Source organism: Sciurus vulgaris, assembly GCF_902686455.1.
Source record: "Sciurus vulgaris genome assembly, chromosome: 8".
NCBI lineage: Eukaryota > Metazoa > Chordata > Mammalia > Rodentia > Sciuridae > Sciurus > Sciurus vulgaris.
In genome coordinates, this window is record NC_136468.1 from 132,992,382 (window position 1) to 133,051,746 (window position 59,365).

A 59,365-nucleotide genomic window follows, 5' to 3' on the forward strand; every position below is an offset into this window, starting at 1 on the left:
CGTCCCGCCCAGCCATCTGCAGCCCAGAGGGAGCCGGGCCCCTGGGACCCCAGCGGCCTCAGGCTGTGGGCGATGGTGGCCAGTGTCTCCACCCCCACCTGTCCCCTCGCCTTCAAGGTGGTCACAACCCGAAGGACGAGCCTGTCCCACCCCTAGTCCCCCGTTTAACACTGAGCAGAAGGTTCTAGTGAATCGCGCTGGGTCGGATCCTGGCTTCCACCCGCGGTTAACTGGCACTGCTGGGTCCTCGGCCTGAACGTAGCAGATGCTCAGTGAACACAGGCGGGTGGCCGGAGGCGCCTCCAAACCCGCTGGCTCGGCCCGCCCCGCGCACTCTGCCGAGCCCCCCCAAACTCCAGAGGCGGGAACAGCCCTGCTCCCCGGGTCACCAAGAGAACGGCCCCCGGGAACGCGGCCCTGGTCCTGCCCCTGCGCGGCTCCCAGAGGCAGGGACGGGACAAGCTCAGGCTCTGAACCCGCCGGCCTCCCTCCCGCCTGGCCGGCCCCTGCCGGCTGCCCTCTCCGCTCCCCTCCTCCACGGCCCAGCCGCCCCTCAATGAGCTCTTTGTCCTCCGAGGGGCTCAGAGTTCTGAGGATCCCTGGTCGGGACAAAGCGATCCTGAGGAGGGGGCTGTTTGGGGTGCGCAGCGGGGGCTCCCGAGGCTCAGTGGTGAACAATGTGCTCCCGGAGGTGGGATCTCCATGGGGCTTCGAGGACCGGGACAAAGGCCACAGCCACAGTGGACGCTGCACTGACCTGGGCAATCCCCGCAGACCCCAACCCACCCAGCCAGCCAGACCTGGAGGACGCCCGGCCCAGGCACCTCCTCCTCCCAGGACGTCCTCCCAACTGACCCAACTCCTGCCAGAGCAGGATCTGCCCCTTGTCAGATGGGACAATCCCAGCTTCACTCTGATCTCCAGATCCTTTTCTAATCTTTTTTTTTTTTTTTTTTTTTTTAATGGGAATTGAACTCAGGGATGCTTGACCCCTGAGTCACATCCCCAACCTTTTTATTTCTTATTTAGAGACAGAGTCTCGCTGAGTTGCTTTGGACCTTGCTAGGTTTCAGAGGCTGTCCTCCAGCTTCAGCCTCCTGAGAGGCTGAGATGACAGGTCTAATCTTCTTAAAAATAAAGATTCAGGGCATCCTTCCACACACCTCCCCTGCCTCTCTGGGGACAGATGGGGTACCGCGTGAGGCGCTGGGGCACGTTGGGGCTGCCACCTATTGGGCGACCTTCTTCCCTCGTTTGTGGTCGGGGGCCCTGGGTCCCCTGGGCTCCCTCTCTCCTCAGTGCAGCCGACTGCAGTGGTTCAGGAATGCACGGCCCTTCCTTGCACAGACAGGGAGATCGAGGTCTTTGGGCCCATAAACTGCAGGGGACAAACTGGAGGTCAGTGAAGTGGCCTGCCCCCTCCAGGTGGAAAATCAATGTCGCCCTCATAACACTTACCACGGATTGAGCCTGCTCATGGTGGGCAATCGGCTGAGGGACTCTACAACGTGACCTCTGTGGTTATTTCCACCCCCAGTGCATAGCTAAGGGAACTGAAGTTCAGAGAGGTACAGTGATCTGCCCAAGGGTGCCCAGCCTTTACGACCCTGCTGTTCTTTCCCCGGGATCAGAGCCCACGAGCCCGGAACGCTCTGTCCAGCCATCTCTAGACTGGCCGGGGCTGTGAGATGCCCGAGTTGAACTTGGGGGGGTCCTGGCCCCGGGAGCCTTGCCTGCACTCATCCCTGCCCCCCAGGCTGTGAAATGATAGCGGGCGTTGCTTCGAGTCACTGTGCTTGTGGCCGCAAGTCACACAGCTGCGGGGGTCGGAACGTGGTCTGTCCCCTCCAAAGCTCAGGCCAGGCTGGATTCTCCAGGGCTCCTGGAGGAAGGTAGCTGGGCCTCAAGATATTCAAGGTCACGAGGGTCACGGTCCCTCTCAAGGGGCCGGACAGTCACCGCAAGATCAGGTGGCGATCAAGCGAGTTCGGCTTCCTTCTCTCTCTGGCTTCCTCTGCTTCTGTGTGACCCCTCTCTTGGGCTTTCCCCGGTGGGGTGCCATCCGCTAGGTCGTGAGACAGCCATAAAGCACCACGGAGGCTAACTGGATGGGGCTGCCTGATGTTGGGCATTTAGCTTCCAAAGCTGTGAACTTAATAAACCTTTTTACTTGATTAAGTGTCCAGCCTCGGGCATTTTGCTACAACCGAAAAGGAAGAAAGACAGTAGCAACAAAAAACTAATAGATGGCCTTTTTTTTTCCCTTTTTTGTGGTGCTGGGGATTAAACCCAGAGCCTTGTGCGTTCAAGGCAAGCACTCTACCAACTGGGCTATCTCCCCAGTCTGGCATTTTTTTTAATTAAGAAAATAAAGGTAAAAATGATTTGTATTCACATATTAAAGGTAGATCCAAGTTATTATTTCGACATGAACTCAATACACAGAATTTTAATTGTAATTAGTGAAATATCTTATCCTCTTATTTTTTTGTACTAGATCTTAGAAAGCTGGTTTTATATTTACAAATATTGCAATTTGGACTGGCCACATATCAAGCAGTCAAGAGCCACAGGTGGCTAGTGGTGACAGAAGGAGGCAATGTAGGATAAACTCCTATTCATCCCTCAAAACCCTTCCTGGACATGACCTGCTGGAGGAATCCTTCCCTAAGCTTCTGAGTCCCTGAGAGTCGCATACCACTGTTGGGCACATTCCGCATAATTTAACTGTCAATTTACTTACCCATCGCCACCCCCAAGCTTCCTTTCTAGATGGAGAATATCTTAAGGCGGGGTGATCCATGACGTCAGAACCAAGTGGCCTCAAGCCACAGTCTAACTGAAAATCCTTGGGCGTCTCTTTGCTCGGTCTCTTTTCTTTTCGTTCCTTCGTTCTTGCTTGCTTGCTTTTCTGCTGGATCGAATCCAAGGTGTTCTACCTCTGACATCAACAGCCCTTTTTATTTTTAACCAGGAGACAGGGTTTTACTAAGTTGCCCAGGCTGGCCTTGAACTTACAATCCTCCTGACTCGGTGTCCTGAGTCGCTGGGATCATCCAAGTCTGTTTCCTCAGCTGTGAACTGGCATGATCCTACCCTGGCACGAGATTGCCTTGAGAATTCAATGGGAAAAGGGTCTCGCAAAGTCCGGTCCTCTGTTCCTGCAGTTTTCTCACTAGGACCCTCAGGATCGTATCCTGGCGCATAGTAGGAGCTAAATAAATTTGCTGAGTTGAACTAGGAAAGCATGAATTCTTTGGGCTGCTGGTGAGGACTGGGGGCTGGGTTCCCAGTTGGTCCCAGGGAGGGAACGCTCCCATCTGCTCCCCCCCCATTCCTGTGCCGCGCCCACAGAACTGCACTCCTCCAAGGAGCCCGAGGCTCAGGGGGGAGCCCCGCCTGCCTCCTGGACATCGAGTAACCCCCATGGTCTTTCCCCTGCATTCCAGGCCCGGCGTCTGAGCCTCTGTGGGGGGTGATTTCCTAAGCAACTCCTTTTGCCCTTGAGATGGGACATTGGCTGGATGGAATTCAACTTTTTAACCAGTGTGTGCGTCAGCCTTCCGTTGCTGTGTCGGGATACCCGAGGAAAGACAACCTGAAGGAGAGAAGGTTTCTCGGCCTCAGGTTTCCGCGCGTGAACCACGGGCTCCGTCGCTATGGCGACATCATGATGGAAAGGGCGTGGTGGGCAGAGCTGTCACCTCGTGGCCGCCAGGAAGCAGAGAGCCAGGAAGGGGCGGGCGATGAGAAACACGCCTCCAGGCACCTACCCTCCTCCTACCATCCCCCAGCTCCAGACGGTCCACTCCACCATGACCCCACCAGTGGGCTGACCACGGACGGGCCAGAGCCTTCAACACCCTGTCATTTCCCAAGAGCCCTCCTGGAGCCCGATGGCCTCAACACCCGGCCTCGCCACCAGCCTCAACACCCAGCCTTCCACCCGGGGCTCCTGGGACCCTTCAGGTTCAGTCGACTAGCCAGCAGAGCCCAGGGGGTGCCCTCAGGGACCCATGCCCACTGCACTCACCTGGCATCTCCAGGGCAGTGACTCTGGGGAGGGATCCTGAACGGTCGCTCTCCAGTTCTCAATCTGTCACCATTTCCGCCTTACTTTCCTGCTTCAAACTGGCACTGGGACCCCCCAATCTGCTGTGGGCTGGGGGAGGAGGGGACAGCCCTGCTGCAGTAATGTGTGGAGTCAGAGTCCAGAGGATCTGAATCAGAGGCCGGGAACCTGGCACCGTCCAGGCGCGTGGCTGGGGTTCCCTGGAACACGCTTTGAGAAACACCTTGTGTGCTGCGGGGGAAGGGCCCAGCCTTGGCTCCAAGCTCATGACAGCAGGTGCCCAGCCAGGGCCAGGGGCTTAGGCGGGCCTGGGTCAGGGCTGGGCTCCAAGGAGCGTCTGGCCGGAAGTTATCAGCCCTCCTTTTCTTTCTGCAGTCTGGGGAGGGACCCAGGGCCCTGCGCACGCTGGCCAGGGCTGCACGGAGCCACACCCCAGCCTGGGCTCCGCTGTAGGACCCAGGGCGCAGAAAGTGCGTCCGGCACGTCCCCGACCCCAGCTGTCAGTGGGGAAGCAGCGTCCAGGCCCGACGGTCCCGCCCCGAAGCCCTGAGCCTCTGAGGTGCTCCCAGGTGAGCCATCTGGGCGTCTGGACCCTCTCTGACTGCGGCGTCCCACACGCTGGGTCCCTCACCACCCTGGGAGCGGCACCCATTTCACAGATGGGGGCGTAGAGGAGCCAGAAGCCACGTGACCTGCAGGTCACCGAGCTGAGTGCCGGACCATCGCACGGCACGTCCGCCCGGATGGCCTTCCCTCGCCCCACCCTCCCGCACTGTCAGATACCAGAACCAGGGGATCCTGTCTCCAGCAGGATGCTGCGTGGCATTTGGGGACATTCTTTGGTTGTCACAATGGGGAAGGGGCACGCTGCTGAGATCTAGTGGCAGGAACGGGGGATGGCGCTCACCTCACCCTGGCCAAGAAAAAGAACCACCAGTCGGGCGCGGTGGCCACGCCTGTCATCTCAGCAGCTCGGGAGGCTGAGGCGGGAGGATGGGGAGTTCAAAGTCAGCCTCAGCAACAGCGAGGCCCTGAGCAACTCAGTGAGACCTGTCTCTAAATAAAACACAAAATAGGGCTGGGGAGGTGGCTCAGTGGCCGAGTGACCCTGGGTTCAGTTCCTGGTACCCAAAAGCAAAAGAATGGTCGGGCTCCAAATGTCAGCAGGAGCCAAGGTGACAAACCCTGAAGGGACACGACTTGGGACGACATCCACACACACACCCATGGACACCCATGCACTCACCAAGCACCCAGACGGAAGCTCCTGGGGAATCCCATGGGAAAGGGGGAGGGGGAGAAAGCCAGCCCGGCCCACGACTGCGCCGCAGTCACCATGAACGTCATATTTATTGTCATTTAGCTGCTCAGGAAAACATATACAGGTATATACAATATGCATGAATCCGGAAGACCGCGCGCTTTACATCGAGAAAAAAATAACACTCAATTTCGTGAGCTATTGTCACAGTCTCCCAACCAAGCATTTCAGAAATGGATTTTCTTTAAAGAGTCAAAAAAAGACGACAGGATTGCCCAACACACAGCAGAGTCAAGTTCCTTATTTTACATGTGCAATTAGAACGTCTTCCTTTCCTTTCCCGAAGCTCGCGACTCGCGACTCGCGACCCGGGCGCGCCTTTGCGTTCGCTGCGACGCTTCTCCGTCAAACCAAACGTGGCGAAATGACACCCTTTTGCTTAAGGCTGTTTGAAAAGCTGGCCCACTCTGGGGTCGGGGGAGCGAGAGCGGTGGAAACGGCGGATGTTTCTAGAACGGAAGGATCACAGGCTGCTGGCCAAGTCCAGAGACGGAGGCTGAAGACTTTGCTCCCGGCCCTACGCGATCGAGGAGAAATCCCTCCTGCCTAGAAAATAAAACCGTGACGCTCTCAAACAGCTGGACACTGCAGAGTTGAGGCGACCGAGAGGGTTGGGGGGCCCGGAATCCCGCCGTCCTTCTGCAGCCCAGGGTGGGGGACGGCCCTTCCCTCCGAGGAGGCAGGGAGGCCCCCACCAAGGGGGAGGCCCTTCCCTTGGTGGCAGAACGTGGGGACTCTGCTCCCACGGATGGCCTCACGCCACCTGCTTCCGTCTGCCCTCTGCGGCCAGGGGCTGCCCTGGTCAGAGGACCCGAAGGAACCGCTGAGAGCTGGCCCACACCCCCAGCCACAAGGGCCAGCCAAGGAGAGAGAGGAGGGGAAGGGACAGAGGACGTTCTGGGCTCTTCTCTCCCTTGACTGAAAAGTTCTTGGAAATAAACCCTGTGGGTGTCGCACGCTGGGCCCGAGCCTCGGGCAGGCCGCTCGTGCAGGACGCACCGGTGGGCAGGGTCTCTGGAGGGGGCGTTTAGAAAGACCAGCTCGTGAACGAAAAACTGAAATAAAAGCATAAGCGTCACCCATCCGGGTGGGGCCACGCGAGGGCTGTGACCCGCCCTGGAGTCTGCGTGCCCCCCGCCACCCCACGCCTCCCACGGGCCTCTTGCAAGGGTCAGCGGCACCCAAGGGCGCCCATCCCTGCCAACTCCAGGCCTCCAGTGACCGCCGCGCTCACTGCCCAAAGGAGAGGCGGTTCCCTCCTGCGATGCGGGGACGCGGCTCTGGTTTCAGAAAGGGGTGAAATCAGATCAAAAGGGACCCGGGAGGCTGAAGAGGCTGCGGCTTCTTCCTGCTCAGCCCCGGAGCCTGCGGGCTCCCCAAGGCGCAGCCTCCTCCACCCAGGACCGGCTGGGGAGGCGCAGGAGCGGGCGAAGGGGACACGCCTGGTGCCCTCGGTCCCTGGGAGGTGCCGGGCCAGGAAGGAATGAAGGCTTCCCCCGGGTGCCCGGGTGCCTGGCGTCCCCCCGGGAGGACCAAAGCTGCTTAGCTCGGCGAGCAGAGGCGGAGGCCCAGAAAGGCCCAGAGAAACCTCCCCGCGCGTCCCGGGGTCCAGAGCGCGCGCGTGGGAAGGAAAATCCGTCTCTCTGCGTCCTCGGGGATCAGACCAGACAAAACCACAGGCGGGACCCGAGGGGTGCGGCTCCTTTGGCTCCTGTCTGGCTGGTGACAGTTGGGTGTCACTAGCTAATACTGCCATGACAATCTCTTACCCGGCACTATTCCAGAACTCTCTTCTCCAGGATTTCCATTTTAATAAGCAGTGAACAAAGGGGAATTTAAAAAAAAAAAAGGGGGGGGGGGGTCGGGGCAGCGGGAAGAATAAAAGAGAATTAAAAAAAAAAAAAGAAAGAAAAAAGCAACTCTTGTCTTATGATGAAAGAACAATACTTGGACATAGAAGCTTCCAGAAAAATCAAAGAAAAGAGGTCCTCTAAAAGGGTGGGCCAAGAATACAGAAAAACGGGGAAACGGGGAGCAGTAGCAGGCCAAAGCAAGAGTGGGCTAACTGTGGCGAGTTAACGTGGCCACAGCTTCTTTAAAAAAAAGAAAAAATAATAACTTTTTGAGGTTTTTTTTTTTCCATCCTCCTACCCCTTTAAATTAACCCTTTCGGGTCCGTGTGCCACAAAGCAGGTACCAACCCAGACGGAAAAAAAAAAAAACAACCACTCGGGCAATGGTGGCCCTTTCTTAACCGCGGGGTGGGGACAGGTTGGAGGAGGCGGAGGGCCTGGACGGGGAGGGGGCTCTCTTCGACTCAAGTGAGGGCGGCCACGAACGTCCCGAATCGGTTGGAGATGTCGGAGTGCAGGGACCGCCAGGTGGGCACGGAGGCTCGGGCCTTGGCGTCGCCCACGTCGTCCGTGCAGTGGACAGACAGGCACTGCAGGTGGCTGCCAGGCTGGGCGGCAGAGGCCTTGCTGGCGGGGAGGTCGTGAGCTGCAAAGGAAAAAGGGGGAGAGCGGTTAGTGGCGGCCTTGGCTCCAGGGAGGGAGGCTGAGAAGAGAGGCTGTGGCCTCCCCTCAGGGCAAAGACGATCTGGGGGTCTAGAGATGCATGGCTGGGAGGCTTCAGCCCTGCCCCGCTGTGGGGTCCTGGTTTCCCCCTTGGGAAGTAGAAGTCGGCAAGAGAAACTCAGGATCCGCCCGCCTCTGACTAACCGGCATCCTCAGAAGCTCAGCCCGACCCCGGGAAGCTGGGAAGGATTCCCCGGGGAAGGGCGTCTAACCTGGGCATTGAAGGATGTGTAGGAGTTTGCCGGGCACAGTGGAAGGGTGGGGGAGGCACTGCCCGTCCTCCTGCCCTCCAGACGGACATCTGCCGAGGCTGGATACGGGCCGGAAGCGTCTGGAGACACAGCCTACCTGCATACGGACCCCGGGAGGAGCCAACGGCCGCCTCGACTTCACAGGGAAGAAACCGAAGCACAGGAAACACCACCTGCCCGGTCACACAGGGGAAAACAGCACCCTCCCCAGGGAGCACACAGGACTGGGGACGTGCCTGTGGGTGCCCAGCAGGGCACGGCCAGGGGCAGGGCAGCTTGCAGAGGGGGCGGGCAGGTGGGGGAAGCGCCTGGGCACCTGCCTGTCTTTCATCCCTCCATCCTGTGGGTTTAGCCTTCTGTCCTCCAGTTTACAGAGGAGATACCAACAGCCCAGAAAGGCACAGACACTTTCCTGGAGACACACAGCTCCAACCCAAAGGCTGAGAGACTCAGGGGCCAGCCCCACAGAGGGACCCGAGTCCAGGCCCCTCCTCTGGAAATGGAAATGTCCAACAGGTGCGCAGACCTCTACGTGGGGACCTGTCCACAACACCCTTCCCGTGTACCAGGTGTTCTCAGAAACGTGAAGGGCTCTCCTCAGAAGGGCGGACTCTGAGGTCCTCAGACAGTGAAGACCAAGTCTGGACTCCCCGCCAGGCCAGCACAAAGCACCAGCCCCAACTGCTGCGTGAGGGGACTTGGGGACCAGGGATGAGGAAGACTGTTCATTCTCTATACCCTAAACAAAAATCCCTCGATTCCCTCCTCACAGACCCCCAAAGACCACAGACCACCACGCTATGTGTTAGACACTCTGGAGGCGGAGCCTGGAAACCATTCACACCTTAGTATGAATTAGACCAGACGCACACAAGACCTGCAGGTTCTGAGGGTGAGTAGGGAAGAAATGGAGCACAGTTTGGGGGGGACTTTGAATTTACTGTTGCCAAGTGACCACTGACCAGTGTTCACCAGGATCCTCTGTTTTGGAGAGGGCGCATAACCTGCCCAAGGTCACAGAGCCAGGAAGGGGCAGGAAGCTGGGTTTGATCAGAGGCTCACGCTGACCTTCTGCCTCAGGAGACTGAGGAAGGCTGGACGGGGGGCGGGGCCAGCCGCGGCTGCAAGAGCACACCCAGATACTGACCTCCACGACCCGCCTGCGTCCACACGCAGGCCCAGGAAGGAGTCACCGCCACCCGGCCCGCCCTCTGGGATCAGGCAGGAGGCTCCGGAGGCCGGGTGGTGACTCACTCACTGGGTTTGGGACCTGCATGCTGGGAAGAGCCAGAGCTGGGGAGGACAGCGCCTCCCCTCAGCCATCTATGAATAAGCCTTCACTGAGGACCTACTGTGTGCTCCAGGCAGAGACAGGACGCGCACAGTCAGTCGTCACCCTCCCCCTGAAGCTGATGAGGTCAGGAGGCAGTGCCAGGAGTCTCGGCTCCACCGCTGTGTGACAGGGCTCCACCACTGTCCCTCTCTGATCCTCAGTTTTCTCGCTACACGGTGGAGATGCCCTCGACCCCTTGGGGCCCCGTGGTGGTCTGGTAGACGTAGAGGTCCCCAGGCGGGGCTGCTGGAACTGCCGCTAGGATCTGGGAGGGGCAGGACGTCAGGGGGCCTCAGCTCCCGCCTCCTGGGCAGGGGCCTGGCGGATCTCCTGGAAGGGAAAACAGAGACTGCGCAGCTGGTGGGGCGGCAGGCACGGGGCACAGTGGGCCCTGGATCCCAGCATCGCTGACGCTCGGCCACCCCGCCGCCTCGCACCCCAACGGGAGTTTTATTCCAAGCATCGCAAGACCCGCTTGGGGGCCGGGGAGGGTCTGCCAGGGACCCACGCGGTTCACACCCACTTTACAGATGAGAAGACCGAGGCACCTGCTCCCGACCCGCCTCCCCTGGTGGAATTTCCCCGGCAGCAGCCGGGAAGGAGGAGTCCAGGACTCTCATGGCTTCCCCAGACCAAGCCAAACGACCAAACTGCCTACAACTGCATGATTTCCAAATGCCAGAGGATCACTCTCCCCGGGGTTGGATTTCACGAGGGGGCGCCGGGCACCCCACGGAACAGGTCACGTATTCCCTAACTCATCCCCCAGCACACCCAGCAAGGGGGGATCCTTCTGTCCCACTTGGCCAGGGGAAGCTGGGGCTCAGAGAGGGTGAGACGCTGGCCCGACGTCACACAGCACCGGGCCCGGGACTCCCCCGGCCTTGGCCTGGGATGAGGGAGAGCCAACCGCAGCCTGGTGGGGGGTGTTCCTACGGGAGGAAGTTGTTCCTGAGCTTTGAGACCCGGGCAGGACCCAACTCATCCTCCCACGGACTCATTCCGGCGGGGGACCCAACACGCCCTGGGACAGCGGCTCCCCAGGCGGCTGATAAATCAGTCCCAAGGAAGCCGCCTCAAGTCCCAGCCTGTCCCAGCTGGGGAGGGCGCTGCGTCCCCCAGCCTCAGAAAGACAGGGGGCCGTCCCCACACCAGCGCCCAGAGAAACCCACCCCTGCCGAGGCCCTGGGGCTGGAGGGTGGACCCGGTGGCCCTGCCACTTGTTCCACTTGGTCACGCTCGACTGGCTGCGGAGGGACAGGCAGGGTGGCACCCGGCGCCCTGCTGTGACACGGCCCTCGTCCCCATCGGGACTGGAAGACTGAGATGCCCGGGGCAGGTGGGCACGCCCCTGCAGGCCCCAGGCCTGCGGCTCCTGTCCAGACGGGGTCTGCTCTTCTGTCACTTGGAGGTGGCGCTTTCCGGGGCCCAGCTCAGAGGAGGTCCATCTAGGGGAAGAGCGGGTGGGTCATAGAGGCAGCCCGGCACGGCCTCTGCCCCCCACGGGCACGCAGCCTGCAGGACCTCAGGCAGGTGGGGGCCGACGGCGAGGCTGCCCAGCATGGACAGCCTGCGGGACAGCAGGCAGGACCGCCATTGGCCAGGACGGGCCACCCCGTGCCCCCTGCCCGTGGTCTGTCCCTCCCGTGACCAGCCCCAGGTCCGATGTCGCCTGGCACATCTGGACCAGCAATGGGGGGACAGTCACCTCCACCCAGGGGAGAGGACGGGGAGCAGGTGCCAGAAGGTGCTTGTGGAATAACCGGCGTGCCCATTTCTCCCACGGGGACCAGCGCAGCAGGGGCCTCTGTGCCCGTCAATGCAGCCCCAGGACCTGCCTCCAGGGAGGGCGCGACAAGCCACCCCGGGGATGAAGGCGCAGGGTCCAGGCGAAGCCAGGGAGGACAGGGACCCCCTGCCGGCCAGGACCCAGGGTGGGGTGAGGGCCCGGGGAGGTGCCCGCGGTCCCGGTTTTCTACCTCACTCCTGGGGGCACTGCCCGCCATGGGATCCCGGGTCTTCTTTTTTCCAGCTCGTCACCCCCAGACCAGGTTTCGACTTGGGTGAGACGAAGACGCCGGCACAGGAGCCGTGGTGTGGGTGGCGGCGCCTGCCTCCAGACTCTCCTTGGCCACCCTGCCACCCTGGGGCCCTCAGGCAGGGGATTTCTGGCCTAGCCACCTCGCGTCCCTCTGCCCACCAGTGCCCTGGGTACTGGCCCAGGCCAGCTGCCAGCCCCGGTGTCCCGGGGTCCCGCCTGGCAGCTGCTGAGAGAATTAAGGGAGATAATAGAAGAATCAGCCTTCCAAACAGCCAGGGGCCAGACGGTCCCCATCCCTAGCATCCCTCTGGAGGTGGCCAGAGCTGGAAGCGCCCTTCGGGGCAGTTTCTGTGTCTGGGTGGGCGCGGCAGAGCGGGAGTTAGAATCCCCGGGGACGTTTAACTGAGATATTATGTAAGCAGCAGCGTGGGCCTCAGGGCACCGAGAGGCTGGATCCCAAGGGGCAGATCCAGTGTGGCTTTTCCTTTATGGGAACCTGGGAGGGGGCTTCTGTGACAGGTGTCACTCAGCTGGGGTTGGGCTGCTGGGACCAGAAGCAAGGCCCCAGGCTTGTAGTCACAGGGCCGGGCCAGCTCCTCTCTGGGCCTTGTTCTGCAGCAGAAAGTCCCCAAGGCCGCCGCACACACACCTGTCCCCAGACCTTCACGATCCCTTCCTGCTCTCTGCTTCTGTCTTCCTCTGTGTACTGGGTGGGCTCCTGGAGACACCAACCAGAGACCGCTCTCCTGCTTACACCTTCCATGGCTCCCCACTGCCCTCAGGATAAAGTCGCAGGCTTTGCATTACCTCCCTCCTCCCCTCTGCTGACTCCTGCCATCCCACCTGGCTGTCAGCCCGCGGTGGCGATGCTTCTCCAATGGCCCTGCTTCGAGGTACTGATGCCCCGCCCTCTGGAGCAGGCCCCGCCCCCGCTGCCACATCGCCCCACCCCTCTGGCACGCGGCCCCGCCCCTTCCGGCACATGGCCCCGCCCCCAGCCTGTGATGTAATGGGGCCCGGCTCTGCCCACCTGGCGGGAAGTGCTGTCCACAGGGGCCTGCGTCGGGCCCCGCCCCCACAGGCCACCAAAGATGGAAAACACCCCGGGGTCAGATGACGCAGGTCTGATCTCGGTCCCCCGTGTCTCCCCAGCAGGTCAACCTCGGACTTCCCTCCCTGAGCCTCAGCTTTATCTTCTGTGAAATGGGGTCAGGGCGCCCCCAGCTCCTGGCCCGGTGACACCAGGTCGGGTGGCGCCCGGCACATAGCAGGTGCTCAGGAAGCACTACCAGCCTTCCGAGGCCGAAGGCCCAGAGGCAGGCGGGCGCTGTGTGCTTCGTGCTGCGGGTGGGACCCAGGCCCTCCTGAGCCACGCCCCCAGCCGCAGGGTGAGGCTTTCTGCCGGCCTCAGACCAGTCCCCAAGAACCCGCCACTGGATGTGGGGGCCCTGAGCAGTCACCCCAAACCCAAACGGGTCCTTCTGCAGCACCTGTAACCCTAAGGAGCACCCCACGTGGGCGCATCCCCGGGAACTCGCCCCTCCTCCAAGGAGCAGGTTGGGGCCCACCTAGGATCAGGGACAGGAAAAGCAAATCCCAGCCAGGCGCTGGGGCAGACGGGTCTACACAGCCACCAAACAGCAGGAGCAGGGCGATCGCATGACCCACAACTGGGCTATGCCCGCCCCACCACGCGCTCCACAGCTGTGGGCGGCTCTGGTCCAGAGCTCCGAGGCCTGGGTTCAAATCCCACCTGGACTGCGACTCAGGCCAGCAGCGCAGTTCACCAGCCTCGGCTTCCCATCTGCGGAAGGGGCTAGCAATCCCTGCAGGCAGGGCCAGAGGAGCCCCGCTGGGCCGCCGGAGGACAGACGCCTACCTGTCTACGGACTCTCTCTGCCCCTGGCATGGGGCAGGAGCCAGCTGAGCATTGTGGTTCACTGTTTCCATGAGAGACTCGCTCCCTCATCTCTGTCCTCTTACCCACTTGCTGTGTGACCTTAGGCAAGTCACTGCTCCTCTCTGGGCCTGTTTGGTCTTCTCTGAAGTGACCGGGGGTGGGTGGCTGTACAGCCACCTGTTCCTTTGGAGCAACGTGATTTCTCACTGGACGCAGGCAGGAGACTAGGTCAGGGGCCCTCCCAAAGTGAGGGGCCCTGGGACATCTCCACCTGAGCCCAAGAGCACCCACAACCCAGGGATCAGGGACCAAGAGACAGTGGCCACAACCCTGAGTGACCCCCATTTGGGCATCTCGCCAGGGCCATGCAGGGCCCCTGGCAGACCCAGGGGACTGGCCTCCCCTCCGCCCAGCCTGCCGCCTGGGTCCTGCCCGCTCTTGGCTCTTCCAGCCCCATGGGGCACCGTGCCCACAGAGGCAAGAAGAGGGACGCTGGCCGCGTCTGCGCCGTCACCCGTGAGTCCCAGCGGACCTGCAGGCAGGCTCAGCCCAGCGCCCCAGGTCCACCTGGCACCGGCCCGCCTCCCAGAGGAGGAAGCCCAGACTCTGGGAGGAGATGCCTCCAGCAGAGCCAGGGCCACGGCCAGGGCTGTCTGATGACCAGCTGCGAGGCTCCATGACAGTCGCGTGGGAAAGGAAGACGTCCCTGGCCCAAGGGGCAGGACTCCATCCCTCCTCCCGCTTCCTAGGCAACGGCCCTTCCCATCAATCCCCTCTCTCTGTCTCTCTCTCTCTCCGTCTGTCTCTGTCTCTCTCTCTCTTTCTCTATGTCTCTGTCTCCGTCTCTCTCTGTCTCTCTGTCTCTTTTGTCTCTCTCTGTCTCTGTCTGCCTGTCTCTCTGTCTCTGTCTGTCTCTGACTGTCTCTCTCTTTCTCTCTGTCTCTGTCTCTCTTGTCTCTCTCTTTGTCTCTCTTTCTGTCTCTGTCTCTCTTGTCTCTCTCTTTGTCTCTCTGTCTTTGTCTGTCTCTCTTGTCTCTCTCTGTCTCTCTGTCTGTCTGTCTCTGTTTGCCTGTCTCTCTGTCTCTGTCTCTGTCTCTCTTCTCTGTCTGTCTCTCTGTCTCTCCTGTCTCTGTCTCTGTCTCTCTTTCTGTCTCTGTCTCTCTCTGTCTCTCTCTCTGCCTCTGTCTCTCTTTCTGTCTCTGTCTCTCTTGTCTCTCTCTTTCTCTCTGTCTCTGTCTGTCTCTGTCCCTCTGGTCAACACGCCCCTTGCTCTGTGGACACAGGCCCCACGGCTCAGAGGGGGGACGGGAAGGAACCAGGGTGGGTGACCCTGCGGCTGGGGACCACCCTCCGTGCCCTCGATGGGCACAGAGCCCTGTCCGCACGTGGCGCAGGCCGGCTGGGCCCCTGGGGAACAGGCCCGGTCGCCCTCTCCCCAGGCACAGGGCTGGCTGGACAGAGCCCCCTCCGCGGGCTGCGCCGGCCCTGGCAGCTGGGTGCCCGCCGCTGGGCCAGGCTGGAAGCCCGGGAGATTAATCCGAGTTGACGGGCTGAGGGCAGCTGTCACTTACGTGGAGAACTGGCCGAGGGCTCCGCAGAGGAGAAGCATCAAGGGCAAAGTGGAGCTGGCCTCCAGAGCCGGGGGCGGGCGGCCGTGCGGGACGGGAGCTGGGGACCCACCCCGGCTCCGGGGGAGAGGGCGGCTGAGGGCCACAGTCCACAGGGCGCAGAGGGCAGCCAGCCTCCTCGGGGCCCAGCGGCTTCCAGCCGTGCAGCCAGTGACCTGTGACAGAGGCCTGCACACCCCAGAGCCACCCAGGGCCGCTGCCGAGCCGTGAGGGCCCAGGCGAGCCGGGGCCGCCCCTCCTGGCCGGCACCTTCCTCCCAACAGGGCAGGAGGGGCCGGCTGCCCACCCGCTCTGGGAAAGTCGCTCCCCCCAGCCTCAGCGTCCCCTCCATAAAACGGGGACAGAGGCAGCACCATCTTCCTAGGACGTGGATGCAGTGATAATGCAGGCACGGTTCTGGGGGGGCCCAGTAAATGGTCGCAGCCACCCAGCATCGCCAGGATGGTTCTATTTGAGACTCTGCAGCCCTGGGGACAGCCCAGCGCCTTCCTGGCTCTTACCACACACGATTCGCCCCTGCAGTGTCAGCCGCGCTGCTGAGCCGCCTTAGGCAGGACGCTGCACCTCTCTGAGCCTGGCATACTCGCGTGTAACTGGAGCAGCTCAGCACCAGGCCGAGGCCTCCCCGAGTTCCCAGGATGCAGAGCGTGTGTGCTAAGGTGTTCAACAAAACTACCTGCCTTCACCAGGTTCTTAGCAACAGGACCCTGTGGCTTCCCGCCCACCCCAGGGAACACCAGACCCCGCCACTGGTCTGAATTTCACACAGCAGGTTTTCTAAGGGCCGACGTTTGGGGTGGAGGTTCTGGGAGCATCGACCTCGCTCTCCGTCCAGCGGCCAGCGTGGCTTTGGGATGTGGGCAGAGACGGCACCGCTTGGGTAAGCACCACAACCAAACCTGTGCCCTGGCCGTGCCCTGGGCGCTGGGCTCAGAGAGGTGACCCCAACCCAGCCCTGTCCCCAGGAGCCCCCAGCCCAGATGAAAGGCATTCTGGGAAACACCTGCCCGGTGTCCGGGGAGACCTGGGGATCCAGGAGGACTTCGAGGCGTGTGCGGGGGTTACAGGCGAACGTGAAGCTTTGCAGGGGACAGAACGAGAGAGGGTAGTGTGACTTCAGAAGGCCAGCAAGAGGCCGGCCCAGGGCCCACGGGTGGAAACAGGTGCAGAGGAAGCTGCGAAGTTCAGGTAGAAGGAGTTCTGAACTTGTTCCTGTGAGCAGTAGGGAGCCACAGCAGGCTTTGGAGCAGGGGCGGTGCATTGGGAATCTGTCCAAATTTACAAAAGGCTTGCACGACCTCATTCGCTCTAGCTTTGGCGCAGGACATGCAAGGGACCCAGGGATCTCCATCTCTAAGCAAGTAAGACCAGACCCCCCCACAACCCGCTGAATGGCACCCTGAGAAAGCCCCAGTCTGATTGGGTCAACCTGCAACGTGTTCTGTTCCCAGTCAGCCCTGTCGCGTCTCAGCTGGCGACCGCCACAAGAGACGCCACCTCTTTCCCTCCACACGGTGGGCGTGACCGTCTGTCCCATGCATCGCACCAGCGAGCCCTCTCTGAGGGTACGGGGGGAGGCGGAGGCCCAAGGAGGGGTGCAGATGCAGCCCAGGTCACCCGACGGTGACAGACAGGCCAAGGGACCGCCACCTGACCTGTGCTTTAGTCTCCTCATCCATGAAATGAGATCGCAGGCCCACGGGGCAGGGCTGGGGTCTGAGTGACATGAGACTAAATGACAGATATCGACTACAGCTGACACCGGGCCAGGGTCCGTTCCGTCCCACTCGCTGATCCCCTGCCGTGACCCCAGAGGGCCCCACTTCCCAGGCGAAGAACCCGCGAGGGTCAGCAGGCCCCAGCACACGGGGCCCGGCTGGCCCACCGCCTGCTTTGGCAAATAAAGTTTTATTGGCACACGGCCACGCTCCTGTGTTTGCATTTTGTTTACGGCTGTTTCTGCCCAGCTGAGGCGGAGACCGAACGTATGCGTCAGGGTCTTTCAGAGAAATCACGGTTAGGCGACTCTCTGGGCATCCTGTGACCCGGTCAAGTTGGCACACAAAAATTCACCGTCACGCTGTGTGAATCTCTGCGACAGAAGTCAGCTGAGCCCTGCGCCTGATTTAGAGGCGGTCACGTGCCCAAGTTCACCTAAGGAGGAAGTAGTAGCCAGGCACCCAGCAGGTGCCTAATACATGCTCCTGATCTGGGAAGATTTGCATGACCCTTAGGGAGCTAGGAAGGCCCTTCTTGGGCTTCACCGGAAACCTTCCTGACCTCCATAAAAATCCATAAAATAGTAAATGTGGAGGGATGGTGTAAAAATCTCTTAAATAATAATAACGCCAAGCCGTGTCCACAGACGCAGGAAGGGCAGCTCTCTGAGGCACAGTGATCATGCCACATGGGGCCACAGGAGACAGGAGGCAGGTCCTTGGGGGCCCCGGCAGGGAAATAGCAGTGTGGAGACAGTGACAGGCTGGGCAGGGCTGGGCGATCCCAGGGGCAGCCTGTGACACGCATGGTTGGGCTCACTTATTGTCTCAACAGTCCCATAAGGGCCAAGGCCATGCAGCTGGCAAGTGGCAGGGCTGGACTTGAACCTGGGTGCACATGAGTCCAGAGCCCACCTGTGTTTTTTGTTTGTTTGTTTTGTTTTTGGTGGTGTTGGGGAATCGAACCCAGGGCCTTGGGGTTGCAAGGCAAGCACTCTACCAACTGAGCTATCTCCCCAACCCCCACCTGTGTGTTTTTAACCAGCCCCTGGTTCTGCCTGGCCTGGAGAAGAGATGGGTGGAGCGGTTGCAGCTGTTCTGGGCTTAGAAAGAGCTGGCTGGCAGCATCAGTCACAAAATGGGGATCAAAGCCCCTGGGCTGCCTGTGTTGGGACACCTGTTCTCAGCCTGTCCCTGGGCTTCTGGGGACAGATATACCGCTATAAAAATCCCCAACTCATCAGACTGAGCTCTCCTCTCCAGCTCCAGGAGACCAGAATGCAGTGCTGTGTGACTTCAGGAGCATCGCTTGCCCTCTCTAAACTGCCATCCTCTTTATAAGTGGCAGGAGATCTGATTGCCAGGATTGTGGCTCCATGACCCGAAGAGGCCACCTGAGTAGGTGTTCCCCACCCCAAATTCTCTCCTGTGGACTGCTGGGAAATGTTCACTAATCTCTGCCCTGGAAGGGGGGTGGGGGGAGAAGGATTGCGAAGTGCTGATTGGCTGGGCTACCAGAGCTCCTGCTGGGACAGCCCCACCCCGTGTCGGGGAGCTTCTGGCATCGACCTGGAAAGGTGGGGTGCGGGCTCCAGAGCGAGGCAGGGGCCTCCGTGCGCCTCAGGCAGGGCGTGTGGGAAGAGGCGGCGGGTGCGTGACTAAGTCAGCCCGGCCTCACCCCCGCGCATCCTCCCGGGCGGCACCCGGCACCCACAGGCTCCGCCTGGAAGGGTTTTCTGCACCTGGCTTGTGTCTCTGGGATGGAGAAGGAGGGTTAAGACCCAGCGCTCCCGGCCCAGGGCAGAGGTCAGGGCCGTGCCTGGGGTCAAAGCAGAACCACAGCCTAGAGGACCAGGCTGGCGCCGGGCTCTCCCCAGAGGGCCAGCAGCACGCTGTCACCAGGGCCGGCTCACTTCCGCAGCCCTCCCGGACCACCAAGGTGGCTCCTCCCTCACCTGGCTAACCCTTGGGGTCCTCCTGCCTAGGGACGTCTCTCCAGCCCCCTCTTCCAAACACTTCATGTTAACCCTGACTTCTGGCCAACGTCCCAAGGTCTGCCACAGCCCCGACAAGGCGAGCTCCTTGAGGTGGAGGGCTTTGTCCCCCTGACCCCCTGGGGGCCTGGCACCAGCACATGGGTACCTCGATTCCCAGGGACAGGAACAAACCCTAAGGACTCTCTCAAATGGCAAAGGCTCAAACCTGGGCCTCCAGAGAGATCCGAATAGGAACTTCCAAGGTGACAGTAATACAGGGCCTCTCTGGGAGGTTTGCCCACTCGGTCTCCCCGAAACTGACCAAGACTGACAGGCATATCCACGCCCTTTCCAGAACCCCAACCTGGCCAGCAGCCTTCCTGCGAAATCTGGACGTCAGAATTCTCCGGGTTCAGTGGAGACCCTGTCGGTGGGCGAAGAGACCAGAAGACGGAGGCATCTTTAGAGGACAGCAAAGCCCAGGCGACCCTTGGCATGACTGAAAATGCCAGCGACTTCTTTCCTCCAAGAAGGCCCCTCTCCCAACTGACACCCCCACCCCGCCCTGGGACGGGACCCCTGGCATAACATCTGGGGTGCCTCTCGAGTTGATTCCAGGTGTGAGCATCAGTTCAGTGACCCTCCAGGCCCTGGCGCCATCTCTGGGCAGGATGGGGCTGGGTGGGCCTTGGCTGGGTTTTGGTTCTGATGTTGTTGGAGAGAATGGGAGCTCGTCCTTCCCCGGGTTTAACCACAACCCGGACGTTATCACAAGCGCCGCACCGTCTCCCCCTCGAGGGCGGGGCTGCTGCTCCTTTTAAAGGTTCAGGGAGGTGGATGACTCGCCCAACACCACACAGCAAGGGAACCGCTGACTCAAGATACAGCCACGTCAATTTCCAAAGCCCCTCCTTTTGTTCCACATCAGAAACAGCGACAGGGTTTAGGTGGGAGAGAGGAAGGAAAAAATAAAGCACGTTCCCCGATGTCCTGAAGGAACCTCCCGGCCTCCCCTCTCAGCCTGCCCACTCTGCACCTGGGACACCTGCGGTCGCCGGGGATGAGAACCACACACGTGTCCCCTGAAGGTGGCATGTGACCCAGGCCAGGCCTCACACGCACGCGCTTGGAGCGCAGGGAGCCAGGCCCCTCCCAGGGAGAGACTGCGCAGAGCCTGCCCACCTGAGCAGAGCCCGCCCACCTATGCAGAGCCCGCCCACCTACACGGAGCCCGCCCACCTGAGCAGAGCCCGCCCACCTACACGGAGCCCGCCCACCTGAGCAGAGCCCCGCCCCATTTACACAGAGCCCGCCCACCTGCAGGGCCCGCCCACCTGAGCAGAGCCTGCCGACCTGTAGAGCCCGCCCACCTAAGCAGAGCCCGCCCACTTACACAGAGCCCGCCCACCTGCAGAGCCCCCCACTAACGCAGAGCCCGCCCACCTGCAGGGCCCGCCCACCTAAGCAGAGCCCGCCCACCTACCCAGAGCCCGCCCACCTAAGCAGAGCCCGCCCAGCTGGGCAACACCCCTGCTGAGGCTTCAGAGAGCTGTTTCTGTTGCCAAGCAACAGGCTCCTATCCGAGGACCCACCCAGTCAGTGATCCTGGAAACCCCTACAAGCCAGATGCTCTCTAAATCCAGAACTGGGATGTCCAACGGGGCCATCTCTAGGACGCGCGTGGCTTTTACATTTTTAAATGAAATAAGGTTTAAATCAATCCCTTGCTCACGAACAACTACATTTCAAGAGTTTGACAGCTGCATGTAACCAGAGGACACCGTCCTGGGAAGGGCAGATAGAGGACATTCCTACAGTTGGGGAAAGGTCTACGGGATGCGCTGGTCTAGAATGATCGTCCACCCCGCCTCTCCCAATCTGCATCAGTGCTGCCGCGACGATGCGCTTTCTTACAAAAGGCAAACGCCATCTTTGTCAAGTAGGAAAGTCCCATAGATGCAGGTCCATCGCGGGTTGGGAGGAACCACAAGGATTTTTTTTCCAGGATTATTGACCACATGAAATGCCCAGCAAAACGCATGCTTTTCCTGGTGCCCACAGCAGACATTGCTAAACAACCCGGCCCAGCCTCCGCCTAGAACCTGGGCCAGCCTCAGGGTCCTTCACAACACAGCGGCCAGGACGAAGCAACCCAGAGGAGCCCTTGACCTTGAATCTGTCATCTGGCCTGGTCCAATCACAGGGAGGAGAAACTGAGACCCAGTGAAACAAAGTGATCTACAGCATGATGGGTCAAGGCTCGGCCAGGATGAAAACTCCCGCGCACTGCCCCCCCACCCCCAAGTCCTCTCTAGCCAGGAGCCTTTGCTGCAAGACAGTGCAAGCCCTGGCTGGGTATAAGGGGATTGTGGAATCCCCAGAAGGCTGATGGGGAGAGATTCTCAGCACCCCCCCAGTCAGCACCCGAGAGTCAGAGAGTCCAGCAGACTGCGTGATGAAGGGCAGCATTCCCAGATGCAGAAACTGACGCTCAGGGAAGCGGGTACAGGCTCCCAGGCCGCTGTGCTTTCCGACACTCGAATTGCCAGAGAGACCCGAGCCCTCCCCAGCAGGCCCCGGGCAAGCGAGGACCCAGCCCTCCCCAGCAGGCCCCACGCCTTTCTTTTCCCAGCCTTGTGATCTTGCACAAAGACATGCCCCCTCCTAGGCACACCGGGGCCTGGGGACACTCTCTTGCATGACCAGGTCGGAGTTAGGTGGTGACAGAGGCACTTGAGTCTGAAAAGTCCCAAATATTCACCGTCTGACCCTTGACAGAAAGTCTGGCAACCCTTGCACTGAATGGTCAACATTACCCCCATTTTACAGCTAACTGAGGCTGAGGGAGGGAGGGATCGCACAGGCCCACGGCGAGGGGTGGGGTTGCTGGTGGCTAGGCTCGACCTTGGGTGTCACAGCTGGAGATCCAGTGCTGGGACCTCTCAGAGGCTGGGGACCGAGATCCAGGCCACTGGCAGAAAGGACTAAGTCCAGCACCATGTGCTGAGTCCCTCAGATACTAAGGACAGTGGAAAGGAGTTGCCAGGTCCCAGAGCCGCCCGCCCGAGAGCTCTCTGCCTCGGGTTTGAGCCCGGGATGGGTCTCTGGGTCAGGACACCCTGGGCCCCCGGCAGCGGCCCTGCAGGGGCCCGTGGACGCCCCCTCTGCCCACGTTCACCACACCGCCTGGCTGGGCCTCGGCAGAGAAATTGCCCAAGACTAATTACAAGGAAGATTTAATTTTGCGATGGGTAATTACATGAAATGGATCCAGCGTCTACCTGGAGCGCTTCCTGTCCGGCTCTGGAGGAAGCCTGGGGAAACTCAGGCGTTCCCGGATCAGGGAGAAGGCTGGGAGGTGGGCAGCTGTCAAAGTCACCAGGTCATGAGAACGGCTGGCACTTAGGCAGTGCCAACTGTATGCCTAGGGGCAACGGTGCACGGCTTGACCCGCCACTCGACCTCAGGGCGGCTCTGTGGGTCCGAAGGTCGGTCGGTGGCACCGAGAACAGGGCCTCCCTGGTCAGAGCCGGGCTCTGGTGGAAGCCCTGCTTGGTCATTTCCTAGCGACATGATGGTGGTCAAGCCAGCTCACCTCTTGGGCCTCAGTTTTCTCACCTGTCAAATGGGAATAAGGAGAGGAAACATCCCCAGAAGTTCCAAGGAATCGACAGCCGGATAGAGCTCAGCGTCCTCCGGGATGCTGGTGAGCGAGTCTCCAGCCTCCACTGGGCCCCGCTGGAGGCTGGAGGGAGGGACAATCAGGGGAAGGGTCTGGGGAAGTCCTGACGTTCTCAGCCTGGGGAGACCCCACACACAGACTCTCCGAGCCAAGAAGCACACACAAGGCCCCGAACAGGCCAGGAAACCCGGGCCGCCCCTCCCCAGACCCCAGACCCCCACCCCGCCCTCCAGGAGCCCCATGTGGGGACACGGGCTCCCCGGGGGCACCGAGAAGAAAAGGGGGCCCCTCTCTCCCAGCTGCTGCTGCTGCCAGCCTTGCCGAGGCCCGAAGGGGCCCAGAGCCACTCTGAAAGGCGGCCGGGCGCCGGGGGCTCATTCAGCTGTTTCCGGGTGGCTCCAATGAGTTCATTTTACTGCGACAGAATATTAAACAGCTCCTGGGGAAACAGATGCTGAGCTTTGGTTTCAGAGCGAGGGAGAAGGAGGCCGCGGGCCAGCCAGGGGAGGACTCCCGCTCCAAGCCCGCGTCGTCCGGGCGACCAACCACCCAGAGCATCCTGTAGCCGCCGGCCGCTCGGCTCCACGCAGGCCTCAGAGTTGGCCAGGAGGCAGGGCCTCCCCAGCACCCATTTTACAGAAGGGGAAACTGAGGCCCAGGTAGCCAGGGGCCTCTCCGAAGGCTGCAGGATCCCATCCCAGACCCCCACTGGTCGCCTTGGTCCGGTAGGGACCTGACACACCATGAACAGAGCTGGAGCCACAAAGGGGCCAGCTCCCCGGGGCTCGGACCCCCACCCTCAGCACCGAGACGCACCCACTTCCCACTAGTCTGATGAGAACCGTCTCTGAGGAGCGCGAGTTCAAAGCCAGCCTCAGCCACAGCGAGGCGCCAAGCAACTCAGTGAGACCCTGTGTCTAAATAAAACACAAAACAGGCTGGGGAGGGGGCTCCGCGCCCGAGGGCCCCCGAGTTCAATCCCCAGGGCCCATGCCCCAAAACAGAACCGTCCCGAGCCCCGAGTGGCCCCTGGAGGCTGTGAACCCAGTCCGGACAAAGTCGCCTCTTGGAATTCTCACCAAGACCTCCCGATCCAGATGGGGAAACTGAGGCCCAACCGGCAGGAGGATCCCAAAGCAGCTTCCCAGTTCAGGACAAAGCAGCGAAGCAGACCACCCCCTCCGCCCCTCCAGGCCGAGTTCAGACTCAGCACCGGCTGCCAAGGAAGCTGCACTTCCTCCCCACCCCCGGAGCACAGAGAGGTCGAGTAACCTGCCTGGCGATGCACAGTCCCCGGTCAGAGGCCTAACCCTTGAGCGGGGCTGCAGCGGAGCTCTCTCTGGCTCCTTCTGGGGACCCTCACAGCCCCAGGTATCCACAGAGGTGCCGATCACAACAGGGCACTTCTTCCCTGGGGCCCTTTGTTGATACTGACATTTCCTTCGTTTCCCCACAGTTAAGGTGTGCGGAAGCTCCGGGGTGGGGCTCACCGCCCATAGAGCTTCCCAGGAGGCACAGGGTCTTGGAGGCCAGGGAAGTGACCAGTAGGGAGAGCCCGCCCTGAGCCACCTGGCCGACCCGCCCACGGAGACCCAGCACCCTGAGCCGTGAGCAGCCTGGCCCGGTGGCCAACAGAAGGAGGGAGCAGGTCTGGCTTTGCCACCTGCCGCCACGCCCACAGGCCATCCCCTCCATCTCGCCGGTAAGGGAGGTCCCCTGCTTCCCAGGGGCACCAGGATCCCGCGGGTGACACCGGACAGCCCTGCCCCCTCCACCGCCACAGAACCCCATGGGCGTCTGGAAGCCACTCTGACCTCAGGCTTCTCCTCTCCCTGGATCTGGGGGCTCAGGTACTCAGGAACCGAGGGTGCAGACCTGGGAAACCCAGTGGGGCCCCAATTCCACCCTACCCGCTTCGGGCTGGCGGAGCAGGACCCCGTTTTCCCTTCTGTAAATCTGAACGTCCCTTGAGCCGCTGATGGGGCTGGGCTTGTGTCTGAACAGGTGACATCGCCACCCTGGTCTCTAACTGGCTCTGGATGGGCCAAGGGACCAGAAAAAATCCAAGAGGGCTCCTCCTAGGGAAGGCCGCAGTGCCCGCCGCCCCTACGACCACCGAGGTCAGTTTTCAGCCTGACACCTCAAAAGGGGACCCCAGACTCCTGGGAAGAGTGGGAAGAAAGGCCCTGTGTGCCCCGCAGGCAGGTGCCGGGCTCCGAAGGGTTAAGTGCAGCTCCGGTCTCTGGAAGGGGACAGGCAGCAGCTGAGGTGGCCCCGGCCCCTGCCCCCTCCGCCTGAAGACTGACCCCTGACATTTCCACTCCTGCCTGCACTTGCATTTAAAAAAGGGACCGGGAAAAAATGGAACCTTTGCACAAAGACAAACAGGTTGGGGAGAAGGAGGGGCAGTTCCTTTAGCACAGTTCAGTTCACCAGGAAAAAAAACGGAGAGAAAGCCCTAGAAGGGAGGCAGAGGGCTAACGGGTGAATCAGAAGGTGGCAGACAAGCTCCCAGCACCGACGGGCTGATTAATTAACCCTGAAAGGGGTCCCTCTGCCAGCCGTCCTGGGGAGGCCTCTGGGGGGATGCGCTCAGAGGTCCCAGGGGGGCTCGATCCCGACTCGAGGACACGCCGTCGTTAAAGCCGAGGATGATAAGGAATTTATCAAATGAGATTTACGCAGGGAAAACCCTAATTAAGAGGTTAGTCTCCGGCTTAATTACCTTCCAACCCAGGCAGGCCAGGCAGATGGATCTTTCAGTCTGACCTCATTAAAAAATAATAATAACCAAAGAGAACACAGAGGAAAATCCACCGTCCGCCACGCGGCCCGCCAGATTGAGGGTGGAGGTGGCGGGGGGACACTTCTGCACAGAGGGGACGGGGCCGGCCTGACCCAGAATCTGGGCAGGGCTCTTGGGCTCTGGACGCGCACTTGCCTCTGCCCGGCCCCTCGGCCCCTGGAGGCTGGCAAGCCAGAGAAGACTCTGGAAGCGAGTCCCCCACCCAGGCCAGCACCACCGACCAGACCGAAGGACCCCAGGCCTGGTCGTCGGGGCTTAAGAATGGATTTTGTTTCAGAAAGAGAATGTGGGGGACCCCAAGAACCCGGCCTGCGGACTGTTCCAGAAACGAGAGGGACGTGCAGAAAAGTTCTCGCCCGGTCTTTCAGGTGAATGGAGGGACCCCACCCCGGACCCTTCCTCGGGGGGGGGCACGGAGTCCTGCTTCCCAGCATCCTCTTGGCCACCCCACTCTTGTCTGGTTCCACTGGAGATGAACCAGGTGGAGAATCACAAGAGGTCTTTTTTTTTCCCTCTAAAACAAAAACCAAGAAGAAACCTCCGACCCCACCACAGCACTTGCTCACCCCCGCACAGACTTGGGGAGAAGCCCAAGAAGAAGAAAAGCCAGTTGGGCGCAGGGGGCGCACGCCTGTCATCCCAGCAGGTCGGGAGGCTGAGGCAGGAGGATCAAAAATTCAAGGCCAGCCTCAGCAACTCAGCGAGACCCTGTCTCTAAATAAAATATTTTAAACGGGCTGGGGAGGTGGCTCAGTGGTTCAGCACCCCTCGGTCCAATCCCTGGGACCAAGAAAGAAGAAGAAGCAGAAGAAGAGCCAGGCAGGTCCCGTCTCTCCAGCCTCTCCAGCCTCTCCAGTCTCGGCGACCCAGGCCCCCGAGGAGGCAGGTCGTGTCCTTGGGGCGTCCTCGAGGCCAGCTGCACGGGCTTTGTCTTACAACGGTCCATGGAGAACGGGGTCCACCTACCGCCCTGTAACTGTGGCCACGAGGATGTTTCAGGAGGGTCTCTGGCCCAGCAAGGGGCTCAATTCCCAGCCCCACCCAGCAGCCATTGCGACCCCGGGATTGAGACCAGCCGGCTTCACCGAGGATGCCCAGCTCCTGCCTCAGGCACGGCCTCTTGCAGATGTGACCTGAAGAACATCCAGCAGGTGGGCCCGCGCCTGTCAACCCAGCGGTTCTGGAGGCTGAGGCAGGAGGATGGCGAGTTCCAAGCCAGCCTCAGCCACAGCGAGGCCCTGAGCCACTCAGCGAGACCCTGTCTCTAAATAAAATCAAAACAGGGTTGGGAGGGGACTCAGGGGTCGAGTGCCCTGAGTTCAATCCCTAGTAGAACCCCCAGCTTTCTGGGGGGACCCCCCAAACCAGGCACAGCTCCTGCCACCCACGGAAAGCCCTCCCCTGGAGCCCCGTGCCCCTGCCCAGGAGCAGGACAGCAGGTGGGTCATGCCCAGGCCTAGTGGCGTTGGTGACATGCCAGGCGCCCTTCATTATCCCCCTTAATCCTCCCCCTGCCCAGAATCACGGCTGAGGAGACCGAGGCCTGGGGTAGCCAGGGGGTCACCAGCAGGAGGTTGCCGCCTGCTGTCCTCGTCCCCGACGTCCAGGACACAGAGCCAAGCGCGATGGCCAGCCGTCAGGCGACTCACGCGGGCGGTCCCCGGGACGGGCTCTGACCCCGGCCGGCCTTGCTGGAGTGGGACGGCGGCCACACCCCAGGCCACGGTGACCACAGAGGAGGAGGGCAGGTCCCAGCCTGAGCCTGCCCCTGCAGCCCAGGCCTCAGTGGCCGTGCCCAGGGTCCCTGGGACCCGTCAGGACAGGCCCCTGGGCTCCCAGCAGATCTGGGCTACAGGCCCCACTCCTGACCACAGTACCCTTGAGCTGCCCTGATGAAGCCACGGACGGACCAGAGACCTGGGCTCCCCAGTCCCACCACGCCGTCCAGCTGTCACCTGGGACAAGCAAATGGCAAACACTTGGCCAGCCAAGGGCCTTGCTGGCCACTGCCGGGAGGGGCAAGGGGGTCCGGAGCCAGGTCCCCACAGGCCCGGTGGTGGGCATGGTACCCTGCCTCCCCGCAGCTGGCGACCTTCGGACACTCATGTGCATCTCGGAGCCTCGGTTTCCTCATCTGTGAGATGGGGCCCGGCCTGAGCGCCACTGACCACAACCTGCGGTGATCTCTCTGCCGCCCGAGAGCCAGGAAGGAAGAGCACAGAGAAGCCCCCGCCTCCGGAAGGCGGGCGTCAGGTCTGGGTCGCCCAAGGTCCAGCCTGCAGGCCTAGGTGTCCCCGCCGGATGGCGCCTGCCAGGCCTGCAAAGCAATGCCTGGGGACAGGAGGACACAGAGTCCCCCAGACAGGGACACAGACTGCCACCTGCCCAGCTCAGGCAGAAGTGGAGCGCCCCTCACCTCCCCGCCCCGTCTGTGGCAGACTGAGCCCCTCATCTTGAGGGCTGGAGGGGACGTGCCCCAGGGAAGGAAAACCCTCTCCCCTGGACACTGTGGAAGGGGCGGAACCACCGTTAATCTCACATCTACTACGTGCCTCGGGTCCCCTGCTTCCTGGCTGCCGTCCGCCACACTCAGAATCAAAGCCGAGCCTGACTGGCGGTGCCTAAGAGGGCTGCCTATCTGACTCTCTCTCCCTGAACAACACCCCATCTTTGTTCCTGGAACAGCCCGGCTCAGTCCTGCCTCAGGGCCTCCCGCACCTGCTGTTCCCTTCCCTCACACCCTTCCCGCACGGCTCCGCACGGCAGGCTCCAGGGTGAAGATCTGGGAACCTGGCCATCGGGCAGGGCCGACATCACCTTGGAAGCCTGAAGTCGGCCCGATGGGGGGATCTGCCCGTGGGGACCGCACTACAGCCTGTAAAGCGACAGGCTTTGACTTCCTCCCCCAGAGAGCCGGCCATGCAGCGGTCACCTCTGAGCACCCTCCCCTTCATTCACACCCCACAGAGACCTGGTGCCCTGCCCGCCCCTGCCCGACGGTGACATGGACCTTGGCTGTCTGTCCGTCTGCCCCTCCCGGTGAGAGCAGGGGCTTGGTCTCTGGCTCCCTGCTGGAGCCCACGGCCTCGCCCCACCGAGGAGCTTCCTGAGAGCCTGTCGACTGACCCAGCCGCTCTTCCCACCAGACTCCACGACCAGATCCTGAATATCACTTCCGGTCTAACCCCCGCCGCTCTCTGGAACTGGGGGCTTCTCGACGCCGGCCCCAGGGCTCTTCGGATCTGGAGGATTCCGTGTCGAGGGGCCGGTAAGGATGGACCTGGGCATCATGGAGAGCGAGCAGTACCTGGGTCTCCAACCAGAAGATGCCAGAAGCAACTCTCTGAGAAATCACAGGGATTTTAACTGTTTTGCAGGGAAAGCAACCAGGGCTCAGAGAAGTGAATCCACTGGCCCATGGTCACACAGCAGAGCTAGGATTCAAACCCGGGCCTGCCTGACTCGGAAACCCTCCGGATCTGACCAAGGCAGGGAGGCTCACTCTCAACCCCTCTCCCTCCGTCTCACTGGCCCAAGCTGGCGGGTCCCCGAGTCCCCCACCGGGGCCAAGCGCAGGGGCTGTGTTTTCCAATCGCAGCTCCCAGACTGTTCAAGGCTGGCAGAGCACGAACCCCGGGGGCTGGCTCTCCTGAGCTCCTCCAGACACAGGGCGGCCGAGTCTTGGGAGAGCCGCCAGGCAGAAGGAAAGCACCCAGGGCCACCCCATCCCAGCGACCCTGCCTGTCTGCCCCCAACAAGGAGGAATGTCACACCAGCGATCCCCCTGACCCCTCAGGGCCACGTGCCAGGCCAACAGCCAGGCCGTAGGGAGGGGGACTCGTGCAGCATCCCCTGTCCTGAGCAAGGCCCTGGGGCCAGGTTCCATGTACGAAACACCTGGCATACAGTAGGTGGTCAATAAAGACTGGTGCTGGCCTTATACTTGTGTCGTGCTGGGCAGGCTTCTGAGTATCAACTCACATCACTATTAATTCAGTGGATCCTCCTGTCCCCATGAGATAAGAACTATTATTATCCTTTTTTACCAGGGAGGAACGGGAAACACAGAGAGGTTAAGTAACCTGCCCAAGGTCACACAGCTAGGAAGGCGAGTGGCTGGGGTTTGAACCCGGGTGGGCTGGCTCCAGAACCTGTGCTCTTAATCACGTTATTATAACGCTGGCTACAGTCTCCAATCCTCCTAAGAGACTCCCCCACCCACAGTGAGGAAATCAAGCTGAAGTGGCTCATCAAAGGCCACACAGCTCATAGGAGTGAGAAGACCAGGCCTGAGACCCGGAGCACTCTGGCGGGATGCGGTGCTGTCAAGGTTTCCCCAAGGTCAAGAATCATCTGCAGGATGAAGGGGGATGAATGCTGCCTCCATCTGCAGCTGTGAGTCATGACACGTTCCAAAAGGCTGAGAAACTTCTGGTTAAAAGAGATCTGGCTCTGGTCCGCACCAAGCTGAGCCAGGCGAAATCAGATCCTACCTTCCCAGGGAGCGGGGGGTGGTCAAGAAGCAGGAGAAGGTCAAAGCCAAGAGCGCCATGACCCAGTCCTCTCTTTGCAGCGATGCTGTGTGGCCTTAGTGGAGTTGCCTGCCCTCTCTGGGCCTTAGCTTTCTCAGCTGGAAAATGTTGCATGGAAGGGCACAAACATGGAAGAAGAGCTTTCCTGTTTTGGAAAAGTTGCCTGAACTTTCACCCAAGCGCCATTTTGACTGAGAACCATGAGCAGGGTTTCAGGATGCCGCTCTCCTACAGCACTTTCAAGTCTCAAGACCTGAGCTGCCAAAAGACTCCACATCCACACACCCGGGCAGGGGAAACTGGGTCAGCAGACACTGGCCCAGCCATCTCCCAAAGACTTTCCAGGAGGCTCCGCCACAAGCTCCTGCCAGGCCGTGTGCAGCCGGCCTTCTAAGAAGTTCTGAATTTCCACTCCTCCCAGATTGACCACGTAGGCAGGCCCTGGGGTGGGGGTACCTGCAGGACCACAGCAGCCCCTTCCCCAGCTGTCACGTAAAGGAGGGCAGGGCAGGGGCTCCGGGGACAGGCAAACACACCCAGAGGATCATGGGAACGCCCCAGACAGAGGGGAGCCGGCACCTGACGGACAGCTCAGATTTCAGGACCAGTTTGTCTATTTGTTAACACTCCCAAACATCCCCAAGCCCACCACAGGTACAAGAAGGGCAAACCCGGCTTGACCTGGCAAGACCAGTGTCAGCGTGGACAGCGGAGGCTAGAACCTCCGTTGCCAGCCTCCAGATCACCCTATCCTCAAAACTCCCGGACAGAGTCGGCAGGGAAGGGGCCTGGGCAGCCCCCGGACGCCGGTTTCCGCTGGCTTCAAAACAGATCAATTTGACTCTAAAGTTTAAAATGAAACATATTTCTGTTTGGGAAAAGAATTTCATTAGGGGGGAAATATAATATAAAAATACCCATTTAGAAAGAATGTGCTATTAATTCTTAGCACTTTATGCAGAAGGGAAAATTGCTTTTTTATCTAAATGGTTTTTCTGCATAAGCCATTTACAATCTTCTTTGACTCTCTGTAATAGGCCCTGCGACCATTAGTACCAGGACAACCAGGCTCAGGGCTGAAATCACCCTCCAACCCACTTCCCACAGAAGCCCTGGACGCACGCCGCCACTGGACCTCGGCAAACGGGACCTTTTTTAAGGAAGAAATAAATATTGCTGGGGTGGGGAGGGGGAATTGCTGGTGAGGAAGGAAAAGACAAGATGTTTTAAGTTAAGAGTAAATGTCCAGGGCTGGGTGTGGTGGCGCACACCGGTCATCCCAGCAGCTCGGGAGGCTGAGGCAGGAGGATTGCAAGTTCAAAGTCAGCCTCAGCAACTTTGTGAGGCTCTTAGCAACTCAGTGAGACCCTGTCTCTAAATAAAAAATAATAAGGGCTGGGGAGGTGGCTCAGTGGTTAGGCACCCCTGGGCTCAATCCCTGGTACCCTGGGTCCCTTTAGCCGGCTGGGAACCACAGTTTCTTTTGGGCGGCGAGGTGGTGACCCTCTGACCCCTCCTCACGCAGGTAGCCGTGTGGGCCTTCCACGCAGGCGCACCGTGGGCTTCCATCCAACAGGCAAAGAACGAAATCCTGGATTTCCAAACAAACTATTTTTAAACTCGAAAGCAAGCACCCCAAGAGAACAGGACAGCTATTTTCCCATTAAACCTTGTTCCTCTCAGGCGGGAAAGCAAGAGCGATCTCCAAGTATCCACACACAAGACCTGGTGCAGTGACCTCTGCCATTCTTAAGGACAGAAAAAGAAGAAGGAGATAAAAACCTGTCCAAGGAGACAGAAAGTCACAGGTGGGGACGGGGCAGGCCGGCTGTGGCTGACATCCCCCCCAAGTCCTCTCAAACTTCAAAATACACTACCTTTTTTTTTTTCCCAAAAAAAATGTTTAAAAAAAAAAAAAAAAAAGTCTTCCAGCTCCTTCTCCCTTGGCTTCCCAAAATAACTACTTAATACCAACTGTCGGGAAGCTAAATTAATTCATTAAGGAAATGCAGGGCTGGGAGGGTTCTGGGCAAGAATGCCTGGGGCCCTGTCTGGCCCATAAATTCTTCCTTTAAAACCAGGAGTCCAGAAATGTCACCCTTACAGCTGATCCAGGTAACAGGTGTGACCCACCCGGCACTCCCCCCCCCCCCCCAGAAGCTTCTGGAAGATTTAGTGGTCCGGCCTGGGGTGCTGTAATTACCGGAAACGACTCTGGTTTTAAGGGTTAGATAAAGACCCTCTCCCAAGTCGAGGCCAGACACCAGCGTCCATTAGACTTTAACGGGTCCCCATAAAAGAAAAATCCCATCCTCAGCTCTCCAGGGGCCGTTTCCCCGGGGAGTCAAGCTCATCTCGAGCTGGCTGCGGGCCAGAGCCCCCCAGCCAGCCGGGCTCTGCAAGGAGGAGGCTCGGCCGAAAGCCACGCGCCGGGCATGGAGAAATCGGGGTGCAAGGGGTGCAAGGGCAGCCGCCTGCTCACCGCCCAAGCCAGGGCGTCTCTGCTGGGAGCTGATTTTTATAAAGCAGAACTTCAACTCGCCTCTGGAAGCGGAGGGACAGGCAGACGGTGGGGAGCCCACGCACCACGAGGGGGGCAGCCAGGGGCCCCGCTGCAGGTCGCACTGTCAAAGTGACACAGGCCCCCGTTTGGCGTTAGAAAAGTCAAAGCTGCCAGCTGGGTCGCCCTGCTTTTCTTTCCTTTTTTTTTTTTTTTTCTTTCCTCCCCAGCTTCTGAGACTCTGCACACTTTTTCTTCCTTCTTTGGAAGTCAGACCATGCATTTGTTAAAAGTTGCACACACCCGCACACGCGCTGTCCCCCGCCACCGTGTGTCAGAGCGGCGGGGCAGAGTGGGGGCTCCAGGAGGTCCAGGACCCCAAGAATCGGGAGCCCCGGCTGCACGCCCAGCGCCGCCCCCAGCGCACTAAGAATGGAGGCGTGGACCCTCCGCCGCCCAAGGACCCGGGGACCAGCTGGGAGCCCTGGTCTCCGGCTGTCCCCAGGGACCTGGAGGCCCGCTCTGCGGAGCGGCGGGCTTCCTCTCCCTCCTCCCGGGCCCCTCTTCCTGCGGAGATGCGGGAACCCAGACTGGGGGCCGTCCTCCCGCGAGGGGAGAGTGCGCCCCACTCCCGCACGTGCGCAGGCGCGCGCAGCGCATCCCTGCACAATGCTTCTTGCACCCTGAGAACAAAATACATGCTAAACTGACCCCTAACAGTAAAACGTGCCCGAAAACTCAACAGGCCTCTCCCATCAGCCCCTAACTGGATGACAGAGTCAGCAGAACTGACCCCCGATGAGATCCAGAAGCTTCTACCTCGAACCGAATGGGGCCCAAACTTTGGAGAAGCAAGAAGCCGGGCTGGAGCAGGGGTTTTTTTTTTGCATTTCTTCCTGAGGCTGCTCGGGCCTGGCGGGTAGGTGTGCGCGTGCTCGCAGGCAGACCCTGCCAGGGACACAGAGCTGGGGCCCCGGCCACTGGGAAAGGGTCACGGCGGAAGGATCGTGAAATCGCTCCCCTATTATAAAGCCGGAGTTTGGACTGCAGACTCCCTTCCAGTACTAAGCAGCCACCCAGAGTTGCGGGGGATGGAGAGGGTCCGTCTGTGTTTAGCCAATGAGGGGCTTGAGGGGCCTCCGGATGGCTGGGATCCGGGTCCCCCGACGGGGAGGGACTTGGTGGCTCTGATTGCTCCCGCTCCTTCCTACGTGAGGCTTATCTCGAGACAGGGAAACCTTCCTCCTGCTGAATTTGTCTGACTTTGGTTCCCATTTTCCCTGCCATTCAGGAAAAGAAAAAGGAAAAAACATATAACATATAGTATATTTATATACGGGTCCTGCCTTCGATGCCCGGGAAAGCCGACACTGTTCCTGAAGGGGCTGGGTGCTGAGCAAGCTCCGATGGTCACCTTGCAGGTCACCAGGGGGAAGGTCGCTGCTTTTCCCACCCCCTCTTTGATGGGGGGCATCCTCAGCACTGGATGTGCCTCTGCAGGAGCTGGCCACGATTCTGGGGGACCCGTCTGGGCCTCTTCATCACCCTGAGCGCCTGCCTGGGCTACTCGCTAAACAGAAACAGGCCCCGCTTGCTGAGAGACCCACTAGGCAGTGTAGTCTGGTCCTCCCTGTCTATTCCCCCCATGCATCTGTGGTCATTTGGGAGTCCCCAGCTCCGGGGGGACAAGCCTAGACAAAAAGTTTCAGCCCCTGAGCAATGACATCCCCCAGCCTTGACCACAGGCCTGAGAAATGCCTCAACGGTTAGACATTATTTTCCACTGCTAAATCCCAAGGCTGAAAGAACCTCTCAACCCTGGTGGACTTAGTCCTTCCGGGTCCATCCACCCGCCACCCCAAGAAAATCAACTGCGCCCAAGCTCCATCCAGTCTCCCCAGCTGCAGGGCGCAGGGTCCCCGCTCTGGAAAGTGAGGTGGCGTCCACGTGGGTTTCAGGCCCTTGCATTTCCAAGGTTGTCTGAAACCCCGAGAGCAGGACAGGGGACAACCCAGCAGCCTGGCGCTGAATCCTCGGGCTCTCTCCAGAAGGCTGAGCCCTGCGAATTTCAAAGCAGGCTGCTTTGTGCAGAGCCCCCCACCCGCCTCTGATCATAAGATGGTCCTGAAGAAGTGTTTTATTCCTGGTGGTCGTTGCCAATCACGCGACAATGCGCGTATTCCAGGCTCCAAGGGCGTCTGAAAACAGGGTTTCACAGTAACTGAAAAGGGTCATATCTTTTTGTGACACCTCGCCCTGCCCTGAATGACGGGATGTGCAGAAGCTGTGTGTGCGTGTGCGAGTGCGTGAGTGTGTGCGCGCGCGCGTGTGTGAAGTTTGCTCATTAGCTGTCCCCTCACGTTCCAGGGGCTCCCAAATCTAACCGGGAAAGCCAGACCCAGCGCACGGAGGCCCCAACTGCAGGACAGATGCACTTCCCCGTCGCACACCCAAAGCCACTGGTGTCCGAAAGGCCCCAGGATGGTGTCTTCTGTTCTTAAAGAGTTTTGGGACCTCTGGTCACGGACAAATGAAAACTTATGTGCTGGAAGACTCTTTAAATTCTTCTCAGTGTTGAGAAGGAAAACGTCATTTTAACTATTCAGGATCGGACACATTGGAGGGCCACTGGGGAGGACACGGGACGGGACACTGAACAGGGAGCAGGAAAAAAAAAATTTAGGAAGCTAGAGAAGCGCCAGGGTTCGCTTCCTCCGGAGGCAGCCCCAGCCTCGGGGTTCTGAGGAGCCATGCAGGGTCCGTCATGCACACGTGCGAGAGAAAACAGGACTCGGTTCTCTTCCGGTGTCTTCAAACACCCAGCTTCACAGAGACCTTGAGAGCTACCGTGTCCCCAGGTCCCCTTCACCCAGGGGCTGTTTCCTCAAATGCTTTTCTAACGCACCACGATTCCCCCACACCGAAGGCCAGCAAGCCAGACGGCAACACAGACAACCAGGCCCGCAGAGGGATCAGAACCCCAGGAGCAGACATTTTTGAGAGGGTTCCAGAACTTTCCACAGAGAGGTCAAAGATGGCAAAGAAGACGGAGGCCTCGGTTCACACGGTTGGTCCCGCATGCTCTGGGGAAAGCGGGGCAATGTGAGTTTGCTGGACACCTGAGCTCGTAAGGTAAGAACATAAGACCCTGCTGCCCGCCCCAACAAGGGGACTTTGTATGGAGACATTTATTGGGTTTTGTTTTTGTTTTTTTTTTTTCCTTCCTTTTTTGGGACCGATTCATTCCATGTAAGATGTCCCTTCTGGGACATTCAGAGAGAGCCAGCAGGAATGTGCTAAGACCTCGAAACTGTTAAATTCAATTGCCTTAGGTTTAAAGGGCGTTTGGGTCCCAACGATGATGTATAAATCGTGGGCCGTTTGCGCACGACTGCTGTAAAGCGCTCTCTGCTCTGGCTGTGCGAGGACACGATGATGAGCAGCCTTCTCGGCCAAGAGGCAGAGGAGCTGGGGGCGAGTGTCACTCACTGGGGACCCAGGGTGCCAGTCCAAGATGGCCTGTGAGGCCCACGGTGGGACCCCGCCTGGTGAGGCCTGGGGGACCCTGTGGCCCTTTCTCCCCCTGGTTGCCCCTCTGGGCAGACAGGATTCTAGAAGCGGATACCACTTACTTCTTGAGGCGGCTGATGAAACTTCAGGCCAGGAAACCAAGCCGACGGGTCTCCTCAAACCTCACACCCCGAGAAAAGGATGTCTTTCAAACACCCCTCTCCACCCGCACAGATCAGATTTAACTTTACAACCGGTGCAGGGGCTCATGCCTGTCGTCCCAGCGACTGGGGAGGCTGAGGCAGGAGGATGGCGAGTTCAAAGCCAGCCTCAGCAACAGCGAGGCTCTAAGCCACTCAGGGAGACCCTGTCTCTATTAAGAAAATACAAAATAGGGCTGGGGAGGTGGCTTGGTGGCCAAGTACCCCTGAGTTCAATCCCTTATACCAAAAAAAAAAAAAAAAAAAAAACCAACAACAACCAAAAGAACTCGTTTGCTTTTCAATCCTGGATACAAAATAAGTTTGGGGTTTGGACATGCCCACTAACTGCCTGCTCACCCACAGCCTCCGGAGCCACTGGCCCTCAGGTGAGGTCACGTCTTAGATGCTCGTTCCCGGAAGGTGTAGGACACGACTGGGCCACCATCACACCGGGCCAGGATCCCAGAACCAGCTTATCCTCCCAACCCGGCGGGCCTTCTAGGGGGCCCTAAGTGAATGCAGGCTGGGCTTGTGTGCATCAGGACTTGGAGGGGCCCCGCAGGCAGGGCCATGACGAATTCCAAAGCCCAGTGTCGTTGTTGGTACCAAAAAGATGACAATAAAGGAGAGGCATTTCCATAAATGAGAAGCGGCGTCGGCTTCCCACAACTTGGGGAGGCTGGGGGAGGGGACCACGGATTCCAAGATTCCTCCCCTTGCGGGAAACAGCCCGAGAGACACCCCCAGGCTCTGCACGCTCACGCACAAACCCCGCAAGGGGGGACGTGGGGCTGCACCCGAAACACCCCCGATCCCAGGCGACCACAGCCCAGGAGCCGAGACTTCGTAATTAGGATCTTCAAAATCCTCCTCTCTATTTTTAGGACTCATTCAGTCTTTTGCAGAATCAGAAACTGTCAGCGAAGGCCATTGAGACTGGAGGGTGAGCCGGCGTCCCCGTCGCCTTTGGGAAAGCAGATTAAGGGCGAAGTTGAAGAAGGGCTTCAGAGATGATGGACGCACACTCTGCCAGGCAGGTGCGCGGGTACGGGGCGCCACCGGGACCCTGTTCTCCCCGGCTGCCCCCTGGGGGATCTGACACCTGACCTGTCACCGCCTGGGCTACACCCTCTCAAGCCAGACCCCAGACCCCTTGGCTTGACTCTCCTGGGCTGGGGAAGGTGAGGAAACTGGAACACTGCGCTTCGAAGCTCCCTCTGCTCCATCACACTGAGTACACATCAACATCCCCGCCACCAGCCGTCAAATCCCACGCTCGAACCTGTCCACCCAAATGCACCTAAAAATAGACACCGTCCTAACACACACAGTCCCCAGCAAGGCGAAGCCCTGACTGCAGTCAAGACCAGGGAGCCGGGCTTCTCTGGCCCCTGCAGACCCAAGACCCGGATGGAACAGGGGCGGGAGCAGGCAGGGTCCAGAGAAGGAGGCAAGGCGCATGCACCCACGACGGGGCGCCTGATCAGTGGAGGACCCTTGGATGTGGGAGGACTTGGTGTGTTAACGTGGCAATGGGCTAGGAAGGCCTGCTTGTCCCCACATGCTCCCCAGACATTTGATCCTATTATATAAAGCTACAGCCTTTTAATCTCTAAAATTAACCAAACAGAGGTAAATACAGTATTCCTGGCTGAGAGCATTTATCTCCTAAATGCTTTCGGTAAAGCAGATCGCTCCCTGGGCAAGGAACCTGAGCCGACGTCACTGTCACTCAAGTGGAGAGAAACAGGCCACCAGTGATTTGCTCAATTTTGCAGCATAGAGCCAACTTAGAAGATCCCGTGAAATCCCAGCGACACACTCGAGTCTGCCCTTCCAGAGTGGGAAGAAATTTCCTCCTCCAATTTCACTCAGTCCTCCCGGACTGTTTATTAAAGATATATATTTTATATCAGCGGAGGGTATCAAGTTAACTTCTTGGCGGGAGGCGCTGTATTTTCAGGACCTATTAAGATTCTTTGTGGAAATTTAAATACCTCTGTCAGGCAAACAAAATCATATCAGGAATCCTAGAATCTCATTGCTACAGAGAGAAATCAGATTAACCAACCTACGCTCCTTTCCTCGAACCCGCAATAAAACAGAAGTAAATTTCAACAGTCTCTTACTTCCGGTCTGAAGGGGCCTCCCCAGAAATTTAAATGAATTTTATATGAAAGAAAGCTATCCAGAGGAAAGATCTGCAATCTCCAAAAAAAGTTGTAGGTCTGCATGGGAGAATATCTAATCGTATATTGCATATTAGAATGGAGTAGGTATTTAAAATCCAAACAGCCAGCAAATTTCAAGTAGCAGAAACCACGAGAAGTTCAACCCCGCTAAGCTCCAGCCCCTTAAAACATCCTTGTCCTTTATTAATATTTAGTAGAAATATATAATCGCAGATGTATTCTGGGTTGGGGTTTTATGTCGGGAGGCGGACCAAGCAGACAGGTTTATGACAGGCAAGAAATATGGAAAGAGAACCAATAACAGTAGTTGTATGTCCTAGGCTGGCCAGGGAGCGGCTGGTCCCCAAGTCAGCTGCACAAAGGGGCCCCTATCTGTTTACATTACCCCCGATGAACACCTGCAAAGTTTTGGGTCACGTCTTCCAGAGGCACAAGTCCTTCCACGGTGGGAAGCACGCGATCCTGCGCTGGGTGCTCCCGGGGAGGTAGGACTGGGACGTTGTTGGCTTTTCCCAAACAAGTGGGAGTAAGTGAGCCTGAAAAATTCTCTGCCTGGTGGAGGGAGGAGGGGGAAGGAAAGGATTTAAGAGAAACAGCTCAGGGCTGGGAGGCTGGGACCTACCCTCTCTGCCCCACGTCCGTCATCCTTGCAAGAAATTCCCTGCCCGCCTAGAGTTTCTCAGCCCGGCCTAACTGGGCTCCGCCTGGAACGCCGAGAGAGAAGCATGACATTCCAAAAATTTCTCCCACATCCCTGGAAAAACATCAGACTTCCAAAAAGAGCAAGATCAGGGGCCGAGCAGATCCTGACTTCACCCCTGTTGCAGCGTGTGGAAAGGACCCTTCGAGGCTGCCCCCCGGTCTTCAGAACCCCCCACTGAAGGAAGTTTTCAGGAACAAATGCAGACGGTCAGCCCCGGCTGGGAGAACCACCCTCTCCAACTTCATGCCCCCATCTCTACCCCATCATGATGTTTTCCTTTCTCTCCTTTGGAATCCTCCAGAGCCACACACACACACTGATCCCCAGGACAAGGGGTAGATTTTTGCAAAGTATTCTTAAATTCACGTCACCCTGGCGGACTTTACTGGATCTCTGAATAGGCCCCAAACTCAGGCTAGGTTTTTATTTCATTTTTCCCCCCTACGGATCATCTCAGCCTTCCCCCATCCCAACTTCATGGGGTCCCGTGATCAGATGAAGAGTTTCATGATATAGAAGTGGGGGGAGGGGGCAGCCGGGTAGGAAGTCGAGGAAGCAGATTCCAAGAGGCTGACTCTCCTGGTTTAAGAAATCACAATCACATGCGAGTCCGGCCCAGACTCTTCCAGAACTGCAACTTGCCAATCAAGTTTCTCCCCCTCCAAAGGACATCGCAAGCCCATAAGACAATCCGGGCACGTCCCCGTGACTGCACGTCTTGTGCAGTCCTGAACACCGATTCGTTCCTTCAACCCGAGCACGGATCATTTTGTTAAATACCGACTAGTATTTTGTCATCGGAGCGGAGAATTTCAGAAACGGTGTTAATATTTAATCACATTAGTACTGGCGTGTTTTACGGTGTGACAAAATAAAATATCATGACCAAAATGGGCTCTGCTGGGAAGGGGGCAGGAGGGCGGGCAGTGCGCTCGCTGGGCTGGAACCTGGACAAGGTGTGTGCAGAGCCACTGGACACCAGCGCTCCCGGCTAAGGGGACCAGGGACACGTTTATTAAGGAAAAGCGGAATGTTTTTGCCTTAATTTTTTTTTTTCCCCTGACTCTATTTGGAAGTGGCATACTTCACTCTGATTTTCAGTCAGGGGACTCAGGGGCCTGCGGAAAGCTTCTGTGCACCTATTTATACGACGTGTGCAGATGGAACGGGGGGTGTTATCATAATGAAAAGTTTAATCATCCTTATTTACTACCAGGAAGGGAGCGGGAAGCGAGGCACATACCTTATAAAGCCTTAACTAGCAGCCCTGAGGCTCAGGAGCTCTGAACAGCCTCCATTCGGGCTGCATCCAGGAAAACTCTCCTTCCCACATCACAGAAGAAAACAAAGGAGGTCAAGTGACTGTCCCTTTCGCCGGGCCCTGAGGGAAGCCCCCGTCTTCTCCTCCACAGGGGTCAGAGGGCCTCGGGTTACCTACCCAAGTACCTGGAGCCTAAAGGGACCAGCCAGCGTCCCCCCAAATACATCTTCTCCTGGGTGATAATGAAGCAAAGCAAAGCAAACCTTTCTGTAAGGACAGGTCTTCCCGCACAGCCCGAGTCTCAGCCCCCTCCCCGGCAAGCGAGGGCTGGGGAGCGGGTGGGTGGGGGGAACCCCTAAAAACCAAAATCCCATGAAAACCACCCAAGACTCCTCCGCCTAGGAAGGCCGTTGACCCGGATGGGAAAGTGCTAACCTGTTTTCTTGATGAATTCTCTAAATTGGGTTGGGATGATGGGTTTGTTTTTTTGTATTTTTTTTTTTTTTTAACTTTTCTCACCCATTTTTGGACCAATATGTTCTTAAGTACTGGAGGGGTGGGGGGAGAAGGGGAGGGGGAGGGGCGGCCAGGCCAGGCCAGGTAGAAGTGACAGGGGCTGAGATGTGTGCTAACCAGCTATCGATCGGGGCCAGATCGAGACGTTGTGTACAAGAAAATAAAAGGGAAGGGGGGCGGGGGCGGGCCGCAAGCAGGATGCCGTGTCCAAGTCCATTTTCAAAAGGAGGAAAAGAAACAAGAGCCGGGGTCCCAAACTAACCAATTTATGGCCTTGCCTGGGACCAGCCTGGAGAATGCAGGTGCCGGGCAGAGGGAGTCTGCTGTGCATGCTAAACACCCGGCTTCAAATGAGAGCGCGGCCCTGCGGCCCAGGCTGGGCAGGAACCGGGAACAAAGAAAAGCAGCCAGGGCTTTTCATGCATCGGAAAACCCACAGGGGAAGCCATCCTCCCGGGATGGGCACCTCGGGACGCCCTAGTTCCAACCACCGGCTCTCGGCCCCCTCCCCGCCCGCCCCGCTCCTTACAGCCCCTTAAAACCGACCCTCACCCCAAACCCAGGGTCAAGAGATCGCCGGACCTGGAGACCTGGGGACCTGGGGACCTGGGGCTGGCTAAGGAACGAGAAGGGAAACAAACGATAAGCTTGAGAGCTATAGGATCCAGGGCCACTTGTTTGGAAGGCCAGGGCTGAATGGCCAGCCACTGGCACCAGGGAAATATCGCACCCAGTGAAACCCGGGGAAATCAACTAAGGCTTAAGGACGGGGGGCTGATGTTATCTAATTTTAAGAAACTAGTAGCTCTATTTTTTTTTTCTTTTAAATAAAGTCCCATTCAAATAAAACGGATACCTACAACAGCCCAGTCACCTTGAGGCTGAAAAGAACCAGTGCCACTTCAGCAGGACTGACCCTCCAAGGACCTGCCCCCGCCCCTCCCACCTTAAGGCCTCCAGGCCTGGCGAGAGGGGTGCTTAGAATGCAAAGGAGACCAGACATCTGTCACCAAAGGCAAGCGAGATATTGACAAAGGCAGGTCCTTTGTGTCTTAGGAATATATATACAGATCCCCACACACAAATGATTTCCTAATGGAAGGGTCTGGTCTCTGCCAAGCAGACCTCACCCCAGCCCCAGGAAACTCCCATCAAATGTCAAGGAGATGTCTCCTGGCAAGGTGGCCGGCTGCCCTCACCCCGCCAGGTCTGCAGGTCTTTGGTTTTGTGTTTTCTCATGAAACTCCAACAGTTGAAGAAGAAGACAAAACAGCGATTCATTAGGAACTAACGTCAACCGAGGCCTTGCCTGGGAGGGATGCTGCCGGACACCAGGGTTGGCAACTTTTCCCGGGAGGATGCCGGTCACCTGAGCGCACTCAAGCCTCAGGCTGGCTACCTAGGAAAGGGTGGGGAGGCAGGAACAGAACTTTCCAGGTGTCCTGCCAGGAGAGGGGACACACATCTCCTAAGAAGTGACACCAGCCTGAATGTGGAGGGTGAGGGGGGGTCTTACTGTGCAGAAGTGACCTGCTTCTCCGAGCGCTGCACACTGCTCGGCTAGAACTGGGGGTGTCGGGGCCCGGGGAGAACGTGTGTGACTCGACCGAGATTCCCAAAAGAGTGACATCTAAGTTCTCACAATCCTACGGAGCCAGAATCTACCTGGCGGCACCTGGTGGGGGGTGGCCCCACCGCCCCTGGTGTAGTCAGTGGAGGGGTACCCAGCTCTGAGTGGGGCCCTGGGCCCTCCAAACCCGAAGGGACCCGAGGCCCGGGGGCCCAGGCCTGCGCAGCGCCCGGGGCGGGTCACCCGGGAAGGAGAGGGAACGCGTGCGGGTATACCTTCTTTGCTGTTGGGGTTCTGGGGTTTGGCCTTCTCCCAGGGCGCCAGCGTCTTGTCTTCGTCCCCGCCGTCCACCAGGGTCTTGTCAGCTGGCATGTACCAGGTGGCGCTGTGCTCCGCCATCAGTGAGTCCAGGTCGATGGTGCTCATGGCGCTCTTGACGGCCTCGGAGCAGCAGCCGCCCAGCTCGCTGTCTCCATTCTGCCCGCCCGAGGCCCCGACGGCACACTCGCCCTTCTTGCCACCCTTAAGCCCCAGGGGCTGGTCCTCGGAGATGCTGAACTGCTGCCTCTGCAGCTGGATCTGCGCCTGGAGGATCTCCAGAGGGTGGATCTCGTCCGTCGGTGGCGCACCGCTGCTGCTCGTAGGGGTCCGGACCTGCTCCAGGCCCGGGGTGCCCGGATGGCCAGTGCCCCCGCCCCCGCCGTAGCTGTCGGGGGTCGAGGAAGAGGTAGACATGATACCCAGGCCGAGTGGGGGCGGGGCCGCCTTGGGTCCGTGTTCCCCGGCGCCCACCCCTCGAGGAGGGAGTTTGGGCGAGCCGGTCACCAGGGGGCTCCTGCTGGCTTTGGCCAGGGCCGGGGGGTTGTCAGAACTGGACGACACCTCGTCCTCGTTGGCATAGCTCGTGCTGACCTCGTCTGAGGCGAACTCACCCACGTGCGGTGAACTACCGTCCGATTTGGCCCCACCGTCCAGGGACGCCATGAGGTCCTGCTGGTCCCCCAGAAGCAACTCGGCCCCCTTGCCCCACGACGGCGACGTAAGTGCCTTCTCGTGGGGCGTGGGCGCCCCGCGCGCGTCGCTCACAGAGCTTCCCCCGACAGCCGCGCCTGGAGCCTGCTGCTGTCCTGGGCTCACCCCAGGCGCGCCCCCGCTGTCCGGAGCCGCCGAGTACTTGTCGAAGAAGGTCCCAGGACTCACGTGACCACTGTCCCTTTTTCTGCGACCCCGTCCCCGGCCACCTCCCCCGGGGACCGGCTTGCCGTCGTTCCCCGACGTTGATTCTAGGGTGTAGTTGGGGGAGAGGCTGGTGCCGTCCCCCTGGCTGGGCGGGTTGGGCGGCCCCGAGGCTTTGGAGCCGCTGCTACTGGTCCCCGACGGGCCTCCGGGTCCTGGGGCCCCAGGAGCAGTCCCTCCCGGGAAGTAATCCGAGCCCGTGTTGCCGGCCACTGCCGCGCCCTCGGCCTCGTTCTGGCTCAGTTTCCTCTTGCCCTCGGGTGGGTTCTTCTTGTTGAAGGTCACGTTGAGGTTGGGGGCCCCGAGGCTGGCGATCATGTTCTGGCAAGCGGTGGAGAGCGCAGCCAGGCAGCTTTGGCCGAACAGGTTGTCCTTGGAGCTGGGTTTGCTGAAGGAGCCCAAAGAGAGCGCACCCAGCTTACTGGCCGAGGTGCGCTGGCTGGGCTGGAAATCAGGCTGCTGCGGGTAAGCGCCCCCGCCGCCGCCGCCAGAGCTGCTGCCGCCCCCGCCTGCGTTCGGGGGCGAGTTCACGCCTGGACCGCTGTGCGGAGTGGCCTGCCGGCTCCCTGGGCCAAACGGAAAGCCCGGCTGGCCCCCAAGCGCTGGCGCAGCGAAGTCCGGCGGCGGGGGCCGGCGCTCCGAAGGAGCGCTAGGCAGCCCCACCCCCGCCCCAGGCGACTGCAACTGGCCCAGGCCGGCCAGGCTGCCCCCGAACTGCAGGCCCGGCGAGGACAGCGCCGGCACGTGGCCTTCTCCGGGCATCCTCAGCGGCTCCTGCAGAGGGCCCCGGAACAACACCCCAGAGCCACCGGGTGGAGGGGGAGGCGCCAGGCTGGGGTCATGCGGACCACAGTCAGCGGGCAGGCCTGAGCCACCCATCCTGCGGGGCAGCAGGTCTCCTGGCGGCGGGTGCGGGCCTGAGAACCACGCGCTCTCCTGTGCCAAGTGCGGCGCCTGCTGCTCAAAGGTACCCAGGCGCCCTGTACCCGCGCTGCCGCCTTCACGTTCAAAGTTCGGCTGAGCCAAGCCACCCACCGGGCCGCCGTGGACTAGGCCGCCCTGGCCCACGTCCCCTGGGTGGCCTAGCTGGGCCAGGCTGGGCTGGCGCAGCCGCTGCTGCTGATTCCGCGAAGCCATCTGTTTAATCATGAGGGCCGCATTTTGGCGCTGTTGCTGCTGCTGCTGTTGCTGCTGTTGCTGCTGCTGCTGTTGTTGCTGCTGTTGCTGTTGCTGCTGTTGCTGTTGTTGCTGCTGCTGCTGCTGTTGCAGGGACTGGTGGTCCGGGGGGGCTGGGTGCTGCAAGGGAGGCCCCGAGGGGAAGCTGTCGGGCACAGGCGGAGTGAACTCTCCCGGTAGGCCTGGGTAGGCGGAGGGTGAGAGGTGGTTGTCCAGAGCGCCGTTGTGCATGCTACCATTCCACGAAGCACAGCGGTCCACTCCCGCGCTGCCCGGGAAGTCGAAGCGCGGCCTCTTGGCCACGTTCATGTAGGGGGGCGCGTCGAAATGCTGCAGCCGCTGGTTGGGCGCCTGCTGCGGAGGGGGATGCTGCATGTTGAAAACAGGCTCGGAATAAGGGTGCATGCTCCGGTTCTCCAGCCGGTGGATGGGATACTCGAACTGCGCGTGCTGGCTGGGCAGCATGGGGCCCCCGTCCTGCAGGCCGCCGCTGGGCGTGCCAGCCTCGCCCTGCTGGGGCCGCGGGAGCGCGGGCGGGCACGAATTTTGTCGGACTAGAAGCCCGGGTGGCGGAGGCTGCTGCTGCTGTTGCGGTTGCTGCGGGGGTTGCTGCTGGGGGGGTGGCGGGGCCTGCTGGGGAGGCTGCATCAACGGGTGCCTGGAGCCCACCCCGGGCTCCAGACCTACAGGCATCTTCCGGGCCCCGCCAAACCGCTCGAAGAACACGCCATGCTGCTGTTGCTGCTGCGGTGGCTGCTGCGGTGGCTGCTGCGGTGGCGGGGCGTGCATTTTGGACAAGCCCACCATGCCCGCGGCTCTGGGCATGGCCGAGGCGGCCGGAAAAGCGCCCCCGGGAACCTGTCGACCCGCTGCATAATGAGGCAGCTGCCCCTCGGAGTCAGAGGGCGAAAACATGTCAAAATGTCCCGAGGGCGCCTCGCCCGCGTAATTGTATTCCAGGGAGTCGACGGTTCCTTGGTTCGTCACCCTCCGGGGCTCCAGACTGTGGGAATCAGAGCCGCTGGAGGCGGGCAGGCCGTGGAAGGAAGCGGCCCGGTTGGGGCTCTGGTCCAGCGGCAGGCATGGGGCAGGCACGGCGTGGCCCGAGGTACCCGAACTGTGGAAGTCCGGGAGGTTTCCAGGTCGCTGCGGGCCGAAGCTCTCCGGTCCCTGGCTCTCCGCCATGTGCTCATAACCCTCTGCGAAGGGCGGCTGGCTGCCCAGGCCGCCGGCTGCGCCTCCGTAGCCAAGCAGGCGACCCCCGTGCAGGCACGAGGCCCCCGGGTCCGGGCCACCGAAGTTGCCCCCGAAGTGGGGGTGATGCTGGTGGGGGTGGTGGCTTCCCGGGTGACCGTGGTGAGGCTGCTGACCGCCGAAGAAGCCGTGCACCGGCTGCGCCTGCAGCCCCCCTGCGTGCAACTCCGAGTGGCCCCGCGCGTGGAAACCGTATGGCTCCATGTTCATGCCCAAGATCGGGGGCTCGCCCAGCGCGCTCATGGCGGGGTCCACGGGGCCAGGGGGCCCCCCCGTGTGAAAAGCAGGAGCCTTAAAGTGGGCATTCATGCTGAGTCCGGTCTCGTTAAAGTTCCTCTCGCCCTGGCCAGCGTTCCTGCTGTTGATCTGGGGCTCGAATTGGTCCAGCCCAAACATACTTGGCGGGGGGCTAGGGGGGATCAATAGGGCATGACAGCTTGCTCTCCGCGGCGCGCCTCCGGCCAGCTACTCGTTCCTGCCCTGGATTGGGCGCTCCGGGACGCTCGGCACCGCGGGGGCGCAGCGCGCACCGCCACCCCGCCAGGCGTGGGGAGGCTGGGGGCTATCAGCTCCTCTCCCGAAGCTCTGGATCTGCCCGGGGCGGGCCTCTCACATCTTGCGAGGCCGCGGGGCCTCCGGGAGCCGCGTTGGGGGGCCCATGCCCCAGGCGGTTGGCACAGCCGCGGGTGGGTTTGCGGAGAGGGGACCGAGCCGCGGGCGAACGTAGACAAAAAGTTATGTGGGGGGAAAGGGGGCGGGAAGGGGGTTGGGAAAGCCGAGCGATCACCTTCTTAAGTCCGATCGGGTCGGTAGGGGAGCCCCAGGACGCCGCCCGCAGCCTCCCGGAGTCCGCGTGGAGCTGCTAAGGGCCGGGAGGGAGACCCTTAAAGGCGGCGGCTGGCGTGGGGGCACCGACAGAGAGGCCCTCCCCCCTCCCCCCCGTAGTCCCTGCGCTCCGCAGCCCGAGCCTCCGCCGAGCACGATCCGCTCGCACAGTCCCGGTCGGCCCCGGGCGAACGGCTGCTGCTTCTTCAGCGGGTCGGAGGTCTAGAGGCCCCACTCGGCATCGTCGGCGCCGGTCCCCGAGCCGAGGAAGCAGCGGGGCTGGGGAGGCGGCAGGCGCCGGGATTGGAGCGGAGGGTCGGGGGAAAGGCGCGGCTCCCCTGCCCGGCGGCGGGTGCGCTGCGCCCCAGCGCGCCGCTTCTCGGCCACGTCCGCCGCCTGCTGCTTCTGTCCTCCGCCGTTCGGTCTCTGAGTTCGCGGGAGTCTCCGCGTCCCGTTGCAAGCTCGGGCGAGTACAGAGGCGAAGGGCTGGGTGGCTCCAAAGCTCCGGTTCCCTGCCTCCGCGCCGAGGTGCTTCGCGAGTCCCCTTCGGACCCGGGGAAGGGGGGCGTACGCGGGTTGGGGGCCACGCCGGGCCAGCGAGCTGAGGCGTTCAGGCTGCGCTTTCCGAGCCGGGAACGGGGAGGGGGGCGGGAGCAGCTCTGGGGGGTCCGCGCACCCCACTCCAGGCTGGCGGGGGGGGCTCTGCGTGGGGCGTTCTGAGGGTCTCGGCTCCCCTCTCTGTCTGCCTCTCGCCCAGCGCCGGGAGAAGCAGCAACAAGTTTTGCATTTCAGCAATCAATTTCAGCCATTACATTTGCACCAATCAGCGCCGCCCAAGCTCCGGGCCCGGGGCGGGGCTCGCTCTTAAGGTGGTCCCGGGTCCTGGCTGCTGAGGCCCCCGCCACGGACCCGCACTGCCCCAGCTCTGGGGTCCCCTGCTCCCGCCTTGCCTCAGGGTCCGGCGCCAGTGCGCTGGGGGCGCGTCCTGGCCTCCGGGCGCATGGGGCTGGAGAGGGCGCAGGCGGAGGAGAATGGCGGGAGCTTGGCTTTGTTCACCCCCCTTTCCCATTCACACTGTTCTCAACTCCCCACCCCCAACTGCAGCGAGACCTGCCGGGTGGGCAGGGGGCGGGGAGGTGGGCGGCGAGCGGTGCGGGGCGCTCAGACAATGGGGTCGCCTGGCAAAGCCCCTGGACGCGCCACGGAAAGTCTCTAAGTGCCTACTGCTCCTCGGCCCTGAGGTGAACCCTCCCTCGGCTCTCCACTGGCGGCGCCTAAGGTGGCCAGGCGTGGGCTCTTTCTGGAGGTTGAAGCAGACCCGGGACCCCGAAGTTAGGGTTCTCCTGGAGAGCCCCGGGCTCCTCCGCTTTCCTCCTTTAGTAGGGCACGCGCAATTGTTCCTCCTTTCCACTGTCTGGGGTTTCCGGTTCTCAGCCTCGCGCACTCTGCCACTTTGTGCGGGGATGGGGGGGGGGGGGTACGTCGGAGGAGCCCAGCGCGGGAGCCGCCAAGGCGTAGTAGCCGCAGCGGCCGGGAGCCCCGAGAAGACCCGCGCGTAAAGGGCGCACGGGTCGACCCGAGCACCTTGCTCCAGCCACCGAGGCCAAGGCCCAGGCCCTCTCCCGGCGCGAAGTTGGCCTCCTTAAGAGATCAATTAAACTGAAGAGGCCAAAGAACGGAATTGGGCTGTGATACTAAAATCAATAGGAGTAATTTAATATCTGCCCTGCTCTTTATGAAATATTTATCCCAATAATCTTAGTTAAAATGTTTAGATCTTCTTGATCCCCACCGAGGCTGAAATCTATCTTGCAATTAGAAGTTGGAAGTTGGAGGGGAGAGGAGAGTGCTGATTCTGTGTGCGTGTGCCCATGCCCACGCGGGCCTGTGCGTGCGTGCGTGTGTCTTCCGCTCTGAAGAGCAAGTGCGAGCGGGAGGAGGGGAGAGGCCTTTCATTTTCTCTGCATAAAATAGCACGAGGCGACTTTGCTAGCAGACCTACACCCTTAGAAAGGGAGGAAAAACAGAACTTTCTTTGAAGGGCCCCTGATATCGCTATTAAATCTAAATAAAATTAAGCATGGTGTATAAAAATGCCTTTTTCCCCCCACAAAAGAAAGTGTTTATCGCCCAAGTCTGTCTAGCGTTTGCTAAATTGCGCATGAAATCTGAAATGAAATAAACGTTATAATAAAACCAACCCCTGAGCCCTTTTTATTTAAAAACCTCGGATTAAGCACTCTACTGTCGCCGGCGCGAGTTAAAAAGTTACCGTGTCGTGCGCGCACCGAGTCCTGGCTGCCCCCGGAGCTGCACCCGGCAGGGAAACAGGGCCCAGCTGAGGGGGTGGGGAGGGAGCGGCAGGGGGCAGAATCTCGAGGGACTTCCAAAGAACGCCCCCCACCCAACCCCAGAGAAAGAACAAACAATAAAACCGAACAACTTTAAAACTCAGAGATGGAGCCAGCAAGCTCAGGTCCAAGGTCCTTCCTGGCGTCCACAGATATATATTTTTTTCTTTTTGAAATTAAAAATGAAAATTACCCCCACCAAAAATGGGGCCCATAAATAAGCCCCGGGAAGGAGTATTTGTACAGGGTGGTGGAGTTTTAACAGGATTTTTCTGCAGGATCAGGTTGTTGGTCTGTGATTAAATATTGATTTTGTGTAATTAGTTTTCATGTGAACTATCCTCTTGCTGATAGCTTAGAGGTTTCAGAACTAGAAAAGAAATGGAATTGGACATGGAAATTATTACTTAGCAAAGTGACAGGGAAGGGAGGGCCAGAGAAAAGACGGAGGCTTGGCTGATTTAGGCACAAAGAAAGAAAGGAACTGGGGAGGCCCCTGGTGACCCCCTCCAGGGATCCTGGGTCAGAACCTCCTGGGGAGGAAGGGGATCCAGTAGGGAGAAGAGCTGTGGAGAGGAGGACCCCTCAGGGGCAAAGGCCTGTGCAGGGTCTGTGACACCAGGTCACATACTTGGCTCTGGGTTGGGAGTGTATCAGGAGGCAATTGTGCAAACGGGAAAGTGGGGAGCCGTCCGGGGCCCTGGATGGGGCGGCGCTGGGCTGAGGCATGACTTCACACCAGGGCTGGGTGGGGGTCCCCTGCACACCTGGGCAGGTTTCCTGTGGAATAATCCTGTGCGCTCCAGGGCGGGGGTGTGGGAGTATTTTTCTGGGGCTGTTTCCAAGAGTCAGCTCTGCGAGGTGTGTGTGCCTGAAAGGAGGGTGTGTTGGGCCGGGTTGTGTTTCTGTCCGGGGTGTGTGTCTGAGTCGCCTTTCCCGAACACTAGGTGTGCTGTGCGGCCGTGTCCTGCACCGTGTCTTCACCCGTGGGAGGCTGCCGGGGCTTCTGCGTGTCTGTCGCTGGCAGTGGGAGCCTGCACGTGGGTGCGGGGCAGCCCGGGCGCGCCCTCTGCGTGATCTGTGCGCGCATCTGCCTGCACCTCGGCTCGCGCGCGTGTTCTTCTCGAGTGTGAGGGCGTGTGCCCCTGCCTGGGCCCATCTGGGGCCCGTGGAGGCGCGGGCGCCCCTTCGTGTGCCTGGCCTGCACGGGCCGTGGAGTTTCTTGGAAACGGACACACTGCCCCCTAGCGCTCAAATGAGTTCAGAGTCCCGCGGGCGCAGAGCCAGGAGCTTCGGGAGCCGCAGGGTGCCCCGCAGGCCTGCTCCTGCCTCTCCCCTCCCTGGATACGCCGCCCTCCAGGAGTCCGCTGGCACTGGCTGGAGGCGACTCCTGGGGCAGAGAAGGAGGGGACACAGGATTGGAGCCCCAGGGCCGGTGACATGTGGGGATCGGTCTGGAATGGCCTCAGTGAGCTGTCCCTATGCAGGACCCCCGAGGTAGGGATGGTGGCACGGCCCGGGCAGGGGGGAGGGTCGCGAGCGAACTTCCCACTCCATGAAACGCAGGAAAGCGGCACCCAGCGCCGGTCACCCAGGGGACACAGCGGCTCCACACCGGCCCAGATTCCAATTTTGTCTGCACTGCTTCTGAGCTGTGTGACCTAGGGCAAAATATTGCCTTCTCTGAACCTCGGCCTCCCTTATTGGAAAGGGAGAATCAAAGCCATTTCAAAGGGGCCATCAGATTGGAGGCACAGTGTGCCACCCGGTAGGCTTCCCTTCATTGGTCACACCTCTTACCCAAGATGCTCCAGCATTTGAGCCTGAAGGGATGGAGAGTGAAGGAACTATCCCAGAAAGGTCTGACAGACAGGCTTTATTCCCCAGCCAGGTTTGATGCCCCCTCAACGCCCCCCGTCACCCCCACATCTGTCCAGGTGGCACCTTGAGAAGCCCCAGCTGCGGCCAGGACAGAGGAGAGAGGGGCTGATCAGAGGTGGGAAGGGATAAGACCCTGGTGGAGCCAGGACTGGTGGTTGCTAGGCAACAGCATCTCCTCCTCCTCTCTACCCAGGATGCCTGACATCTTTGGGGACCTCTCCCATCCCATCTTGCAGCGGAACAAGTACTTATTGAGTGCCCACTATGTGCTGGGATTCGGTCGGGGAACTCAGGAAAACAGTTCCAGCTCCTAAGCCAGATCAAAGGACACCTAGTATTTGAGGTACAAAAGATCGTATCAAGAAGGGATGAAAGAGCTGGGCTGGGAGGAGAAATAGCGGGGAGTTCCCAAAGGTTGGTTTTGAAGGTAGAATAGGAGTTGGGCCGCCAGACAAAGCCAGAGGCCTTGGTGAGCAGAGGGCGTGTGGGATGGCGCGAGCAGCAGTGAGCGAGGAAGGGAAGCATCCGAAAGCCCAGAGGTCAGCAGGACCTGGGTCCCAAGGACCTTGAGAGCGCTGGGGAGATTCGCACCTGGTTCTGCAGAGCCATGGAGAGGTGCCAAGCGTAGCCAAGTGGCCCGGACAGAGACAAGCTGGGAAGTTTCTGGAAACCTGAGGGTCTCCCCTTCTTTGCTTTTCAAGGTGGTCCCAGAAGCCACCTTCACCTGGTTTCCTTGGAAACGGGACCTGGAAGAAAAACAAGTCTTGAGCGTGTCCCCAGGCGGCCGTCCCAGCAGACAGGGCCCTTGACACAGAGGAGAGCGTCCCCTTGCCAGGAGCTTCGAGCTCTGCTCCCTGGTGGCCAGGACTCTCCACAAGGGACGAGGCACAAGAAGGCCGGCCAGCAGATCCAGCCCTGGCCAGTGGGCAGCGTGACACCTGTCTACCTGGGTGTGGGACCGAGTGTCTGGACAAGCCCCGGCTCCCGTGGCAGACAGACACAGCGCGTCCCGCGCTGCCTTCTGAAGCAGGTTCTGCTGCTCTGTTCTGGGTCTGTGGCCCCAGGACCCTGCGCCGCCAGGCCAGTGTGGTGCCACTGAGCTGCCCCCCAGCCCTTTTTATTGCTTTGAGACAGGGTCTCACTACACCTTGGGGATCTCTCCTGAGGAGTGGAAGGGGGAGGGGACCATTTAAGTGTTTGGAGGCATAAATAGCAACAGCCAGAGCCACCCCTTTCCAAAGTGCGCACTGCTCCTCAGACACCCTGGACCTCGACAGTGGCCCTAGGAGGTCCCTGTCCCCATTCCCCTCAGGACGGAGGCTGGAGGAGGACAGGGACGTGCCCCAGGCCACATGTGGCAGGCCTGGTCACACATTTGGGTCCCTGGGAGCCTCAGGCCACTGCTCGATGCCTCCTCCCGTGTGGATCTCTCTGCCCCAGAAGGATCCAGCGATGAGCGGCTATTTTCCATTCTCTCAGCAGAGTGCGCTGAACCCAGGCCCTGGGCCCACACTAACTCAAACCAGCCCCACAGGCTGGAAGCGAAGCCGGAGAAACTGCAGGGCCCCGTCCAGCCTCCTCCTGAAAAATGTTCTCATGCAGCAGAGGAGAGAGAGAGAAGGGGGGAGAGAGGGGGAGAGAGAGACAGAGAGGGGGAGGGAAGAAAAAGAAAGAGAGAGGAAGGAAGCAGCCTGGGTGTGCAGTGCACACCTGTAATCACAGTGACTCAGGAGGCTGAGGCAGGAGGATCGTAAGTTGGAGGCCAGCCTCAGCAACTTAGCGAGACCCTGTCTCCAAATAAACATTTTTAAACAGGGCTGAGGATGTGGCTCAGTTGTAGAGCACGGAGGAGCATGAATAAGGCCCTGGGTTCAATCGCCACCTGCACACTCCTCACACTTGCGCGCGCGCGCGTGCACACACACACACACACACACACACACACACACACACACACACACAGAAGCCCGGATGCATTACACGCGCAGCCAGAAAATGCACACGCCCGGTTGGTGATTCGACCCTGGGGGTGGCGGCCTCCTCCTCCCACCCACTCGCTCTCCGTCCCCGCCCAGGGTGCCAGGCGGGCTCGTCACGCCCAGAATCCAGCGGGAAAGCCAGGTTCATAAACTGAACCCAATAAGCAGATGCCATCGGGAACCCGGGGGGCGTCCGTCGCCGGCCGGAGCCTCGGCGCCTCGCGTGCGTGCTCAGCCCAGGCGCGTCCAGGCGGGCTCTCGGCGCAGCGGCAGCAAGGGCCCGAGTGCCCAGCACTGTCCGGCGCCTGTCCCACCAGGAGGCGCATCCGGGGCCCTCCGCGCTCTCCGCCTCCTCCGTCCAGCGCCTTTCCAGCAGCCCCTGCGTCCAGGAGCCTCCAGGAGGGCGGGTGAGGTGCCCAAAGGTCAAGGTCATGGCCACCCCTGGCAAGCCAGGAGAGGGGACCATAGGAGGCAGTCTACTCCACAGGGCTCCCGAGAGTGTGGAAAGGGGCATCCTCCCCGGACCCAGGATAGGAGGGGCCGAATCTCCAGTTCCTGGACATCCCGGGCGCTGGGCACCTGTGGAGGCCCCTGGGAAGCTTGTGTCCAGTTTCCCCTTTTGGGGGGGCTGGGGTCCCAGTAATTGAACTCAGAGGTGCTCGACCACTGAGCCACATCCCCAGCCCTATTTTGTATTTTATTTAGAGACAGGGTCTTGCTGAGTTGCTCAGGGCCTCGCTGTTGCTGAGGCTGACTTGGAACTCCTGATCCTCCTGTCTCAGCCTCCTGAGCTGCTGGGATGACAGGCATGTGCCACCAAGTCCCGCTGGGTTTTTTTGTTTTTGTTTTTGGTTTTTGTAGTTGCAGATGGACACAATACACTTATTTTATTTATTTATATGCAGTGCTGAGGATGAACCCAGGGCCGCACGCATGCGAGGCAAGCGCTCTACCACTGAGCCCCAGCCCACGATTTTCCTATCAACTCCACAGCAGGAATATGCACGCGCCCATTTCATAGACGGAACTGGAGGAAGGCGCACTGCTCTGGGGAGGGGCCAGGGAGGCTTCCTTCAAGCTAAGCCTCAAGGGCCGAGCAGGGGACCCCAGCAGGGCCCTGCCCCCAGTCAGGCTGTGAGGGTGGTGAAATGGACCCGAGGCTGCCACCTCCCACCCGCCGAGGAGACAGAACCCAAAGAGGGCGAGTCATGTGCTCCTTCCTTGAGATTTTTGGAACAGTGCCCACCTCATCGCTGTTGGGCTGCAACACTGTGACCAGCCGGCTCTTCTTCTAGAATGTGCACAGCAGGAAGGCAGTGTGGCCCAGAGGGGACGGGGGTCAGCCTCAGACCTGGCCACTCTTAGGTACTGTACTTCTCTGGGCCTCAGTGTCCCCATCTGTCCAATGGGAAGAAGAAGAGTCGTGGGTTGTCAGTAGGGCGGGTGGGGCTGAGACCGCACAGAGCTCTTAGCACATAGTTAACACTCAATAAACGGCAGCTACTGGGCTCGGGAGGCCCCAGCAGGGCGGGCGGCTCCCTGCGGGGAGCCCGCGGTGCCCCCAGGCCTGGCTGCGCTGCCCCAGGCTCCTGGCTCCTGTCCAGGAGGCCTCGCCGGTGGGGACACGCTGGCAACCAGGACCCGCCCCTGGGTCCTCGGCTGGCCCGGGCTGCGCGGGGCCCACCCTCTCTGGCCGCCTCCAGCGCGGCCCCGGGCCACCTGGGGAGCCCCGGGCAGGCTCCAGACACCAGCTGCCCCCACCTCGGGCTGGATGAGCTCATCTGGGTTGGGTCGCTTCTCAAGCAGCCAGGCCGTTGCTCAGAGGTTCCAGCCCCGGCGGCCCTCCGCCCCTTCCCCAGGCGGAAAGCAATCTGCCATAACTCAGGGCGGCCTCCCCGAGCCCAGGAGATGGATGCGGCGTTTTGGAATCTATATCACCCAAAACGAAATGCCTCTTAAATCACAGGAGCCAGAGCGAGTCGGGTGGGGGCGGGGCGGGGCGGCCGGCGCTCCGCGGGGCCCTGGGTCCCCACCCCGGGCGCCCCTGGAGGAGGGAGGGAGGTCTGGACACGTCCGCGCGCACGCGCGCACACACGCACACACGACCCGGCGCACACGCAAGTGCACAGGCACACAGCGCGGTGAGCCCCATCCTGTGCATTCCCGGCTGCTGGCTCTTGGGATCTCCGTCCCCTCCCTCCCCTGGTTCTGACCACCGCCCGCCCCACCTGGATGGAAATCCAATCAAACCAGATCGCACCCCGGCCTCCCGCGCCCTTAAAGCATTCAGCAGGTAGCCGTCCTCTGAAAATAAAAGTCGGGCGCCATGGCGCACGCCTGTCATCACAGCAGCTCTGGAGGCTGAGGCAGGAGGATCACAAGTTCGAGGCCAGCCCCAGCAACTTTGTGAGGCCCTAAGCCACTTGGTGAGACCCTGCATCCAAATAAAAATAAAAAGGGCTGGGGAGGTGGCTCTGTGGTTAAGTGGCCCTGGGTTCGCTCCCTGGTACCAAGTATATAAAGAAAAGAAAAGAAAAATCAAAGCCTCGCTCCCACAGTCTTGGAGGCTTTGGCGACCTCACGGAGCTGCCTCCAGCCCAGCCCTGCTCGACCCGCTTCCTCCCTGCCTGGCTTTGCAGGATCGGTGCCCACAGCTGCAGGGCTCCTGCTCCGCTAGGTTCAGCTGAGTCCGTCCCTCCCTGTCACTCATGCCTGATCGCCTAAACTCGGGTGCTCTCCCAGGTCCAAGGTCCGGCGTGGTGACCACCACTGGACCCCCCACCCTGCGGCCGGACGTGGAGTGACTTCCTGGGCACCATGCAAACCAAGTTCCCAGAGTCCCTGTGGCGAGGACGCCAAGAACCACAGTCCGAAGTCCTTAACTGAGCACTTACTACGCGCCAGGTTCCCGGGGCCCCCGGCCATCCTTGGCTCTCCTGGGCTTGTGGGCACCGGTCTCCAGTCTCTGCCTCAACATCACGGGCCTTCTCCTGTGTCCCTGGGTCCAGACCTCTCCCTTCTAACAAGGGCCCCAGTCCTGCGGGGCTAGGGGCCACTGTAACCCAACATGGCTGCGTTCCAATGTGATTCCATCTGCGAAGACCCTGTTTCCAAATAGTGTCGCACTTTTTTCCAGAGGCCCCAACTTTTCTAAGACACCCTGAAAATGTTCTGCGCTGTCGCCCAGATGCAGTCGGGTGTTAACGGCTATTTTATGGAGTAATACGGCAAACCATGTCATTCCAGTAGAGTCCGTCTGCATCGCATCTCCTACGACATCTCACACGTCCGTCCACCAATTAACCAGAAAGCCCACTCTGCCGCCTGCCGCCGGCTTGGGCCTGTCCCGCTCAGACAGACTGTCCCTTCCAGGCAGAGAAGAAGCTTGACCGTGTCTCAGTTCCCCATAGGATTCATTTCCCAAGATAATTTACAACTGTTTCGCGAGATGATCAGAGTCACTTTCCGATCCCCACGGCCTCCCTCGCGTGCTGGGGTAACTGTGGACCGAGGTCTCATGCGTCTCTGTCGTCGGGATCCGTGGAGCGCCAGGCGGGATGGTCCCAACGGAACCTGAGGAAATCACCCTGTCCCAGAGCCTGGTAATCGCAGGAAGTGGAACAAATGTTCAAACTTAAAAAGAAACCTGCGTGCGTGACCTCCCTCCTGGGCCGGAAGGGGGCTGGGGCCGAGGGGGACGCTCTTGCTGTAGCAGGGGACACGGCCTGAGAGGCAAGACGAGACCGCGGCCACCTTGCTGGAGCTTTCTAGAACTCTGGCCAGAACACAGCACGGGGTTCAGAGCGGAGAGGCTGGGCCCCTCTCCCCGGCCCTGCGGAGGGACTCTGCAGAGTCTCCCCCGACTCCCAGGACAAGGGCCCGCATATCCGTCCAACCCGGACCACCCCAGAGGACTGCCGTCTTCCCAGTCTCCTGGGTGGCCAGAGCATGGGGTGACCCGCCAGCTCGCCTGGAGAAGGCCTGGGATGCGCCGGAAGGGGCCGCGCACCCCGTCCCTTGGTTGCCCGACCAGACTGCGCCTCAGGCCTCCAGAGAAACTCGCGTCTCCCGGGCACAGACAGCGGGCGTGCGGGAAGGTGCTCAGGAGTGCGGCCCGTCCAGACGGATGCCAAGGACGATTCGGCCGGGCGCCGGGGCCCACGCCTGCCATCCCAGCAGCTCGGGAGGCTGAGGCAGGAGGATCGCGAGTTCAAGGCCAGCCTCAGCAACTCAGTGAGACCCGGTCTCTAAGTAAAACACAAAATAGGGCTGGGGAGGTGGCTCAGTGGTCGAGTGACCCTGGGTTCAATCCCCTGTACCCCCCCTAAAAAAAATGCTTCGGTGACAAGAGCGCCCCCCCCCTCCCGCCACCGGTGTGACAAGCCCCCCGGGCCGAGGCGCAGCTCAGTGGTGGAGCGCCTGCCCGGCCTGTGAGGGTCCCGATCTCAACCCCAGCCCCACAAAGAAAGAGGCGAGTGCCAGACTTCTCTGAGGTCCTCGTTTCTCAGGCGAGTACTCCCCGATTTCAGGTTCCAGGGTGCCGGGCATGGGGAGAGTTTGACATGCGCAGTTGGGCGGGGCCCCCTGTCCAAGGCTGCCGCAGATCATAGGCAGGGCTTCAGAGGACTGTGGCCCAGCCTCCTGCACTGAGCACGCCCTGCATCTCCAGGAGCCTCTCCTTTGTCACCTGAGATGGAGCAGCTGAGCTCCTGTCCCTGCAAAGTCTGGAGAAAGCCAATCCCCCCCACCCAAAGCCATATCCCAGCCCTATACAGACTTCATTTAGAAGCAGGGCCTCACTAAGTCGCTAAGACTGGCTTTGACCTGGCAATCCTCCTGTCTCAGCCTCCCGAGCTGCTAGGATGACTGGCGTGTGCCCCCACGGCTGGTCAAAAGTCACTTTTTAAAATGGGGTCGAAACACACCTATCCCGACATTATTCACCAGCAACGAGGACACCCTGGCTCTGTCCCTCCCCCACCACCTAGCTCCAAACTCTCACATCCTTCCACAAAGGAGATCCCACTTCCCATTCCTCCCTCCCCGGGTAGCCTAGCGACCACCAATCCGCTTTCTGTCACTAGGGCTTTGCCTACTTTGAACACATCATGTAAATGAAATCACACAATATGTCATCTCTGGTGCCAGGCTTTTTTTATGTGGCAAAATGTTTCATGGCTCATGCGTGTGGTAGCATGTTTGTGTCTTATCCCTTTTCACTGCTGCATACTACTCCGCTGCATGGCTAGATCATACTTAAATTTGATTCATCTGTTGATGGACTTTTTTGACTTGTTTCTACCTTTTGGCTGTTGTGGATAGTGCTGCTGTGAACACGTGTGTACATTAAGTTGCTTTGTTTTGTTTTATTTTGCTTTGCCATGCTGGGCATTGAACCCAGGGCCTCCCACCCGCCCCTGAGCTACACCCCCTGCCCTACCGCTGTTTCTTTTTGAGCATCTAGTAATGTGCCAGGCCTGGTGCTGAGTATTCAGAAGCAACAGAGAAAAAGCAAGAAACACCCCACTTCCTGGAGCCCTGGGTCTGTGCGCTATGGTGCGCGTGGGACACGTGGATTATAAAATCGTCACCTTCTGAGTGGCTCCGTTTTGGGTTCCCCAACTCCTGACTCCACGAATCACTGGAGGCTGAGTGAGTGAAGGAAGGCAGCAGAGTCTTTGTCTCACCCCTCACTGGGTCTCCAGCACCCGACGGGGTGACGCACAGTAGGTCCTCAGATGCCTGTGCAGGATGACTGGTCCTCAGCCCCGTGCCCACTTCTGCCTCTTGGTTGCAAATGTGTTTTTAGATCCCTGAGGATGCAGGACACTCGGGGAGCGGCGGGGAGCGGCCGAGGAACTGCATGCAGGTGGGGAGGTCGGGTGGGGCAGACCTGGGTCCGCGGCTGGGAGGCCCCGCGGCCGCCCCTCCAGCACCGCCTCGGATTCAGACTGACGTCCCGTTTTGCAGCTCCATCCGGTCCAGGCCGCGCCCCGTACCCAGCCTTTTTTTTTTTTTTTTTTTTTTGGTACCAGGGATGGAACTCAGGGGCCTCCGCCACGGAGCCACCTCCCCAGCCCTATTTTGTATTTCCTTTAGAGACAGGGTCTCACTGAGTTGCTCAGGGCCTCGCTTTTACTGAGGCTGGCCTTGAACTTGCGATCCTCCTGCCTCAGCCTCCCGAGCTGCTGGGATGACAGGCATGCGCCACTGCACCTGGCTACACCGAGGTTTTAACAAGAGCCATGCAGTGTCCTAGAGCAGGCCGACTCATCCACGCCCCCGGAGGCAGAGGAGCGCTGGGCAAAGATCTTGGACTCAAAGCAGAAACACCAGCTCTGCTCAGGCCCAGTGGTGCACCCCTATGATCTC

The 59,365-nt window shown here is 60.1% G+C and overlaps 1 protein-coding gene across 1 annotated transcript; it reads right to left on the bottom strand.

Annotated features, from left to right (window-relative positions):
- Nucleotides 1-6,109: 6,109 nt before the first annotated feature.
- Nucleotides 6,110-47,577, bottom strand: MN1 (MN1 proto-oncogene, transcriptional regulator). The gene is made up of 2 exons (XM_079149948.1): nucleotides 42,567-47,577; nucleotides 6,110-7,892 (listed from the first exon to the last, which is right to left on the bottom strand). The coding sequence occupies exons 1-2, from the start codon at nucleotides 46,351-46,353 to the stop codon at nucleotides 7,711-7,713; spliced, it is 3,969 nt and encodes a 1,322-aa protein (XP_079006074.1). The 5' UTR covers nucleotides 46,354-47,577; the 3' UTR covers nucleotides 6,110-7,710.
- Nucleotides 47,578-59,365: the final 11,788 nt, after the last annotated feature.

Coding starts and splice junctions, on each gene's coding strand:
- MN1 (XM_079149948.1), bottom strand. CDS start 46,353: ATGTTTGGGCTGGACCAATTCGAGCCCCAGATCAACAGCAGGAACGCT. Junction 7,893..42,566: donor GAACCCCAACAGCAAAGAAG/GTATACCCGCAC, acceptor TTTCCTTTGCAG/CTCACGACCTCCCCGCCAGC.